This window comes from Hippichthys cyanospilos, chromosome 21 (assembly GCF_059441005.1).
Source record: "Hippichthys cyanospilos isolate Australia breed blue-spotted pipefish chromosome 21, RoL_Hcya_1.0, whole genome shotgun sequence".
Lineage (NCBI taxonomy): Eukaryota > Metazoa > Chordata > Actinopteri > Syngnathiformes > Syngnathidae > Hippichthys > Hippichthys cyanospilos.
In genome coordinates, this window is record NC_142389.1 from 7,644,832 (window position 1) to 7,716,845 (window position 72,014).

A 72,014-nucleotide genomic window follows, 5' to 3' on the forward strand; every position below is an offset into this window, starting at 1 on the left:
GTGGCACAGACAGTTTAATCTGACCGAGTTGGATATTCCAGGACAAAGCGGAGTGATATTGCGACTGGCGGGCCCGAACCCAGACTGACGGGAACAGCTGCATGTCAGTAGCATGCGAGTCCCGCTGTGCGCATTCAGGCTTTTGTGGGTCACCTGGCCCGAGGGGATAGTTGCCTATTTTTACTCCAATCGAATTGACCAGTCGGCGTTCTCAGAGTAGGAGTAGTTTCATCCCCTGGTTTAGCCTCAACGCATGTGAGCGGGAGTTTGACCGAGTTGTGCCGCGGCCAGCCGCCGGGGTCATCAGCTGTTGGGCCCCTAACGCGTTCCCCTGACAGGCCGCGGCCCGGGTATTAATTAGATTAGCAGATTACGAGTGCCCCGTCCCCGTTTCTCAAGACCTCTGCCCCCTCGTGTCCATTCTGTAACCCCCGCGGAGTCCGGCCGTTAATCCGGGCCGAGCATTTAAACGCCCCGTCATGTGCCCGTTATTGCGAATAAAAGCGTGACGCACGTGCGCTGGACGGTCTCCGACAGGACTCGGAATTTGGCGTCTAATAAGTGTGTGGCACGGTCATCCGCAGCCTTCTCGAAACAGCCTCAATGTCAATTCTTCCCTGGGGTGAACCATTGTGCTCTACTGACTTCAATCCCTAATCTGCAAATGAAACACGCCAGTGCATTTTAGCTTTAGATGGTTCTTTTTCTCATTTTTGAGATATATTTAACTACATTTGTGAAAAATTAGGAATGGACTAGTACCGATACCGATACTAACCTTATTTTGAGATACAGTGTGCTCGTGGAGGTATCAGCCATCGATACTTTAGACAAAAATGGCTTTTTTTTGGAGAGTACTCAAAGATGGAGTACTCACACTGGCATCAGCCTGAAAAAAAGATAAAGAATCCTAAAATAAAATAATACTATTAATAATACTAATAAAGTTCCGCCCCTTCCATATGGTATTGTGCAAAAATAGTGGGTCAAGTTTTCATTAACAATGTTGACCACTGGTAGGTCTGAAACAAGTTTTCAAGTAATTCAACTACCTCTGCTAAAAGAGAATATTCAATGTATTTTTCTTGCCTCGAATACCCATTTATTCAAATACCCACCGCAAAAAATGGCAAGCCAATCGGAGCAATATCTGTTAATGCTCTACATGACAGTAAAACATGACAGAAACATTGTGAAAAGGTCAACTTCAAAGTTAAATTCAATGTGCTAAAAAACAAGTTGATTACGCTGACATTGAAGTATAACACCTGTTGTCAGTGTTTACTGGTGTCTCGCGCTGCGGTATAACTCCATATCGCAAAAATCAGCTGCTAGCTAGCAGTCTCCATATTGGCTGGCATGATAGAAAAATATGGCTCTGCACATTTGAGATTCACAGACATACTAACACAGTTGCCGTTCCTACCGATCACTTTCATAACGGAATGGATGTGTTGTGTTTTGTAGTTTGTTGAATTTGTTTGAGTTGTTTCGGCGAGAAAAACTCCACAAGCAGTGCACACTTTGGGTCTTGCTAATGATGCTAATGACTTCCCGGTCATTACATTTTTCCAGTGAAAATGAACGATGCCTAAGAAGCAGCATATATTTGAGCATAATTCTGTTAACTGCATCTACTCTATTCTTAACAGTTTTATGTGAAAATTAGAGCTAGCAGTGACCCAGTATTTTTTTCACAATACTGCGACAGCCGTTCTCCCAAAGTCATAAGACAGGATACAAAATTTGACCTTAACACACATAAACAAACACTGCGCAGCGCACATCCCCTTAGCGGGTAATCCAGCACTAATCCTCCCGCCCAATCAGATAGAGAGGGAGCAACGGATGACGAGATGAAGAGGGGGAAATACAGTTGGGAATCCACTGAGATTTTGATGTCACAGTAGCTCTGCAGTTTTTGACCCTCGGCTCAACCTTCAAATCCTCCTCGGACAAAGCGGAGGCTGCCCGGACCCAAAGCCGCCTATTCTCAGCCCTGTTGGAGTCCAGCCCGCCCGCTTCCGCGCACGCCCGAGGGGGCTCGCGTGAGTCACACCAGTCAGCTCCATTCGAGTGACAGCGTGATTCACAAGCAGAAAAAGAGCCGCCTTTTCTCGGCCTTCAAATGGCAGCCATTTTGGGCTTTGTTGCTTCTGCGCCCCCTCGCTTGCGCGGCTTTGACAAGGACACTTGTGTCTTGTCGCCCCCCCCTTCCGCCCGCTCCGCCCCATCCCCCGTTTGCGCGCACACTCAGCTGTTCATTAAATTTGACACCCCAACCCCCCAGGAAGGACAATTGTTGGCATGAGGTCTGTTTGCTTTTATTTAATGAGGCTATGGGACAAAGTTAAAGGTTACATTGCCAATTTTCACCCAAATCAGAGCGTGCCATGCAGCGTGACTTCTTTCATTATCCCGATTGACTTTACGAGTTTCTTCTGGAACCAGGCACAAGGGAAAGTCACTCAATGAGCAACATATATCACATAGGACACAGCGCTAGAACAAAATGGCAACTATCCCCTCGTAATCGTACCTCCGATCCAATCCGTGCCGGTGCTGGATCCGGTAGCTGCTCCTCCAATCGTTCCTCAGTGCGGAGCTGCTTCCAAGCCAATTAACTGCAGCTGGAGCTCCTTTTCACTTCATCCAATCAAAGGCCTCCTTTGAGATCTACCTGTGGTGCCTCGCAGGTCGATCTCAAAGCACATAAAAGCACATATCTGCGCATCGTGAGGACTTCATGGTTGCTTGGACCTGACGTGTTTTTGGAGATTGTGAGTGTGTATGAACGACATGTATGGGCTTAGTGTGTATTTAACTTAATAGTCAAAATTAGAGACCAAAAAAATAGACCAATAGCAACAAAGTACAGTATAAGCCCAAAGTGGGTCATCCCATGGCCAAATGTAGTGTTAAAATTGATATTTACTTGTTAAATGGGTACATAATCTTCTGGTTGGCAATTATGTCAGTTAGTGGTACAAGACTAAGTTGTGTTAGAGGTATTCATGAAGTATTTGCCTTTGTCCTGTTTTTTTTCTTTTGTCTTGAATAACTTTGGACTTGGAGTTTTGTGGGTCAGAAAAAGATAAACATCGAAAAAAAAACACTACACTCTGAAAAGGGGTTTAAAATCATCCAATTTAGGGTCAAAAAAGGTTCTATTTTTTTGGGTCAGTTTGACCCAACTTTGTGATCTGTTGCACAAAAAAGAGCCCAATTCTAAGTCGTTTTGTACAAGATAACTGATTTTTTTTTTTTTGTGAAGTTGGGTCTAATTGGGTTATTTTTGATCCATTCTTTTGAGAGTGTACTTACCAAATAATAAGTTTAACTCAGACACACTAAAAACAGTTGGGCCAACAGCAGCCAAATCAAATCAAGACCTATCCAATATTCAGGGTAATTTGACTCCTACTAACATTCTGCCTTGTTTTGTACAAAATGTACAAGACAACCTTAAAAAAAAAAAAAATGAATCTATAACCCAAATGTTGGGTCAAAATGACCCAAATATTAGGTCGAGTCTTTGTTGACCCATAATTGGGTTATTTTTGAACAACTGTTTTCGGTGTGTATTTACTGAATAAAATAATTTAAACTAAAATAAGGGTAGGGTACACTCGTTAGTTTGAAAATAACCCTATTATGAGTCAAAACAGGACCAACCTGATATTTGGGTCGACCCAACTTTTTGACTAGCTTTGTATAAAACATCGCCCAAAATTGGATTGTTTTGAACAATACAACATAAAAATTTAGATTTTTTTGGAGGTCTTTTTTAACTAACAATTCAACTACTTTAGATCCAACTGATTTTAGAGAGGAGTCTGCCTCCATTTGACTTAAATTTCTTTTATTTGGTGAAATACACAAAATGGGTCAAAAAAACAACCCAATTATGGCAACAACAACAAAAAAAAAATCTGGGTCAGTCTCATTTTGACCCATAATTGGATTTATTTTTACCCAACTGTTGTTTGAGTGTTTGAATAATGACGTTTACAAACTGCACAATTGTTTTTAATTGAAGAAATATGATTTGAACCATACAAGTGGTAACTACTTCGACCTGAGCCGAACATGTTAGAAGAAAAATGTTGAATAGTGTGAAATTGCCGCAGCTCTGTGAGTTGTGTTAAATTATTGGAGTGTGCTGCTACTGCTGCAGGTTAGCGTGATCGCCTTAACATGGTGACTGATGTAAATATGTCGGTGTGTTCCCGAAAAATACAATAAAATGTCATGCAGGAAGTAAAAAAAAATAGGATAGAGTAATAGTATTGTTTTGTCGTAGAACGCATGCTGACTGGTAGTTTAGAAATGTACTGTACTTTTTTTTTTTACTTGCTTATATTTTACTTTTTATACAGTATGAATTCTTGTTTTACATCATTTGTTGGTTATCTTAAAAACTTTTTTTCCAAAAAGCATGTTGTCGGCATCATGGGTGCCCATGCTTACAAACACTGGAAACTTAATATTTACAGTTATGTTTTGCTCTTGAAATAGAAAAGCATGTGATGATTTCCTCCGGCAAAATAAGTTTTTAACAATCTCACATGACTAGAATTATGTTTTATGTGGCAAACCTCTCTAGCCCCTCTCTGGTGTTATCAAATTGATCAAGCTGGTGGCTATCAATGAATTTTCCCATCAATGCAGCAGAGGGTGACACAAAGATGGTCATTGTATTTTGGTGGTTGTCTCAGGCAGCTCCAGGCAGCCTGCGCACATACAAATTGTTTCACTGTTTCATCTACAGTAGCACATGAAGCAACAGATCTTAAAATGAATACAAATACACTTACGTAATATAAACAGTCAAGTTTAACTCTGATGAAGTATTTTTTCCAATACTTTGATCTTTACATCAAAGGCATTTCACACTAATAAGGAAAAACATTGAAAGATGACACTAGGGAGCTGAAATTTCACCCAGATGGTGACAACATGTCAAAAATCAACAGGGCACGCCCACTGTCTGGAGTGTGCCATTTCTTGGTTAAAATACGGCAAGAATAATGTGGAAGCGGTCAAAATACTGCACAAGGGTTAAATCATAACAAGAAGCACATTAATTTGATAATGAAGTGTGTCTCTCTAATTTGAAGAAAACTTGAAGACAAACCATGCTTTTGTTATTCGTTTCCATGCTGGCAATGTTTACTATGTGGATTATTTAATAAAGTACTGCGCCGAAACTCAACTTTGATGTCAATGAACTTTATTGCCTTTGAATTATGGGTCACAAACTCATTTTTATCACGGGACACATTATACTTATAGTTTCTGTTGGAAATTTGACACATTTTAGTGGTGCTAAAAGTGTTCAAAAGGGATATTGGTCATAAAAAAATGTGTAAAAGTTGAAGAAAACATGACAATTTGGTATTTTAACTCATAATGAGCATTTTGCGGGCCACGTGAAATGATGTGGCGGACCGGATCCGGCCCCCGGGCCTTGAGTTTGACACCTGTGCTCTAAATGAACTAAAAAGCGCCTGTCTACAATTCAGCCTATTTATTGCCTGTGAATTCATGCGAAAGATAAAACAGCTTGAAGGCCCAGGGTGCACACGGCTATTTAGCTTCCGGTGAGAAGAACCGAGGAGCCGGTCTGTGAATCCGACCCACCCCCGTGCTGCAACCACAGGTGGAAATGTTGCCTACCTCCAAAGTGTCACAGAGGTGTGTACGAAGAAACCCCCGCAGAGCTCAGGGGCTATTTTTCTGACGTTCAAAAAGGGACACCAGTGGAGCAGTGTGATTTTATGAGCCTATTTAGCACAATTTTGAGCAGCGGGGTGCTGGCAAAACTGCCCACCTATTTTCATATTTCACATATTCGGTTGTGCTTCAGCGGTGCTGGTATCTTTCTCACCAGTCTAACATGTATCTAGGAGGTAATTGATGAAAAATAATAATAATAACAAAACATCACATCCTGCCACTTATAGTGGGCACTATATTTAAATCTTTTCGCTGGACATTTTAAAAACTCAGCAAAGATGCTCGCAAGCCCCACTAAATGACTTTGTTTTATTTTAATTTTATTTTTTGTTGTTTTTACAAAAAGTACCAAATGTTCAATATGAAGTGGTCAGAAAATTATTTTAAGTAAATATATACCTACCTAAATATATACACCTACCACTCGTTAGTACGTCCACCTCAAACTTAAGGGACCAGAGTTCAAATCCACCTTTCCTGTGGGAAGTTTGCATGTTCTCCCCGTGCCTGTGTGGGTTCTCTCCAGACACTATGGCTACCTCCCATACTGCAAAAACATGCGTGGCAAGTGTATTGAATAGACTAAATTGTCCCTAGGTGTGATTGGGTGCGTGAATGGTTGTAAAACCAAATTAGCCTGTCAGGACAGCCAGGAAAATATTCCTCAGGTTCAAAAAAGGTCCTAGCCTTCCTGTATAGAGTTTAATAATAATTATTATTTTTATTATATTTATTTTCTGGAAACTCAAAGATGCTTTACAATGGATCCATTTTGAATGCACTCACACGTTGTGTGTGGTAAACTACGTAATGCGCCCTGACGGAATCATGGCTGCTATTCTGTGCCTCCAGCCTCTGAGGTTGTAGGTCTGAGCCACAGCCATCCTTGTTTGCATGTGCTCCTCATGCCCGCATTAATCTCCTCCGGGCACTCCGGTTTCTGCTTTCTAAAGATATACATGGTAAGTACTGCATACCAGGAACCCTAAAATTGTTCTTTCGTGTGTTTGCAAAAGTGAATGTCAGGGATACAAAAGTCAGACAGGCAGGTAAACATGACAACGATCTGACACAGACTGAAAAAAAAAAACAAGGAGCTAAATACAAGCCAAACTGATGCGACAGCAAGGAACACCTGGACAAGAGACAATTGGAGCAGATGGCTGATTGGCACAAGGGGACCAGAAACATGGATGGACGGACAGATGGACTTCATTTTGATGCTGTTTCTGAATCATGAGAGAGACACTGTTGATATAGTTTAATTGAGCACAGAAGTAGTAGGGAACCATCTATTCAAGTATGAGTTTAGTATTCTAAGAGAAGAGATCCTTTAGAAATCGAAAGTTAAGTTTATATTAAGTTCCTATATGTATGATATCTGCATTGTACAAATCAACACTCCCCGCTGCCGCCTCTGCTCTGCCCTAAAGTCGAAAGCCTCAAAATTAAATGTGCAGTGGAAACAGCTTAGTCAGCAAAGCGCCATAGATCTGCCAGGTGTTTGCTGATGTTGGGAAATTATTGTCGGCGACATTAATAATGAGTTTGCGGCGCTCGCCGTGCTGAGAGGAGCTGGAGGGAGGAAGCCATATGGCTCCGGATGGTCAGTGGTCAAGGCGGAGCTGACCCATTTGGAGGGCAGAGAGGTGAGGCGGGAGAGGCAAGGATGCTTTGATGAAAAATTAAATAAAGGAGCAGACAAGATGAAGAGGTCTGCTGCAGATGGCTGCCGCCCTATTTGACTGGAGTCCAGCTTTTTTGTGTCCTTGAAAGGCACAAATCACACGGTTCTGCCTCCTCGTGTCACAACTTCGGGTGCTTCTGTTCTGCGGTTGCTTTCGGAGGTCTCGGTCGCTCTTCGCTGACTTTTACGAGCCCGCTGGGATCACGCGTGTTGCAAACACCCTCTGTCAGTACTTCCTAGAAAAGGATTATGGTCCGCAAGTGGTTTAGATCTGCTAGCCAGATGTAACGTTCAATGGCGTCCGTGTCTGTTTACGTCCCAACGTTTGAATCCAACAACAGACACTTTTACCTTTTATGTCTCTCTGGTCTAACGTAACAAACTACCAAATGTTTTGTTCATGGAACCAGCTCCACCGATTCAACTTCTAACTTACACTCGTTGATCACGCATGGTTGGAGACAATCACAATTCATTTGGAGGGGGCGTGTCCTTTAGCCAGTGTCTCAATTGAATTTGAGTCTGAGGAATCATTGTCCGTAGGTCTTAAGCTCTTTCAGTGCCAATAAGCCATATATATATACATATATATGATCGAAATAAATGTTCCTACTAAAACATTTGACTATTTTTCACTCATAAGGTCGCAGTGTTTCACAATCAATATGAATCCACCACAATAAGCATATGATTGATTTGGTAACCAGAAAATAACACTAATTGAGGAACAAGTGAAGAATCTCCACCAGTTCTCAACTAAAGCCCCTCATTTTATGATTTAATTAGTAAAGGGGAATCTGCAGTCATTATAGAGGATATTAGGTTTAAACTAATTGTAGTGGGAGAAAGAACATTAGGAGAACATTGTAATGGTCATAAATATCTTGTGCTTCGAGATCACAAGATTGCAATTAGACAAATTATCTTTTTAGGACTTAATAAAGTTGTGACGTGAATTTCAATTTGACGCCTACGGCAGGAATTCAAGTTCAACTCAAGTAAAATGAAAAAAACATTGGCGCACATCGTGATGTGGGATTCTGTGGAGCACAGTATTGGTTTTTATTTAAATTTGGCTGATTTTATTTTTTCAATTCGGTTCAGCTTTAGTTTTTAGATCATTTTATTCTCTTTCTTCAATTTCATATTTCCAATTTTAGTTTTAGGTATTTTCTTTAGGAATGGACCCGGCGGATTATTGTTATTATTCAGCCTTTTCTATCTTTTTTTTTTTTTTTTTTTAATAATCTTATGGCCAATAAACACCATCATTAAGCCTTTCTAATCATTGAGACTTGCACTTGAACACAGCATCCGATTGTGTCTTTTAAGGAGCCTCGCTCCAGCACTGTACCACCTTAGGCAGCGCTTGATTGGTTCGCCATGCACGAGCCAGAGCCAATCAGTAGTGAAAGCCATATATGGCAGTGGTTCCACACACATGCACGTGAGCGCAGAGCATGCCAGAAGATATCATGTTTGTTTTGAAATTAGGTAAGTTAAAGAGACTCTATCAAACTTGAAAAGCACATTTATTTACCTGCTTAAAAATGGCTGCATTTAGGAGTTGCGCCATTCCTAATTTTGCAAGTATTTTTTATGAATTCAAATACTCAAAGATAGCTGTCTCAGATAGATTAGTAAACATCCATCCCGGTGGCATGCTGGTTTGGAGTGAGCCAAGCAAATAGCAATCTGCCCCTCATGTTACTGTAATCTCCAACATGTGACCTCCCCTCGGGTCTGATAATGGAGAGATGTAGGCAAAACCTGCCGAGCTCTCCAAAGCACTGGTGGGTCTGCCCTGGGTGGAATTAGGGGCAAAAAACACAGCTCTGGGACACATATTATGCTAAATCCTCTCCAAGTCATTACGAAATCCGAGCTGCGCGGCTGGTAATCCTTAAAGGGAGGCGGACCAGGTGCCGGCCTCCCTGTAATGGAATTGCGTGGCACTTTAAGTGATTGCGTCAACAATCAGCCAGGCTTGATCAATTTGATTAGAGCTAGACGCTTTGTATTTGGATAAAATGAGGAGAAGGAGGAACGTCCATTCACTCATTTCTTATGTCATTTGTCTTCATCGGGCATAACCACAAGCCGGTGATTTTGGCCGAGAGGTGTAAAATGTTGGCAACGGATGCAAGAGCGGCGACCGAATGAAACGGGTTTTGATGGTTTTCACTACGGGGGTTTTCCGGGAGTATCGCAAGTCCAAAGTGATGGAATTGGAAGTGTCAGTGGAACACAAACAAATATATTGGCGCAATTCAGAAAAGAAATTGTTGCTCGTGTTTTTTGGGTGAAACCGCATATAAGCTGATTTAATTTCTGCTGCTCTATTAATATTTGATGGCGTTGGTGAAGGGTTGCAATCTAGCGAGTGCCATTGCGCATTTTTAAAAGGGATAATTATCTAACCTCTTACAATCTGCGTAGCTTTGTGTATAAACTCTGGATCTTGCTTCTCAATCAAATGACATCATTTAACACACTCTCAGGAGGTGATTGGTGCCCGGAGAAAATTGGCAATTTATGTTTTGAATGGGAAGAAAAAATGGGATTTGTCACAATATGATAAAAATATGAAAAGCGTGCTGTGACATGTACAGTGTGTACCGCTTATTAATCAGGGATGTAGGGGATTTGTTTGAATAGACATAATTTGCTAAACACAGCTTTCGCATTGACGATTAAGGGATTACAACACAAACAATCCGTTTCAGACTGAAAATGACATTTCATCAAGTTTGTCACTTCTGATAGGAATTCCAGTATTGTCCGATACCGATATTGATCAGATACGATAGCAGCAGGAATGTCAATGAAAAATGATGAATTAAAAAAATACCTACAACATAATTTTTTTCTTTCTTTTACTTTCTGTTGTGCGTATAATTGGCATACACGACAACTGTCAGTCCGCTCCCTGCTAACAAGAAGAGACATCTTAAGTTCCCCTCAAGTCGTTCACACGTTGATATCGCCTTCAGGTCACACGCAGCGACACTCAGTCGCACGGACGTGAGGACCAATATAGACGGTATCTCAAGGTGTGAATTGATGTGAGAGGGTCTGGGAAAGGATGTCAGGGAGGGTTTTGCACTATGATGATAAGTAGGGAAGAATCCAATTAAAAGTCGTCTGGTGTTGGTAGGCGACGATATGCGGACTGTCAATAACACCTCAGTCAAAAACACTCATGCCCTGAGTTTAGATCATAATTTGAGATTTTACTTTTAGCTTAATATTAACAATATTCATTTTCAAATGATAAACTCTGGCAGCCGTTATATAATGAATTTCCCACTATTTTTGTTTTATGGGATACTGTTCAGTATGTGTTTTATTTATTTATTTAATTCATTTAAGTTCCAACCACACATTTGGCCTAACGTTGTTTTAAAAGCTACATAACGTTAAAATAAATGAACTTATTCAATCACAAAGACGTATTAAAATATGTCTATATAAAAATGATTCTTTTTTAAGAGTCTAGTTTTTTTTAAGTGTTTGGCTTATAGTCTAAAAAGTGCTTGTATAGTAAATTTAAAGTAACCCATTACTTTCGGTAACTGAATACAGTGGAGGCCTGGGTTACGGCATTCCTAGCATAAATCTTTTTCACGTTACAAAGTGGAATCCGAAGTTTTTTAATCCCCTTGCTACGGCATTTTTCCTGCCTTACGGCATCAAAAATTTCTTTCAACATTTTAAGTAACCATTTACTTTAATGTCTAATTAAATATCCTTATATAAAGTAAAAAAATACTTAAATATTTAATTTGCTACTACTTTAAAGTACTCTTGTATAAATGTATGAATATATATATATATATATATATATATATATATATATATATATATATATATATATACACTTTATTTAATTTACTTTATGTAATTTCATTGAAAAAATTGATTAGTTATTTAATGTTTGATACATGGAGTGTCTAAATTTGTATATAGTACATCTTATACACATTTTCGAGATGTGTATAAATACTGCGTTGATCAAAAAATATTATTTTGGGTGTTTGAAATGGATTCATAGAGGTTTCAATTTCATTAATAAAATGATATGAGGTAATTAAGTATTAAAGTAAACAAATTACTTTAGGCAATTAGGAACTAGAGTATTTGATTACTTTAGGCAAAACAATGAAAAAAAAGAACAAATTGGAAGTGGAATTCCTTTGGGTGCCAAAGTTAGTAATTGATTACCAAATTAATTTAGAAACAGCATTTTTTAGATCCTCCTTGGGCCAAACACTTGCAAGGAAATTTAATAAAAAAACATATCCTTGGGATTTTAGTTAATGGTATGCTGTAGAAAATTGTGCATAAATGACTGACTGGAATGGCTGGATGCCAAACTTAAAATGGCAAAATTCATGTTACCTTTAGTCTTGCATGATACACAGTATGTCTTTGCATCATTTTTGCATTATCTCCAAATGATAGCAAGGTTTCCTGCAGCAATTCTGATCTAATCCCGAGGACACCAAAGGGACGAGACAGGAAATAACTCTTGCGTCATTTAGTCCACTTTTGTGCAGCCGATGAGCTAAATTGCATGCTTGCAGCGGACGCTTTAGATTAAAGATAAATCCAACTGTTTCTCCTCCTGCTTAAATACCAGGATATTGTAACTGAGTGGATTGTATACAGGAAACCCCAAAACATTGCATTTCAGAAACAAACATATGCTTACATTTAATTTACAGAGCGCACAGGAAAATGTTTTATCAGTGAACATCCTAACACGAGTAAATCACTTCAAAAATGTATTTCTTTAAACTTTAAACTTATTTCTGTTACTAAGAAAGCATTCATAGTAGTTTCTATAAAATCTGTGTGTCCATTTAAAAAAAGTGCATGCATCTTGGCTATGGTTAAGATGCATTTCAAAATGTTACTTCAAGGTCAATTGTAGGACCTCACTTGGCCGGAACCAGTAGAACAAAACCATCTTTGCTCTTCTTGAAATCAGCGATAGTTTGTCCCTCCGGGCTTTCCACTGTCACAGTCTTTAGTTTTCCGCGCATGTGTAGCCGGATGCCGGATGGGCACACCTTCACAGGTAGCGGTGTTTTTCTTACACTGAAAAACAAAAGGACATGAATATTACTATAATTCTATATTTAGCCAGACCCCCCTAGAAAAGAGAAAACTTTTCGCGCCCCCCCCCCCCCCCCCCCCAGTCGATGCACTGAATATAAATAAGATTATTATTGATGAAAATTGTATAAGTATACCTACACATGTACCCTTTTTAACATTAACAACAGAAAAACGCAATATAAATCAACTTACAACCGTTAATTATTTTTATCATGTTTATACAGGTTCTAGCTTAGTCTAAAACATAAAAAAAAAAGAAGCAAGTGCACCAAAGTGCCTGAAACTAAAAGAAAATTATGAAAATTATCACTGTATTGCAATTACATTCCACATGACAAAAACAAAGCCTTTTTCCTGGGATCATCCGCGCCCCCCCCCCCCCCTGGCATCACCTCGCACCCCCCAGGGGGGCCCGCCCCAATATTTGAGAAGCACTGATGTAAATCAATATTTTGCTTTATTCACCGTTGGACAGTCACCTCATTTCTAAACAATTTACGAAGCAATTGTGTAGTTTTAGATTAACCTGTAATTTGTAGAAACGCTGTAAAAAAGTCGTTGTTGAAAGTTGATTTATGTTCCTTTTTTATTCATGTCAAATGGATACCGTTTTTAGCGTATTTTCTGCACTATAAGGCGCACCGGATTATAAGGCTCACCCTCAATTAATGACATATTTTAAAACTTGTCCATATACAAAGCGCACCGGATTATAAGGCGCACCCTCAATTAATATAGTAATATAGTAATATTAGAAGTGATAACAATAATAACTCAAATAATAACTCTAAACTCTCAATAGCATAATAACTCATTATCAATATGACCAACCTTGTTCAACTGGAAACACACAAAAGAAACAGGTAAAGCTTACTTTATCACTTCATTCCCCATCTACCAATTCCAGCATCCCATCTCAATATTGATCCATATATAAGGCGCACCTGATTATAAGGCGGACCATCAGCTTTTTGAAAAAATTAAGGTTTTTAGGTGCGCCTTATAGTGCGTAAAATACGGTATACTTATACAATTGTTATAGATAATAATCTTATTTACAGTCAGCGTGACAAGAGAGGGCCGTGAGGGGTTTCCTCCTTGCAAAATATAAATGCGAAGCACTGCATTAGTTGTACAAAGTCCACTTCTGCATTTTATTTAAAAGGAAGGAGCTTCCGTGGTTTATTTCACGATGAGGCCAGTGAATGATTAGTCAAACGCACAGGCGGGGATGTTATTTCAGGGCCATCTAACATTACACTGTATTGATCTATGGCCAACATTCTATATTCTACTTATCTGACAGCTGGCCCATTTAACTGCAGCACTGTCAGCTAAAGATGATCCAGGAAGCCGTTGCTTCCTCTTGGCCATCAAACACGGTCCCACCCCACATCCCCATCGCAGCCACCCCTGTGGCAGACACAAGCTGGCACCACACAAAACCCAGCCTCAATAGCATTCCTATCAAAAAGAATCCTCTACTGTGTTTCTAAACATCCCAGAGAAGGCCCGCAGGACTCGGGACTGCACCCTTGTTGTGGTTTTATCCGCGCTCATGTGTCATGAAACGTTCCTTTTTTCAGCTGTGGGTGCACTTCGTTTGAACCCTAGTCAAGAACCGACGAGCTATTTGCGGACACTTTTGAATGTTGTTAATGTGACGGATAAACGGGATTGGCACATGCAAACTGAGCCACTTTCAACCGAGACAAGTTTAGATGGAGGTTGCACTTTTTAAAAGGTAAATGATAATTAAAAGATTGGAAGATTACGTAACGTGCACTTTCCATGGAATGGTTTCGGCCATGTGTGCACCAGTTTAGCACATCACGCTGACAGCCATGTTCCAAAATGGAAAGGAGACACATCATTAATAATCATGCCAAAGATGTACGGTAAATAAAATAAAAATAAACTAAAATTGGATTTCAATAGATCAGAAGTTTCAATTGGAACTGGGCTGCATGAGCCGCACCCGAATTAATGGACTATTTGCGTTTAATTTATTATCCAAGTCTGAAAGCTATTTAATTTGAAAAACCTTTTATTTAGAAAACTGCACAGATTCTCTTGGATTCATTTCGGTCACTTGAGACACAAAATTTCACTCACAAAGAAGTAAAATAAGTAGGAAACAGATGTCTTTGGGAAAGGCTCAGTCAAGAGACAGGTGACGAGTCTACAATCTCAAAATAAAAGAAAGCTCTTAACAGGCAATACCAGAAGTCATACTTGAAATAATGACTCCTCGCAGTAAGGACTACTTCATCCAAAAAGGACCCACAAAATGACAAGGAATGAATTTTCTACCTTTTGGTTCCCGAACCAGATAAGCTCAAAAGTATTTTCGAGGCTCCTGACGTCCCATCCAAAGTGAAAAATGAGCTAAGGGTTCCTGTTAGTGTAGCATTAATGGTGAGTTCATATTTTGTGTGCACCATCAAATACTTTAGCTAGCTAAGTACTAAAGTAATCTTTTACCGATGGTAATTAGTTTAACTAAAACTTTAGTACTAAATTACCTAGTTTAGACCCTACTTAAGCCTAAAATTTGGTGCCTTCTTTGAAGAATACTGCACTTCTAATGATATTTCTTCATAATGTCAATAATATAAATCTACAATTTAGTTTTTTTTTGAATAAACATTAACTGGTAAAGTATATAACATTATACACATTAACACAAATATTTTCTCCTATTCTTATTATATAAATAATGAATGAAGAAAACCAAAATCAAGCACTTGTTGGATGCAACAGACAGTAATTCATGCTCCAAAGTGTGAAAGTTGATGACTAAGCACACAAAGGCCACACGTATAAATGACCAAAATAATGCCAAGAGAACCAATCAGAGCATAGATACCGCCTCCACTACATGTTTATACATCAAAAGCTCCCTCTGTGAGTGGTCATGTCATGCGTAATTCCTTCTTCCAAGTGCGTAAACGGCAACGACAAGTTTAGTGCGAAACCCGCAGTTGGTCGGTCTGACGAACACATTTACACCTTTAACTGTGGGTGTTGGGAACGGTGCTGAAAATAATAGGCGAGTTCTACCCACAGAGAAGCATCCTGGGCTCATGAGGTGATCAACGAGAAGCTGTTCACGCACAAAACAACCCAATTGGCAGCTCATCAAATGTAATTCATTCAGAACTAATGTGCCACAATGTGACTGTTGTATTTGAGAGGCGCTGGATCATAGTTAACGAGATTTTGAGACAACTTCTTGGAAAATCATCCCTGGTTTTTCCACCGACGATTTCCCCTGAATAAATCGAATGCAGTTAAAGTATTATATTATCTTAATAAGTCCATTTGCTTATCAAAATTGTAACTGGCTTTTCAGATTGAATTGATTCTTTTCGGAGGAATTTTTACTCTGTTTATTTTAACGTTTAGTAATGTGTTCTGAAAGGCGCCTTAAAATTCTAAAAAATACATTTTTAGAAATGTATTAATTATTGAAGACGAACACCATGTTTCTCAACTGTATGAGTTGCCTTTCAGATCTACTAATTCAATACATCAGTACAGAAAGGTTTTTTACATAATACATTATAATTCGGCTTTTGCAATCGAGTCACAGTGTACGTATGCATCTAAATATACACATTCACAGCACAGTATATTTTAACTAGCAGCACTAATTGCACATGTAAACATTCACAGTTAGCCCAAGGAAAATAGCTTTTTGACACACAGAATAGAGGTCAATGGCTGTGAATGAGATAATGAACTTATTTTGCGTGTGTGTGCATGTGTGTCTGAACTGCAAATTGCTGCTGAATTACTGGTTGACTCCACTTTTTGAAAAGTTATAGTCAATGTTCAAGGGGAAAAAAAAACACAATTTCAATAAAATTATTTGGTGTAGTTTGGGTAAAAATTTAAAACATGAAATTCAATTGAAGAGGTACTCCTGACTGTAAAAAACGCAATCTGTAAAATCCACAATCTACGTACACGCGCGCACACACACACCATATTGCAATTTTGGCCAAAATGAAGTGTATACTGAGTGTCACCTTCTAAACGATTGTCCCAAAGTGTTGATATGACGCATATGAAAGAGTAAATGTGACATAATTTGCGATTGAACCCATTTTTCATAATTTTTCTAGCTAAAAGGCATATTTGCAACCATGGCACTCCTTTCCCACACGTGAGGGCATTTAAGTAAACTGCACAAATCCCAAAACGATCATAATGAAAGCACAAATAAAAAATAACAACTTAGCGGGGGAACACTGCACAAGCTTTGCATCGGAATCTCTGAAGTGCCGCACTGAGGACCCTGGGAAAAATCCCGCACCCAGCCAAACAGTCCACATACAGCAGTTGAATAATTTATCGCTCCTGTAGACAGCTTTGGAGACAGATTTGGGGTGCAGAAAGAACTCTTGCCACCCGAGACCTCCTGCTGCCACCAGTTCCACCTCTTCATCTCAGCTTCCTCTCAACCTCCAAGCAGTCGGCCTTCATCTTTCTCCCTGTCACTGCGCCTCAGATGCAGGATGCAGCTAATACAATGTGAATATGTGCCTCTGGTGTTTCCATTATGGAGAAATCACTGGCTGTTTTATTAGCGTCTGGGCTGTGAATGTGTGGCGATGCATAGCCAGCGAGCATGATGCCAAACTGTTATTAATGCCCTTTGTCTCATTATGGGACAATCAGATCAACGTCCAAGGGAATAAGACGCCATTTCCGATTAAATCAAAGTGATAAAGCTTTTTATTCCCCCACCTGCATAAATTGTGAATTCATTGTTGTCTGCAGGATTGCATCTAGGATTCTTGTCCTTAGAAAAGGGGCAGGGAGGATATATATAGATATATATATATATATATATATATATATATATATATATCTATATATATCCTCCCTGCCCCTTTTCTAAGGACAAGAATCCTAGATGCAATCCTGCAGACAACAATGAATTCACAATTATATATATATATATACAATATATATATATATATATATATATATATATATATATATATATATATATATATATATATCAGGGCAATGGCAGCATTTACGTCAGCATGAAAAAGAAGAAGACCAACCCGCCGTGTTAGTACTCGCGTCATCGCATACATCATCGACAATTTCATCGATTATATTTCAGGGACAGTTGGGCTAGTTGGGCCAGCTGCACCCCACCACTTGAGAACCCTAGGCCGCAGGGGGCATTCTGGGAAAAAAAATGAGTCATACGTGAGCAACAGCGGAGCAAACTGTGACCACTGACATATATTAGATTCATTTTGCACATGCCCTGAATCATTCACAGTTCAGTGACTATCATCGTGTGATGTGTTCCTTGTGGTTAATAAAGTCTGAAGACTATAGTTCAAATCTAAGAGGACATCTATGAGTCAGCTTTGGAGAACATTAAATTGAATAGCGTCAGAACCGAATAGATTTCTAACCAAAAAGTACCCTTAAACTACCTCTATTTTTTACACTTATCAAACAGTACAATACGCTCACCAGTCAGAGATTATTACAAAACTGTATATAAGGAACTATAACTATAATAACTGTAACTATAAGGAAGTGTAATTTGCATGTATGTGCTGTGGTTGATCAGATTTATGTAGACTGAAACGTCAACATTTGAGGCAAACACTAATGACAGCATAGGACATAGAGGTAGGTAATCTTTTTTTGTAGTCTGCGGTTAATATTAGGGTGACAAATAATGATAATTTTAATAAATGTGTTTTGTCAATCAATAAATTGGAAAAAGTTGTATTTATTTATTATGTCGTCAATTAATTAATAAATTGGGGGGGGGGGGATTTAATTTCCATCCCTTTATTAATACTTTATGTGCCAATTATTTTCAGGCAATCCTTTACCCAAATATTTAAAAAAAAAAAAAAAAAAAAACCTTCAAGAATTAAATCTGTTAGTCTAATATTTGAAAAAAGTCTTTGGAATTGTACGTTCCAGCTGTTTCAGACACTCCGATTAATTGAATCAGTTAAGAAAACAGGACATTATTTCAAATTATCATTGAAATTAATGAAGATTTAGATTCTGGTTTGTGATGTAACTAGTCGGAAAATGAACAAAAAAAGGACTTTTTTTTTATTTTTTTAGAAGTTTTGTTTTTGATGTTTGAAAACAATCAAAATCTGTCACTGAATAATTTAATAATCAACTTTTTTTTTATTAATGGAATGATTGTTACAGCGTTAGTCAATATCTAAATTAGGCAAACTTTAAAAACTGTTTCTGTATGGGGCCATGAAGACGATGTGCAGGGGGCGGAGCTACACCGTCATCCTTTTGTCTCGACAGTCATGTGACGATCGTGTGGTGGAATGTGAGGGTTTGTTAGTTCATGTTAGTGTAGCCAAATGTGTTTGTGAGTAAAGTTTAAGAATCTAAAAAGTGACTAAAGTAATTTCAACAGTTCAGGTCCCGTTAATGGACAATGTCTCCTTTGCCTGATTGAAAAGGCTGACATTGGATGATTGGCATTGAAGTTTTTTGCAGGTCAAGTTAAAATCATGACTGGTTTGATTTGATCCACTTCATGCGCTCACTTTCTGCATGGGACGAGCGCCAGTTGGGTCAGCTTTTAACTTGGTCAACACGTCATCGTTGTACCAATTTGTTTGTCCTGCTTCGGTCTCCTGATTTAGTGCGTGACTGCTGCACAAAGAGGTTCGTTGAAATAGAAATGGCTTTGAGGTCAGTAGCCAAAAAGGCCATGAAATTCTGGGACAAAAGAGACACTAAAATAATGTAGCTGTTTTCAGCGGTAAACAGTAAATATTTGTCATTAATTGATTTGATACCTTTATTATTTTAACGTACAATCAAAAGCTTTAAGAACAAATTTTTCCACTTGCTGTCAGCTAAAAATTTCAAGGCGTCACCACGGCTCACCAGTCCTCTTGGCCATGTGACGTTCACAAACTGAGCTGTGATTGGTTGTTAGCTGAGCTCTTGGGATATGTGATGTCATTTTCTGTCAGTCGCAAGTTCTAAAATGCATTTTTTTTTAAATAAGTAGTAGAACACATTTTGTCTAGCTATCAAAGCAGTGGTTTAAACGTTTAAACCTTCTCCCACTGGTTGTGTTTACTTTAGTATAGTATACTTAAATACATTTTTTTCAATATTGATAGCGATGGGCAGTGTATTTCTTAAAAAAAATACATATACAGTATATATACACACACACAATATATATATATATATATATATATATATATATATATATATATATATATATATATATATATATATATATATATATATATATATATATATATATATATATATATATATATATATATATGTATATAACCCTGATTCCATGAAAATGTTGTGATCGGGTCCAATTCTGATCATGTGATTAGGATCTGGACATCCCTAGTATTGTGAATCCCTGGTAAAAATGAGAGATTTTGAGCTCAGGATGCTTTGGCTTTACAGCCCGTACACTAATGTCCACTAGGCTTTTGTGTTTTTTCAGCATTGGTATGCATGGCCTATTTAAAACAAAATAATGTTTGTATGATTTACATCAGGTTTTATTTTGTGATGAAGAGTTTACACAGATGCTGGAAACACATGACCCGCCAGGTTGAGCTAAGAAAGAAATAGGTCAGTGTCTCCACACTATTTCCTTCCACCTGTCTGCTGTCGCTAGAGTTACTCGCACTATATGATGAAAACTGCATTAGCACTGATCCTAATCCATCAGATCAAAAGTTCGAACTAGCAGAAGCTAGAAGTGGGATTTGGGGGCGACGTGAGCGAGGAGAGGGCAGAACCCCAAAAGCCTCTCTAGTTGGGCCAGACAGACGACAACATTGAGGACAGCCACTGAGGGAAAAAAAGCAGAGGAGGGGGGAGCACGGAAAGACAGGAGGCTATTTCAGGACTAGGATAACGCCACTCATGGCCTAAAAAGTTCATTTGAAATGGGCACATTTTGTTCACGTCTGCTGAGCTGCGTGCGGGCGGGCCAACCAGGTCAGACATCAACAAGTCCGCCGCTGACCAGCCGGACAGCACTCGGCTGCTTCTCTCGGCCCATTTAAACCACATAACGAGACCGCTCGCACATGCTCAGAGGTAGCGTTCCGTTTCTCGCCGCAACAGCGAAAGGAGGGGTGACCCAGAAGATGGAGATGAATTTAAGCCCATCAAGGCTCTTTCCATATTCATAAATGATAATTAAGACTATGAGAGACGTAGCTTGGGGAAAGAAAGAGTACCGACTACAGGCAAGCTGGAAAAGTTGATGGAATGACTAAAATCCCCAAATCACCTTTTAAGACGACGAACCCGAGCTCGTCTACTAGGCTGGGACAGATCATAGCCTAAATCCCGCCTTGAGCCCACTCATACTCCCCCAGCTGTCCCAGCAGATGGTCCTCAAGTTCAACCCACCGCACTCCCCTATTACCACAATACACACCGCTTTTTGAAAGTATACAAATACAACACGTCCATTAGTCATGCTCTTTCTCGCAAAAGAAACAAAATGTACAGTTTTTCTACCCTTTACACTACATTTGGTTTTAGTTTAGTGTTGGAGCAAGTTTGTTAGTGTCGCACCACTTTTCTCAATTTAGTGACTTTCGCAAGCAAAGGTGTGATTAGTTGTTGCCTGAGCAACTGTGATGCCACTTCAGACAAAATAAATACTTTTTCTGCTGAAACATGGCTAAATAAGATTAGTATCCCTTTACGTTGGTAAGAAAGGGTTACACATGAATGATGCATTTCTAAGCATTCATTCCTTATTCTTTGCTAGAAATAATGATACCAAAAATCTACTTTTTAATAAGAAATTGAATTGCCAAAGTGCTAAATGTCATTTACATGCATATATTTCACTATGGAAAGTTTTAAATACTATTATATGGGCCCCTTTAAAGTGAATTGGTTTGAGATAGTTTTGGAGCCTTTCTTAATACTTTGTTTTAGTTTATTTGATTAGTATTTGTTATAGCTTTAATTTTGTAGAGAATTTGTTAATTTTTTGCACCAATCGGTATTATGTTAGAAATAAATCAACTACAAATACTGAATGGCTGTTCACATTCTTACTTTGATACGGCTAAACAGTGACAGAAATAAGTACATTGAAAATAAGCCCCTTAAGATCTTGAATGACAATGACAAAATGTTATTTAGTTAGTTTTACAAACTAAAAATTGAATTTGATTACTTCTCATTGTTTTAAAAGCCGCCTCTATTTTATTTTGTTAACATGGTGAGCACCTGTATTTTATCACACATTATTTTATTCATTTTGTTTTATCACAGCTCAACCAGTCCCCTCTGAGTGTCATCTGAAAAAGAAAATGCTGAGCGAGGAACTTTTGGGTAGGTAGAATCCTCAAACCCCGGTTCCCATAAATGATCCAGAATGGTCTTTTGAAGCCATCTTGTTCTGAGTGAAATGCAATTAAAATGCACCCTTAACCACCTGGTTAAATTTAGTATGGTCTGTACCTTGAGAGAAGCGCTATTTCTGATTGTGTGCTGACATTCTGGACCGCAGTGATAAGAGAAACGAGGTGATGGGGAGAGAAAGCCAGAGACAGACAGAAAGAGGTGATAGGATGCATGCTGTGGGGGCACGTACAGCAAAGATTGACAGACGATGTGAGGGGGAACGCGTTTCGTCCAGGGAACATGACGCACTTCCAAGTCGCATTTAAGCATGTGCTTAAAATGATGCCTTGGATGACCCAGTTTTATGCAACTCTGCACCTCAGCTGCCACACACAAGCACAAACTATAACATATATAGGGCTGTAACTAATGATTTTAATAATCAAATAACCTGTTGATTATTTTGTCTATAAGTTGGATCTTTAAAACATTTGAATTTCCATCCTTTTACAAAAAACGTGCAGAAAACATTTTTTTTTTATTACTCATTTACTGCTTTGCTCCATAGCATCAGATAACAGGCTAAAATGTTAATAAGAATTAAGTAATCGCAAGATTTTACATGATTGATTGTGATTAATCCCATTTTCAACAACAATTTTCTGTGAAGCTTGCAACAGAGAATTACTGTACATGAATAAATTATTTTTTCAATTTATTTTATTTTATTAATGAGCTCTTGACCAACTTTTTAAAATAAAATAATGGTAATGTTTATCTTTGTTTTGGTGTCGCTGGCTATTTTAAGTTTGCAGAGTTTAGCTGCTATAAGAAGTAAATAGGACTGAGTTAACTGAGTTATTTGTTTTTTAAATGCTTCATTAACTCTTTCAGTGCCAAGCATTATCTGAAAAGGCAAACCCAGAGAATGTCAGCCCATCTTGAGCATTTTGAAACATCTTTCAAGGCTAACAGCATATTGTATTGTATAACTATGTAGACATTGGTGATACCATATAAAAAGATTGGATTCCATTCTTTACTTAAAAAAACAACGTAAGATTCTATTTTCTTCCGTTCTTTAGCAATCTCTGTTTGAAAGTAGATAATTTGAGTGACACCAAGCTATTTTGGACAAAAGGAGAGAAATCCTTGCAAATAGTGTAAACACTTTGACACATAGTTTTTTAGTTGCATCTGAAACCCTTTGATAAAACATGATAAAATACAGTGAAAATGGGGTTTTGGTGGCAAAATAACTACATAACTACATTACAAAAGTGTCTGATTAGCATGTAACTAAGAGGAGCGCTGGCCACAAGTGTCATATTCATAATAAAAAAAATAACATTAACTCTTTCAGTGCCATGGATGAGATTCTCATCTTTTAAAATAGTAATAACAATAATAAATAATAAAATTCTCCTCAAATACATTTTTTAATGGAGGCAGCTGACACCATTGACTAATGCTTACATAATATAAGCCAATTGAGCACTGTAGTGGTAACTGTGACCATTGGATGACAGTGTTTCCACGCTTACAACACAGACATTACCTATATGCAATTCAAAGTAAGGAATGGAAATCAGTCTTTCATATATCACCCAAATTTACATGACATGACAAGAATTCTCACCCGTGGCACTAAGAGTTACATAAATTCCACGTCCTCTTAGAGTTGGAGAGAATTTGAATGTGTTGCCAAACATTTGACTGGTACTGTACATTTACGCAATCCCCCTCTGGCCCCAAATCCCAAAAGATATGACCCGCACGCGAGTTGCATATTCCTGCATCTCATTTCCCGGCAGAGACGAGTGCCAACTCTCTGCCTTCTGCGCGCTCACACTCTTCCACAAGTCACCCCTGACTTTGTTTCATAACTTTCCTTTTGCTGAGCAGCCTCATCAAGGGTCACAACCTTCTCCATTTGCCACAGATGGTGCCACAAAAGGCAAGCGAGGTGAGGGGGGGGGTTGTAACCAACTCCCAATGGGTGCCTCTGCTACACCGCAAAGAGCAACGCAGCTGTCGCAAGGATCCCAAGCCAACAAAAAACACAATAATCCAAAACTAATAAAACCGCCTGGCCTCACAACTGCCCTCCAGACAAAAAAGACATAAAAAGTCAAATAACCTGAAAACGAGGGAGTCGGCTCGTTTATGTTGCGACGATAACGACGAGCGGGCGGTTCTCTCGCAGGCGCCGGGGGCCAAGCCATCAAATGTACACCGAATTATTTTCTAGCGCTAACAGTCTGCGCGGTGTGAAAACACGTCGGGCGCATCTTCCTGTTGAACGCGGCCGCCTTGTAATCACATCTATAAACAACGTTCACATTTAGAGCGATGGATGTGATAAATGTCAGCGTGAGTCACTCATTCCGCAGCAGTAATTCATAACAGGTGCGCACATGGACGACGACGACAGTGATGAATGCCAAGAATATGCATATTTATGTGACATTAATGGACTTTTTTGTGTTAGTTGAAAATAGGAAGAGGAGAAAGAACTATGAGAGTAGAGATTGAAAACGGATCATCTGTCAGTGTTGCTTCACATTCTTTTTGAATAAAAGCAACATAAAAAAAAAAAGAGTCAGGCCTTTGATGCTCGCTGAGCGGCGGTCTCGTGAGGTACGCTGACATGCAGGAGGGCTGCTCGCGCTCTCAAGTTTTGTGCAACTTTAAATAATTCCGGTAAAAATTAATTTGACAACTTTTGACATTGCTCTGTATATTTAAAATATACTAGGAAACACTTAGAAAAGGTTGGAATTATTTTCACTTTATTACAGGGCTTCAATTAATGATGAAAGCGTTCCATCTTCTTCTTCAGCTTTTTCTTTTATCATGTTTTTCCTGTTTTGCTTTTTTAAACCTATAATACTAAATGTTTTTCTATTTGTAGTATTTTTCTAATGTATTATATATAGGTTTTTGACATGGTATATTTGTTATTATTATACATGTTTTTAAATCACGTTTGTTTCCATTTATGGTCTTTTTCATTACTATACTGTGTCATTTTTTTCCATTTAAAGTATTTTCTCAATTTATTTGTGTTTTTTCATGGAGTTTAGTTTGAATTTATTATATGTTTTAAAGCCGTAAATCCCCCCTCTTACAGTTTTTTTTTTCATACAAACATTTCTCAGATTTATCTGGTATGAATAAAAAAAACAACTTTTTTTTTCAATTGACAACACAAAAAAAAATGTTTGGATGTGTTTTCTTCTTATTTTGAATAAATACAATCATACTCAGTGAAATTTCATGTAGGACACAAAATACTAGGTAAGTTTCTAGTAGAGGGTGGGATTCTAAGCATTTGCACAATTTTAGGTCTCTATTAAAAAAAAAATGACCAAAAAGAACTATTGATTAATTTCGGAACCAATTAGTTGTTGATTTATCGATTAATAGTTGCACCTCCAGTTGATTACTCTCCATCTATTCACCCAACTTCTTTTACACTCCAACCCCTTTCATTGTATGCACAATGATAATTGCTAATCACGAAATATGCCTCAAGGCAGTAATAACGCTGTCTTATTGCATACAGTAAATGTCAGCTTAAATCACTTCAGTCAAATGAGCCATCTAATAGCTCAAGTCATTTATTTATTTATTTCATTGTCACGTATCACTGACCGTGTGAAGTGGTCCACCAACGTTCCCACCAGCTCGCCGACGCGGTCCTGGTTGGGATAGAGTTCCCCACGCTGGAGACACAGTAGAAGGTCATCCTGTGAGGCTATGTGCAGCGCCACCATCTGGTCTACTCCGCTGGTCACGCTCAGTCCTGTTAACTGCGAATATAAACGCATAGTCGTGGCGTGACTGGATTTCATCGCCTGCCGCAGCTAATAAACATTCTATGAAGCCTTGTGAACTTTTCATGAACTATTTCTATGAGCCATTTTTCCTATAATGGCTTCAGCTGTGAAAATGTTGATGTTTCTGCCCTGTCAAACCTTTAAATAATTTACTTCGTCTTATTAACTAGCTGATACTGCTTAGTTGCTGTTTCACGGCATTTCAATTACTCACATGTACCATACGCTCACAAGCAAGACATGCATTGAAATGGATTAAAATGGTGTCAGTGTATTGTATATTAGCCCTTGTGTAGCGTTTTGTCCAAGCCTTTGAATTTTACATCAAAGGCATTTCACATCAAAGAGAAAGCATTGAACGATGACAGTAGGGAGCTGAAATTTCACCCAAATGGTGACAACATGTCAAAGTTCAACATGGCACTACCACAGTTCTCACACAAAAAGGAATGTGCTGTCCCTTGGCTAAAATACTGTGAGAATGATGTGGAAGAAAATGACCCAAAGATGGTCAAAATACTGTACAAAAATGCTAAGGATTATTATATGATATATTGTGCAATCACGGCAGTGACAATGAAGCACTAATAAAGGAATAGACTCACATCCAATAGAGCAAATAATAAAGTAGGCAATAAAAACCAGTAATAGGGCAATCAGGACAGTGATAGTGAACCACTAATAGAGGAATAGACTCATATTCTAAAGATATTATGTAGTAGATGGAGTGTCATTTCTGTGAATATTGTAATGAGGAAAATGTTGAAATGAAATACTTAAGCTCAAAAAATGTTCCAAAAGTGAATTGACTGAGCTCGATGACTTAAATGTGAAACGATGGAAATTAGTAATGATGAATGTGCCTTTGGGAATGAATGGCTAATTTGAGGGTAAAAATGTTAAATTTGGGGAAAACAATGAATATTTGTAAATGAGGAAAATGTCTCCGTAAGCCATATTCATTTCTGGACACAGAGGAGAGTCTACAGAAGCCTCAAGTAAGACCACAAAAAAATCACTACTTTGTTGTCATCGCTTAGAAATATATGGCGGTCGTTAAATATAGCAACAGTCGCTAAGTCGGTAGCACTGAGTAGCCACTTCAAGCCTTCGCTCTACCCTGGTCGTCAAGGTACCAAAAGCAGTATATGTTTGCATGAGACAGAACCCTTCTGAAAAAAGCCAGAATTCAAATTGTGTATTGTGACCACAGAAAGTCAGAACCTTGTTTTTAGACACCACGAAAATTGTCAAAAATTTCCCTTTCAGACCCAAATAGCTCACAATAATCATCCTTATCAACAGCATCCTCATTTTCTGCATGTCCAGTATGTAGTGGTTTTAGAGCGCAAGATGAAGAGAGCAAGATAAAGAGCTGAAAACATGCCAGAGGTTAAACAGCATCATTAGGCAGCAGCAGCAGCAATAGAGTGGCTAAAGATAGCCACCATTAGCCATTGCTGCTCATACTGAGGGTTAGGAGTCTTATCCAGGTCAGACACTAAGAGAATAAACGACTTGAAGAAAAGTAGACCGCTGCTCTGTCATCCCGTACAGTCATTGCGTCTGACGGAAAAAAAAAGGCTTGTGTCAAAGATCAAGGTCGAAAACATGGTTATGCATGAATCAAGTCACTATTCGTCAGGGCATAAAAATGCTGCGCCCCCTTTACTAATGTAACAAATAGTGTTGGTTGTAATGTATTAGTAGTAGTAGTTAATTCAAAGTAAATCAGTTAAAAAAAAATAGGCTGGTTTGGCGGATTTTCCCTTTCCACTTTGCCACATCCAATACGGCAGAGACGTTGACGTACGATTTAGGGCTCAAGGCAGCAGCTATATTGAAATCGTGGATGCACCCTGTGACATGTTAATACTTACAGTGTCCAAGGGAATTCTCTTTAGGACTTTGTACTGTTTCTTTGGCTCTAATTTGTAGAAGCACTTGTCTGTGACGAGCACGCCGCGGTCGGTGCTTTTGTTGAACCTATTCACCTATTGAGGAGTACAAAAAAGGAAAAAATGATGGTGCACATTTTTTTAATTACCGTATTTTCCGCACTATAAGGTGCACCGGATTATAAGGCGCACCCTCAATTAATGACATATTTTAAAACTTTTTCCATATATAAGGCGCACTGGTAAAAGTAATAACAATAATAACTCAAATAATAACTCTAAACTCTCAATAGCATAATAACGCAATGTCAATATGAGCAACCTTGTTCAACTGTAAACACACAAAAGAAACAGGTAACGCTTACTTTATCAGCTCATTCCCCATCTACCAATCCCAATCTCAATATTGATCCATATATAAGGCACACCATCAGCTTTTTAAAAAAATGAAGGCTTTTAGGTGCGCCTCATAGTGCGGAAAATGCAAGGTACTTGCAAGCTGTTCTGGTTGGGAATCGGCTCATTTGACAGAAATGCAAAAACGCAAAACAAATCCAAGGAATAGCATTTAAAGCAGCACCTCGATTTATGACGGCTGCATTCTCCATTGTCCTTGATATGGAAAAAGTGGCCGTTATCATCCGCGGGGAGATAGTAAGAGCAAATTCAGCAAAAATAATAAGCGGGGCTTCAGTTGACTGCACTCACTTCTATGTCTTTTAGAGGATATTTTTCCTTCTCCCTTACTTTTTTTTGTGGAATGCAAATGCATAATTTGCATGTGCAGCCATATGTATATTGCACTGCACTTTACATTAGTTGTACTGAAGCTGCTGAATACACTGAACACTGAATATAGTGAACCTAATGTATTTTTGTTTGTGCTGTCAAATAATTAAAATGTTTTGCCCACTGTATTTTCCGCACTATAAGCCGCACTGGTATATAAGCCGCAGCAGCAAAAATTTAGCAAATTATACCATTTTTGTCACAAATAAGCCACAGTGGACTATAAGGTGCAGGTCAGAACATCAGATATTTAACCTTTTAACTTTTTTTAATTGTTTGCGGACTGAACATGCCTGCATGTTTAGCAGCAACATGTTTAAAGACGATGGATGGATGGATGGATGGATGGATGGATGGATGGATGGATGGATGGATGGATGGGTGTTGTGAACACAACACTGACAGAATGCTGCAGAGTCAAACAGTCGTTCAAAGTCCAAAATCAATGCTTGAATAACATTATTTCTTATTTTGCTTCTCACAGAAACAATTCTTAAAAATCCTCACTTTTTGTTTTACTGTAGAGGTCACTTAAGAGGATGTTATGCTCTAAAATAGTATGATGTATAACTAATAGGTTGTTTGGATTTAGGATTGCAAGATGCATAATTTATTTTTTGTCCAATATGCTGTCACGATAGAAATGTCCATCTTTGTTTTTGGGCTAGTGACCCTCCGTTACATTTATTTGCAAACGTTTTCAAAATAAATGCAGCTGTCACAGGAAGTAGAACCGAGTTAAAAGGGTTGGTGATTTTTTGTTAACACTTTATAAAATGAAATTAATCTCCAAAGCTAATGCTTGAATTTTGACACAGAGAAATTGTCATTTTTGTATGGCCTATAGGTTAAAAGTTTTGACTGCAAATCTCTGAACGGAGATGAGGATTGAGCAGAAACTCATTTTTATTTGTTTGCATTTCCCATGCGATTTCACCTTTCTACAGAAGCCTGAGAAGAGGACTTGACAATACTCGTCTTTATTCCTCAGCTCCCGGGAGAAACGAGTGAAGCCGGAACTGGATCTGGGGTAGTCTCGCACCTGCATAAATCACAGACTTGTGTTATTGTGAGAAAAGCAGATGATCTTACGGGTTGCGATCTTTATAGCTACCAGTGGGCTATGTAAATGACATGTCTAAAAAAAAAAGTGCTGTTACATTGTCTTATACTAAGTGGCTTCCATAAAAGCAAATATCAGCAGATGGCCATGATGATGCTCTTATGACTGGGTTGATCATTCTGGCAAGAGTCTTCAGACAATAATGGGGGATTTTATTGCCCCTATCACTGCAGTGTGGTAATTGTCAGCCTATTATAATATTTTTTAGATGAGACAATAGTCACGCTGTTTGTTTGGAGAGGTGATGCTGCATGATATCAAACCTACTATGAGGAAGACTTCGTTTGATGACTTGTACAACATATCCCTAAGACGTGGCATATTGTCGGCAAAAAATAACATTTCCATCTAAAACTGTGAAAACTCTTACTAAAACATACAGCTCCATTGCTTGTTTAGGTGCTTTTATTTGTTAGCAGGCTTTCGTTAAAGACAATCTTAGCACAAGGAGCTTCCCAAATTAAAGGAAACAATGTCTGTAGTATACATAGTACTGGATGGAGTAAGCTGTATCAGAAAATGTAACCTGTCACTACAAACAATCGAGAGTAGGATTTTAGGTTTTCCGATTTATGAAGAAGAAAAAGAACAGGAAGTTATTAACCTCATAGTGGGAAACAGGCAGCTCCACTGTCACCTACTCAAGTTTACTCATGAAATATTATCAAAACAACATCTGGATATAACATTAAGTACGTGGAACTAAATGGGAGTGTTTGTTGATCTTAAATGGTGATTGCTAGCTAACCATGACTGCAACACCCTAAAAAAAATGCCCATACATCCAAAAGTGCTTGCAGACACAAAAATAAACTTTCACCTATGGTCCTGTCACATTAAAAAACATAATACAGCACTGGCTTGTTATGTATGGCAAAGTTACTTAATGCCACTAGAATGTGTAGATAGGTGTGTAATGAACCGCTGGGATTTCATCTTATTGCTACCATTCCTATACCCTGCAATTTTTTGAAAAGCTGTGTGACGCATTGTCCCAACGGCAATGAAAGGGTTAAAATAAAAAAATGGTTGTATTCACGATAACTCTTGTACAAGCAAACAAAAAAATAAAACCTCAGAGTAATATCTAAGTGACACCTTTTTCTTTTTTGCCTTAGTGACATTCTCAAGTGTGAAAAAGACCACAAAACAAACAGGAAGTTATGTCTAATCTGGATGCTGATTGGCTCTGGTGTGTAATAAGTCTGTTGGGAGATTCCCACTATGAGTGTGTTTGTTTTTTTTTTACTTTAGTAAAATGGCTTTTGCTGAATAAGGGTAACTTTTGTTGCATGTGAGAGGTTTCTACAGCATCTCATACACATGCACTTTGTAACCACAATAATGGATACACTTGCAGAAGCTCATAAGATCCTTAACTGCCTCAAAAATAAATAATATTTCTGGAGAATTATCTGTTTGACTCAATGAATCAGTTGCTTCTGACTCACGAGTTTTGCCCTACTTGTTTTCCTCTCCCTGTACCAGTTCTGTCAGCATGCATGCAGTATGACATGCATTTATAGGCCTTTGCAGAATTAAGACCAATCACGTGAAGTCGGCGGGCTCAGTGAGACTTTCGAGTCACGAGCGGTCGCAAACACATGTGAGGAGTGACTCAGGACTGAGCTGGAGTCATGCTCACGTTCCCTCAAGGCGTCTCTGAAAGACCCTGGCCGGCAAACAAGCTCAGATAAGCTACTAAAAGAACAGAGAGCGGGATTCATTGAAACGGGGCCGTGCTCACAAGTGCCTCAGTCACATTGTTTGCATGCGCTACATGTACATTCCTAACAGATTATTGCCGAGTCCAAAAACATAAAGTCAATTAGGTTGAATTTTGTATGCAAAGATCACGTGTCGCAATCCTGGAAACAAAAAGGAATAAAAGGCAATCGAATTTTACTGTCAACGTCTCGTCGCAAGGATGTGAGACAGATACAAAAAAAGGGGTTAAAAAAAAGGGGGGGGGGGGATGCATTTGTAAACCTAGAGAAGTAAGAATGGTAGGTAAATGGGCTCCCTCTAGAGGTAGGCAAAAGAATGACTGCTGACATAAGTAGAGTTCAGTTGTATTTAACTTAAGAGTTGAGTACAGATGCATTGATTTTTTATGGGAAATTCATTTATAAACATTTATTTGAGTGTACATTTTCTTTAAAATTAAAATGATTAAAGTTAGGATTGCAACTGACAATTACGTTCAAAGTCAGTGTGTTTATTTATAGTCATGCCTTAGTTAAAATTTAATATTTCAAATTTACATGAATTAACGTACGTATGTGACTCTCCACCAATATTTTTTAAATGTAAGGATAAAGGAGTATTTCAAAATAATTTCCCATATAAATAATTAAATAAACAAATACCCAGGATTAACAGACTAAGACTCGTGAAAAATACATCTTTCAATTATTTATTGTGAATTTTGGTTTTGTTAGATGTTCGGTCCATTATGTAGATCATTTGATTCATAGCAAAGATAAGCGACAAATCAGATCACGTTTACTGTTAAGAAGCTGAATTTAAGAGCATGTTTCAAATAAAAAAGGAGGTATCCAAACGATTAACCAATCATGGTGAAGAATTGATTAATTTGACTTGATTACTTGCTGATTAGTCTTTGCTGCTCTAACCAACATTTCCTGAATATTCTATTCAGTTTAATGCCAAATCAGCTTGAAATAGTATTAAACATAAGTTTTAGAACTAAAATTTCAGTCTTATTTTTGATGAGCACTGAGACCTGCTACACTATATTTCAATAATAGTCACAATTGTACTACATGAAGAGTTACATTTTTTTTAAGGTGGAGATTGATTAGTGAAGTGCGCTATTATTTTAAGTGCAGAATGCCAATGCCATCGGTTATAATATTTTCTTAGTTGACACTTTTGTTCGTTTTTCCTCAAGAGAACATCTAACGGTTAGCTTACATTGGCCATGTAGTCTCTCTCCCACGCTCGACTGCAGCCCCAGTCTTTTCTCTTCCCCCCAAGAGTACTCAGAGCGGCGACTTTAGCTCGTATCTCAACCATATCTGACGGGGGGATTTTTTTCACCATCTGTCTCGCCCACCACCTAAAAACAAGACAACATACATTGCCGATGATTTGGAAATTGCTCGATTCAAGCGAGTAAAAATAGAAAGGTCCTTCCTGACTTGCGATGCAGCATGACTGTGATGGTTTGAAACTGGTTCAGGGCAGCAGGTGGAGTCGGCCACTCGATGCTCTTTCCATAATCAGCCATGTTTCTAACATTGGTAAACTGCTGCTCGACTTTCCAGAAGTGGGCCTTGACCTTGTAACGCTTAAAGCAGCCCATGATGACATAAATGGCCCTCATCCGTCGGCACCTCATACGAGCAAGAGCCCCCCGCCATACCTGCGTGAATTTTAAAACGGAGAAATGGTTATGCCTCGCTGGGCTTTGCAGCATGTGAACCGTATGCTCCATTTCAGGAAAGAGACTTCTCTGTCGACTCATCCAACTAGGTCATTAGCAGAAGAAAGGAGATGGTAATTTCATTGTAAGTAATTGACTTTTATGTAACTGCTTTCCGCATCTCATTAATTATCCACATTACTGATTCAAGCAGGCGGTTATATTTCATCTAAACATGAGCAGGAGCCTTGCATGACTTGAACTCAATCAATCCCAGAGATAGATAAATATGTCCAGATATTTAATCCCAGGGGCTGCGCCATGTCAATCTCTGGCTATCCCTAAATCAGGCAGAAAATTTGGGTGAAATTTTTCTGCCATTTTCTACCTTTTTTGGCCGTTTTTGTGGCTTTGTTATCTTTGTGTTTGAATGAGTAAACTCATTCCACGCTAAAGACGTAGTTATGATACTTGACAGATTTCAGACATAATTTCCAGTAAATACTTAATTTCTTTGAGGGGTTGGGCCATGACCCATGTCACTCTCTGGCTACCTCCAAATCAGGCAGAAAATGTTGGTATTTGTGAATTCCCTGCAATTTTTTTGCCATTTTTGGCATATTTGTCATTCACTACCAAAGACATATTTTACTTTAAAGGGTCCAGGCATATAATCTCAGGTCACTAACCATTTTTTTGGGCTTGGGGGAGAGGCATTCGTTGTAGCTCTGGCCACCCCAATCCAAGCAGAAGATGTTGATATTTGTGATTTTTCTGCCAGTCATAATTTTTGGACATTGTTATCTTTGGAATTTAATGAGTTAAAAGCCAACCATGCAGATTAGCTTGTAGTGGGTGAGTATTAGATGATCAAGTTTTAAAATAGAATCGTATTTTAAATGGACTGCCACATCAATAAAGCTTACATTTTAGAAACGTCCAGAAAGTTCTGAGAATCAAGCATTTACATGATGCAAAAGCTAGTTATGCTAACAGCTGACCTTTTGTAAGAAAAGCACCAGGATGGGGATGAGGGCTGATCGCTCCTGTTCCAAAGTGAAAAGAGATCGAGGCGTTCGCACGAAAAGCTTGGTGTGGCCGTACGCCACGTCATCCTGGAAACCATGCTGTTTGACGATGGCTTCCACCGCCTCCCGGTCCGAATCCATTAGGTGGTTTGGCCAAGTGTACTCACATGTCATTTTATACCTTGGGTAAAGAAACATTATAACATCGAGAGTAACAGGATTTTAGGTTTTCCAAATGATCAAGAGTAAGAGAGAAAGTCAAGCATGAAAAATGAAGAAGAAGAAAAAGAACAGGAAGTTATTAACCTCATAGTAGGTAACAGGCAGCAATATGCAATATACAGTGTATAGTCAATGTTGCATCACACACACATTCATTCAGCATCTCTCACCTCTGCAAGAAGCGAGCGTAAGGCTGCCTGTAGGCGAAACCTGCTCTGCGCACCATGACATTTTCCAGAAGGCCCAGGTAGGCCACCTGATGTTGGCAGCGAGCATCGTCAAACAGCAACGGGGACTTCAGCTCGTTTGGTTTTATGCATCTCACGTAGTATGGCTCCTAAAGACGAAGGTAGGTACTTAGTTGTGTGCTGTTTTTATTTAAGGTTAAAATTTAAATATTTAATGATTTATTTTTTATTCATTTTGTTTGATACATTTTATAATATTTCATTATAGGCTTCTCACCTGTAGAAATGCACTTTCCAAATAAAGTCTAATTGATGGACACTATTAAAGCCGCATTGTGTAAAATTAAGAATTGCCGTTGACTGGTGTTACATGAATGCAGCACATTCACTGTGGTGTCTCAAAGAGACCACACTTAGGATGCATACACCAAGTGAGTCAGAAAGCGAGCGAATACAATTCGCCATTGGTTGTGTTGCCATATTGTGTTTAGCAGTGAAACTGACAAACTGGAATTGTTTGTGTACAAATATTTAAAAACTAAAGATTGCATACGGTTTATTAGCACAAATAATTTGCCACCTAATTTAAAATGTTGCATTTTTAATAAGCTAAAATGACACTATGAGAGTAAATGAGTTGGGTAGAGCGAGCATATGTTCTCCTCTTGATCTGCTAAGGAAAGTATCCATGTGAACTGAAGAATAAATATCGATAGTTTGATGTTCAAAACAAAAAGTAAATAAAATTAATAAAAGCACAAAGCCTGGCCTCAGCCCATAATAAGAGGCAGAGAGAGGTTCAGAGTACCTTTTGGTGCCTTCACATAACTAACTCACAGCAGGATATGATAAGGTCAAAGCAGCATGTTAGCCTTTAAACCAAGGGTGGCCGAATTTGGTCCTCGAGAGCAACAATCCAGCGTATTTTCGATGTTTCCCTTTGACTAACACACCTGGTTCGTTGCTATTTGGCAGATCAAAATACTGTACTGATATACAACTAAGAAGTGGCTTCAGTCATTTTATTACTTTAACAGAAACAGTTAAAACTGTTTATCTTCAGCTGTATTGGAGACTATTCCAAGTTCTGGCAGCAACATTTTATTTAGAAATGGTGCTGTTTTCATTTTTTAACTGCCAAATAAATTCAAAATTAACATTGAAACAAAGCATCATGCATTCTCTAGACATTTCTGTCTCACTTTTGCGCAGGATGTTCTCCAGTTTAGTTTGGCAACCCCCTTTGCTGCGGCTCGCTGCACTAGTGTCTTTATCTGTGGCTGCAGTTGCAGCTAAGTGCTTTGCATTTATGTGATAGGCTAAAGCTTGAGCTGTTTCTGAGGTACGCAAACTCCTTCTTATAAAGAATCCATATCACTCTACTTTTATCAAAGGTGGCGTTGGGGTGACTGTCACGTTTACCATTCGGACCAAGAACTCTCACTTGCTTGTCCGTTTTCACGTCTTCCTTCTCCCCCTGAACTTGCCCTATTCCAAAATGGAAGCTTATCAGTGTATGCCAAACACAATGACAGCCAATCGGTGCATTCTTGATCATGGTGTGATTGACCTTTGTTTTCCAACCCCCATAAACTTAAGTACAAGATGCCTTATACATAAAAATTAATTGAATAAGCCTAGAGAAAACATGAAATTAACGATTATAATAACACAATTAAAAAAATGTAACATTGCAACTACAATTGTCATGACTTGATTGCAATTAATCTGATAACCTGACACTCCTAAATAATATTAACAGCACACTCAAGTTTTGAGAAGTGAGAGGAGGAAGCCAAGCAAATACCTTGCAGGCCAGTTTATCCACCAACGCTACAATGGAGTTTTTGAAAAGAGTGGCTGCTGTTAGTGGTCGCTTGGTGACCTCCGTGATGCTGAGTTGACCGTCGGGCCACATCGCCTTCATCACAGGGTTGGAGCTTGAAATAAGAGCAAAAGAAAGAGAAGGAAAAAAATGTTGAGACTAAATAGTTGAGCAGAGGTGTGATATACTAACAGGGTCAAGAGGGAGCTTGGCCCAGTTACTGAAAAGCTACAACAATGATGGTGTGTTTGGCACCTGTGGTACATGAGGCGCTTGAAATCTTGGAAAAGCAGGTCTCTGTTTTTGTCCAAAAAGCCCTCGACGGAATATCTGTAATAGGTGATGGGGGAGAGATGGTGAGTTATAAAGAATTTAATGGCTAAAACAAGTTCAGATTAGACAAGAATCAAGAATGAATGATTTCACTCTTGGGTCCGACCGACTCAGAGGATGAAAGCATGGAGATTTACAAAACAGGAAAGAAGTTCACACTTGGAGTGGCAAAAAAAAAAAAAAAAAGGAACTGTCTGTCTACAAGTTAATCTGTCTGCTCCTTGCAAAATGTTTGGGTGGCTTTCTGAGCAGCAGAGGTCATGATGTCACTACATAGCAAATGTTACATAAGATGTTCATCTGCGGGGAAAAGCCAGCTGTAATGAATGTAAACATGTTTTTTTTTTCCTTTCTCATTAACAGTGAGAAAGCTCTGTAATGCAAATGAATAAAAGAGAAAATAAAAATAAAAAACATAGCCAGCAGCCTGATACCTCTCCCACACATTAAAGGCTTTTTTAAAACCAAGCTGCTCAGTGTACAGTCTCAGTTTCAGCAGTAGTTTCAAAGTTTTTGCTCTCCGTGATAGGGATGAAAAAGTGCATTCGATATATGCTTATATATATATATATATATATATATATATATATATATATATATATATATATATATATATATATATATATATATATATATATATATATATATATTTTTTTTTTTTTATAATTATATCTGGAATTTATCTGGATATTTAAAAAAAATGAAAAATATGTCTTGAGGACTGAGTTAATTACAATTACTGTAATGTATGTAAAAATACTAAATATATGTTTAATGTTGTTGATTCAATGAAAAAAAAAAGAATAAAAGAATCTCTATTAAGGAAAGATATTTTTGTCTCTTTTTAAATAGGGCGAAGCTTAACAGTGATTTGTTAATAGTGAATAACCAGTTCTGTGTCTGCATGGAATTTTATGAATGCCATGGGACAAAAACACTACACATTGTAACGACATTCTGGTAATTAAATAAAAACCATGTAATTCATCAAGTAATTTGTGTCGTACATTTAGCGATACAGCACACACATATGATCTTGTGCCATCTGGCCTAAACTCCCCGTGGTGATAATGCAGCAGCAGAAATGCACCATTTATTTATAATGTGAACGAACTGAACTTTGTGGCAATGTGGCATAAGGATATGCAAACATGACATCATCTTCGCAAAAACTTTTGTACTTTGTAGTGACTTTGTAAAGGTTAGGGGAGAAGGAGGGACACATTTTTGGTAGGCTTTCCGACTAGCGTATAGAGGAGAAGAAGAAGCAGTCAAAACACATAAAAACAAGTGGTGGCATTCACTTAAAAGGACAGGTAGATTGTAGAGGACATGCAGTGATAAGGTCAGATGCTCTCCGGAGATGAGATGATGGCTTAAACTGAGGAAAGTGAAAGGTCAAGGTTGGCACAAAAGGAGTAAGATGTCAGTGGAGAAGATGGGATATTTTATGCAGCATTAGACATAAGTAGTACAGTGATGCCTTGATATGCAAATTTAATCATCTTTTCCTATTCAGATGAACCTAAATGCCACAAGGCCATTTCATTCTGGTGTTCCCAACTGGGTCACCTGAGGACTATTAAGTCAGTCAAAGAGCTATACTATTAGATATCAGACCAACTCATCTCAAGGGTCATCGGAACATAACTAATTTGATGTTCTATGCAGAGGCTAAAAACTTTACAACAGAGTACTGTTATTAGTGTTGTTTTTGGCGGCCTGATTCCTTGTGTTCCGTTGTGATTTTAGTTTTTGTCAGTTTTAGGCATGCATATATATATATATATATATATATATATATATATATATATATATATATATATATATATATATATATATATATATATATATATATATATGAAAGGATAGCTGATGACATTTTCGTCTAGTCTTCATCAAAGGCAACTAATGACAATTTAGTCTAGTCTTATTCTAAGGATATTGCGGTTCAGCCACCTTTAAGTAATGCAATTTATTTAATCTTTCATTAAAAGTCCCTAATAGGATAGATGAAACCATTTACTTCTAACCAAACCCAATAGTAATCATGAGGACTCAAGAATACATACATTTAGTTTGATTTTAATTACGATCTACAACAGATACCAAGTTTACTTGAAGTGCATCCACTTTCATTTAAATGATATAGGATCAGAATGGCAACACATAAAGTAAATGCTTTCAATTTTAACAAACATAAACAACGGGTTTAGGGAGGAAAAGCAATTAAAATGTGTGTAATGCTTGTTTACTCTGAGGAAAGCACTACTCCCGGCTGCCTGGTCATCAGTCCTTTCGTGTTGATTGTGCTAACTGCTAACTAAGTGCAAGCCCACCGCAGCTGCATCTTACATGTCTCCTGATTGAGAAAAGCAACGTCAACTGGGCGCACACGAGACACATGAAACATGAATACACAACGAAAAGATTAATAACAAAACTAAAGAAAGAGATGAAACATTGTCACAACGTTTCATTCGATATTTTGAACCAAAGTTTGAGAGATTTCAGCCGATTTCTTTTGTAAACCACATGCCTGTCATTTGAATCATCAACATATACAGCTCTACATGTTTCATTATCGTCAACAAAATTTTTGATTGACAACAGGAAGACTAATCGTTACATTGTTTCTGCACCATTTGTGTTAATCCATATCTTAAAGGGCCAGTACCAAAACAAAAAAACGCTATTCGGTGTTAGCATCAAGATAGCAGACTTGGGAGGCTAAACTACGTGGTTGTTTGAGGTTGAGGGATGGGTGAAGTAGATCATAGCTTGTGTATGTTTACAGGAAGCTGGAGTAGATGTGGGTGTGTTTGGAGGGGATGGGAAGTATATTTAGACAGAGTAAAGCTTGACTCGGATGAGAAGAGATGGAGGGTGGGCAGCACCATCTTAGAGAAATTACATCTCATGAGGGGTGACCTGGACAATGCCCCGATACTGCCAAATTGGGGCTGACAAAGATTCACCACACATGCACACAATCCAACATGCCATTATTATGCTAGAATTTATCATTTACTCAAATTGGCTACATGCAATTATGTTTTATTGTTCATTTTGCTCCTTTTCATCTTCCATGCAATTTTCCTGTCAATAGGTTGAGTAGAAAGAACATACAATTGATAGATCACACATCGCACATACAATGAGGCACTTTAACAGTAAACTGGCGGTCATGTCAAACGTAAGCATGTCTCACCCCCGCCACCTCCTTCACCCCTCATCCCCCTTGTCATTCTCCCCCTTCCTGATGTGTTCACTAGATATATTAATGTCCTTCCCCTCTCAAGATTGAGGGCAGGACACGTGAGCAGCATGCTGCTTCTGAAACCAAATCCACGGTCGCACCGATGGCCAACGGCCCCATCTGGCCTCAGTGACATTTAGCATCAGTGAACGCATTAAAGAAGTGGAGCAGTCAAAGAGGCAGAGCTGTGATAGCCGCACAATAAACAAAACAAGATTGTGAATTGTAGATTTTGATGCCAAAGATCCTGCACCGCATCAATGCTTCATTTAGTATCTGGACACAGCTGGTAAGAAGTCTAATAGTGTTGCCTTTATTGGCTGTGACAATGGTGCTTTTAGTGTCTAGCATAGAGGTACTAACTTTCATTCAAACCGCAAAAACAGTAATAACACCAGTGACATGTTTTTGCTACAAATGTCCTAAACTGACCCCTTAATAGGATCATATGGATTATACTTCTCAACCCTGCCTCTTTTTTTTCTGCTCAGCCCAAAACACAGGACTATTACACAGTGTGGTTAAACACCCTAAATGGGCAACTCACGTGACATCTCCAGCATAGTGGCAGATTCGGAAGTGCTTTTGGAAGTCCATGGTTTTGTCAGTAGGGGTGAGCTATAAACGCAAAGACAAAAAGTGTTGGTTTTAAGTTAGTGGTAGAAAATAAACATTTTTCCCCACCAAATGTCAATAAAACAAGAGGTTGAGCAGTCCTAACTAAAAGCAGAACAGTAGAGAAACTCTGTCCTCTAGTGGCAGAAACTCAAAACTGCATTTAATTTGAGCTGGTTTGTCAGTGGTTTGATTATATTAAAAAAATTTATCTTTTAAAAATTACTAAGGCTAAACTAAGGCTTACATTTACAAAACTGGAACTTTAATTTTAGCGAAAATGTCCTTATTTCATATTTTTCAATGATCATACATAAGCTTTCAGGGTTCATTTTAAATATCCTGTCCAAAGAAAGAAGAGCAACTTGTCGTTTACTTCACTTAATTATACAATACTTGGTACCTTTTTTTTTGGGTTGTTCCATCTTGCACTTAATAAATAGCCCATATTAGGGCTGAAACGAGTAATTCAAGTACAACAGTTAACAAAATGCTTGAAACATTTTTTTCTTGTCCCTGATACCCTACATGTCAGTAAGAGAGCAAAAACATGGTGAAAAGGCCAAATTCAAAATGAACCTGACTTTACCAATACCATGTAGACACAAATGCCTTGGTAAACTTTTATGAAGTTGTTCCAAGCAGTAAGGTTATCTGTACAAATGAAGCTGATTCAAATGTGCTGTTTTAGTTTGCAAATTTGTCTCGTGGACCAAAATTTATAGGGAGAGATTTGGAAGAAGATGTGGAGTGAAAATGTCTTATTCTGTGTTTGTGAATGTTTTTCACCAAGCTGAAAGTCTTTTTTTTATTTTTATCAACATTGGATTCAGACTTCCTGTTAGATATCGCAACACAGAAAACGCTCGATAGCTGCAGCCATAGTCCATATATTAAAAAAAAAAGTAATCGTAAAACTAATGAAAACTAAACAACAAACTATTTTTTAATGAAAATTATAAAAACTTAAGAAAACCAGCTCCGAAATCTAAATTAAACTGAATTAAAAAAAAAAGGTCAAAACAAAACAAAAACAAAAAGAACTATAAGGAAAAATCTAAAAATATTGTAACACTGGTCTGATGTGAGTTAAAATTCAAGTCACTGTCTAGTTAGTGTTCAAAATTACAGTTCAGGTAGCGTTCTCACCTTTCGGGAAGTGTAGTGGGGATGTTGCGACAGTTTGATGTCCATGCTGTCCAGGCAGACAGTATCTGTCACTTTCCCAACAGTGAGGCAAGCTTCATCCAAAATGGAGATGATCCCTTTGTGCTGCTGTTCCACGAGATCTACGATGATCTGGTTGTTGAAGTAGTCAATCTGTGTATGATTAGTATTAATGTATCAATCGCATCATCGTTGACATTGTAAACCTAATTTTACAAATGTCGATTTGATATTCCTTACATGTTGCCACTGGATACCCTCTCGATTATATTCACTTTGTTCCTGTTGGAGGATCAACTCGATGAAAAGTTGCTGAAGTTTTTCGTTGCAGTAGTTGATGCAAAACTGCTCAAAGCTGCCCCCCCCCCAAAAAAAAGAGAAAAATCTCATGGATATCATTCAGCCATAACCTTAAAACGAAAGAGCAAAAATAGTCCAACCTGTTGTTGTCAAATATCTCAAATCCATAAATATCCAGCACACCAATAACTGTATTTTTCCCATGAAGCACCGGGTTGTAGTCTTTGACCTCAATGATGGCATTGATCCGTCCTACGATCCACCCAAAAAGTCTCTCATAAAGGGCCTACATTGAGAAAGTAGGTTCATTGATGGTGACAACAACTTAAATAATACACTATAACGCACCTTGCTAAAAGCATCACGTCCAAAGCAGGCCTCCTCTTCTGTGTGACCTTTCTCAATGACTTCACCACCACCGGTGGCCACAGTGCGGTACAGCAAGCTCTTGAGAACACTATTGGCATCTGTGTTTGTCAACTCTGCAATGTGGTTCACAGCCTCTAAATCCAAAACTACAACACTCTCACCGTCACTCCCAAACTGGGCATTACCCTGAAAAACACACACCGGTTTCAATGCTATTCCGCTGAATTAATGTTGTGGACAATACTGTTGTTCAGAAACTTACAAGATGGAGGATGGCAGCTATAATTTGATAAATGGACTGAATTTCCTCATGAGAGAAGCCGATGACTTCCAGTGCTTGAATGACAGCTTTGTGACTCGAGTGATCGTTGTTACAAGTCTATGAAAAGAGATATACGTTTGTGTGACTTTTTCCAGACGTATAAGCTAAATGAGGGCATATTAGCGTAATATAATCAACAATATAAACTCACCGCAGTCTCAGCTCCGTCTTTGGTGTATACATAAACACTTGGATCATTTTGCAGGTGAAAGGAGGCTATAGTTTCATTAGATGCTCCTCGTAAAAACTGTGAACACAGACCTGGTCAGATTTATGTCTTGATGAAAAGCATTATCTGAAGTGTATCATGCCCCAGCGATCAAGAATTGTTCATTTGTATAAAGCTGGGAAAGGTTACGAAACGTTCTCTAAAAGTCTGGATGTTCCTCAATCCACAGTTGGAGGGATTATCTACAAATGGAGTTTGGCACTGTCGCTTTGCTCCCAAGGAGTGGCCTTCCATAGATTTCAATCACTTGACAAAAAAGGCTGTTTGTGGGCTTACGTTTACATTTATCATTCGCAAAGAGACAATCCACAGAACTTCAAAATATTTTATGAACTGGTGAAACTAAAATTGAATAGTTTGGGTAGAACACACAGTGTCATCCGGAGAGGAAAATATGGAAAAGCTCACTAACATCAACATTTCATTCCCATTATGATGCATGGTGAAGGGAGCAGCATGGTTTGGGTCTGTTTTGCTGCCTCAGGGCCTGGACAATTTACTATCGTTTATGGAAAAAGGAATTTAAAGGTTCATCAGGATGTTTTGGAGGAAAATCTGAAAACGTCTGTCAGACAGTTGAAGCTAGTAAGAAGATGGTTGCTGCAACAGGACAATGATCCAAAACACAAGACGGAAGGGCAACTTCTACGTTATGAAGTTACCAAGTAAAAGTCCGGACTTAAACCCCATTGAGATGCTATGGCATGAACTCAATGATTCATGCCAGATTTCCCAAGAATCTGGCTGAAATGCAGCAATTTTGGAGAAAGGAATGGTTCAAAATTGACCCTGATGGATTTGTCGACCTGATTTGCAACTATAGGAAGCATCTGGTAGAAGTTATCACTCTCAATAGGGGAGCAGCTAGCTAATAAATGTGATGTTTCCGTTACTTATTCTTCCTCCTTCTGACACTTTTTGCGGGTTCATCATCATTAAAAACCTTCACAATTGTGTGATTTGGGAAAAGATGAGATCACATTCAAAATGGTGATTTTAAACAGAAAAGTAAGAAACGCGAAAAAGGTTCAGGTACTTGTTCATGTGGCTGTATTTTCATTTGTTGGACTAGGGTTTTTTTTTTTTAATACAACTGACTATTTTTAATAGAACTGACGATTACAGTTTGTTTTGGCCAAACAAAAATGACAGACCAACAATGGCAGACAGGGGTCCTGGGTCATGAAAAAGGGAACATATTTTGTAAAACGCTCACCTCTGCAAATTAGATTTTACCTGGTAAAATGCATGGAAGTTCCTTTCTCCTTCTTGCTGGTGAACGACTCTGGACTTGAGTAGGCCATCGAAAGAGGGAGAGAAAAACACATACCGGTATCACTGTTAATTACAGCTAAAGTGAAAAATAATTTGAAGCTAAGCATATATTTAGTTTAAAAGGGAAGTCAACTTTTTTAATATTATTTCATACTGTGTGGCCCTAGTAAACAAATTATTCTGATAAATACTGCGTTTGATGAACAAGAATTAAGCAGCAAAATCCACCCAATTTTATCCATCATAGGGGCGGCCATATCATCTTGCAAAATGTCACATGACCAAGATCAAAAAACGTCACTACTTGAAATATTCGTGTTCACGAGGAGTGGAAAAAACAACTTCAGTGAGATGTTTGAGCAGAAATACTCACTTTTTCTAGCAAGTAGTTGTTGATGTGCCCGCCCATGGGATCTCCATTGAAATTAAAGTTGATGTCCATGTATTTGCCGAAGCGGCTGGAGTTGTCGTTCCGATTCGTCTTGGCGTTCCCAAACGCCTCTAGAACACAGTTGGACTTGAGCAGCACGTTCTTCACACTGAAATGGGCACAACCAAAGGAGCATCAGTCAAGAAATGAGAGCAAATGTCAACATTTAGAGGAATATGATTCAGTAAAAAATCTGTATAAATATATTTTTGTAACTTTTTTTACCTCTTCAGTAATGCACTATAAAGCTCACCTATTTTCTGTTTATTACGATTTTTTACAATTTACAACAGCGCTTGCGTTTCCTAACACATGTATACAATGATTTGACAAACGGAAGATTATCAGCAATGTATGATATAATAAAAGAGGAAAGCCCCCTGTTTTGTAGTTGCAATTATTTTAAGTGTGCTGTGGGAGTAATTGGTTGAGGGATCAGGAGTTTGAGAAAATATTTTGGGGACATATTTTCATTCAGTGTTCACATCATTCAGTATTTCCCTATTTTATGCATATAGGTATTTAATCATATTCCCTCAGGCGTGTCAATATACAGTTTTGTGATGATTTTTTTGAGTACTTTTCCATTTCCTTCATTTCTGTTGTCTTACAGGATTTATGTAATACCAAAAATATTCATTTTAGGCCTGTTTTGATGTATTCAGCCTCTGGCTGTTCATGTTTTTATGCGTTTTTTGCAATCAAACGTGATTCAGCATCCGACCACAGGAAGGAAATTAAGATGGTCCCGCCAACTTTGAAGATACTGATCATCTTGCCCTTTGTATTTATAGTATAGTTGGAATTTTTTCAACAACCCAACCTCTGCTTACCTCTCAACGTCTTCCCTTTGACTTGGGTTCGTGATGGCTGCAATGTATTGCATGATGTATTTACTGGCTTCTGTTTTCCCTGCACCACTTTCACCTAAGGAGTAAAAACATCGTCTAAGGCTGACGGTGCAAGAAATACTGATTGTACAAAAAATAAAATAAAATACGCGCAGTTAGAAATGATGTCTTCATTTAGGAATTGACCTGATATGACAATGCAAGTGTCTTTGGCTCGTCTCTTCATGGCCTTATAGGCAGCATCAGACACAGCATAGAGGTGAGGCGGGTTTTCGTAAAGCTCACGACCACGGTATGCACTGATTGTGTCTTTCCCGTAGATGTCCATTTCTTTGTATGGGTTCACAGAGACAACTACATCGCCAATGTAGGTGTAGATCCGACCCTTCTCAAACCTGTCCACACAAAAAAGCGCATGAATGCCTAAATACTTATACACAAATTGCATACAAGCAAGTTAATCAACATAGTTGGTCCTCGTCCCTCAAAAAACTAAAAATGTGGCCAATTTCTGGTATTTAAATAAAATTTTAAAGGTACAGGATGTCTCTAAACTTGTGTTTAATTATTTCATCTTTGTAACTAAAGCTGCAGAATAATAATAGCCACTATTAGTTTATTTAATTTCCATCCAATTATAAATACAGAGTAGTTTGGACTCATTTTTCACTCATACAGAGCTGCCAGGAAATGGCATAACAGTGAGTAGTGACTGAAAGCAGGAAATGAAACTTGTGTCAGAACCGCGTTAAATCCATTGGCGGGTTAGTTGAGATGATTTGTCTTAAGAGGCATTTAACAAGAAATTTCTTGATTAATCTTTGTTGGCAAGGTTGTTTTTTTAACATTACTGTTGCTAAAACGAGGGTGTGTCCCCTCTACAGTACACTGTAGAAAAAAAAATACGGTATACTTAATTTTCAGTTGCACATTATTAAAACATGGTCAACAGAGGACATTTTGACACTGTCCCTTAAAAATATTTAAAGAAATACTGTACTGTATATTAGTTTTAACATTTTAAACATGCCTTTTAGGTGGACACCTTTTGGTTATATATTTGACATCCAACATAAAAAACTGACATTGTAATTACAGTAGTCCATGTTATCTTTTCAGCATTTTAAAAATATTTAACGTTATTTTTCAACTCAAATTTTGCAATTAAATGAGTGACAAGATAAATCTCATATGCCGACTTATCTCTGAATCCTGACCCTAATGCAACACTTAATTTAGCCTTTAGAACATGTTCTACACACCACAGTCTGGAAAGTTGTGAAGTCGTAATTTTCATAGAAACGTGACCACTAAAAACAGGATTTTCTTAATTGCCCCTTTTTCTCAGTCAAAAAATTATAAAGCCACTCCCACCTGCCAAGAATGAAAAAAAAATCTAACCTAAAAATTGTTCACTTTTGGTGAGATGCCCCATTCCTGTTTTTAAAATTCACTTAACAGGTGAAAAAATAAAATAAACAACAAAAACCTTTACCTCAGTAACTTAGTTTTTGCTCTTCCTCAGTGTACCTTACCTCAACTTGAGATTCTCTATAAACTGATCCATGGTCACCTCATCCAGAAGCACAAAGTCTGACTTCCCAAACTCAAAGCCTTCCATTTCTGCCATCCTTTCGCCCGGATTCAGCAAATAAAACCAGAACAAAAGACGTATGGGGAACAGAAAGTAATGGGAGTAAAAAAGAGAAGTGTGACTGACTTCTGGGTAGACAGTGAGTGATGGAAGCGTGGTTGCGTTTTACTCATGCCGAGCAGTCTGCAAGTAGCAACACGTCATCCTGTCAGTCAGTCCGTACCCTCAAACACATCATTGTGAAAATAAATAGAGGGAGATAAACACAACTTCTGCATCCGCTGCGCTTTCTCTTCCTGGTAAGTGTTGAACTTTCAATGTCATACTCATGTTAACAAAGTCCAAATATGCCAATATGGCTTCTTAATGTTCATACTAAAATTGACCTTTTATGCAAGATACTTTTGATGATGAGGGGAAAGAGTGACTGACAATTTTGTGAAATTTAAATAGTTTAGCCTCAGTGGCCTTTGCTCTTATGTCAAGTGTAGCCCTGTTTCAGATGTCAAATAACTACTTCTGTGTGTACGTTTCATTAAATATGTGGTGGACTACCTTCATTTTTTTGTTCAGAATCAGCTATTTATCGCAGGTGATTGACAAGGTATGCTTCTCATTGGTCTCCGCAGCGCTGCGTCGCTACGCAGTCACGGCGAAGTCCATAGTTTAAGTAAAGAGCAAGTGGGTTGTTCTTGTGGGCGAAACTCGTCTGTCATTGGATAAATCCTTGCTTTATCCCGCCCACCGGACGTCGGGCGTCACTTGCCCAATCTCAACACACTACGTCCTGATTGAAGTATGCGCGTAGTAAAAGTGCACGTAGTGTATTAGAGCGCAGATTACAAGCGTACAGGAACTAAAGAATTGGTACAGTACGCGTTACGTCACCTAATCGCGACAGTTAGAACTGCGTCATCAAACATGGCGCCGCTGATTGTTTTTGTCTGTTTGTTTTTCCACCGGTTATTTATTTACTAGTTGTACAGCTTTAAAATGGCATTAAAATAAAAGTATTACAGTTACAGAACAGTATTAGTAAAGTAAAATCGTAAGCCAAATAGATGGCAGTCCAATTTAGATTTGCGGATCCGGCACGATAGGCAGTGCACATGGCCGGCTTGATTTATGCCTCCACCCACTTTAACAAAGATATTCTACTTTTTTCAAAATTTGAAATAGCATTTTGTCTACTTATAAAATTTAAAGAGACATTACTTTCAGCATCTCAATATTTCAATGTTATGTTTTTTAATACTGTCTTAATTGGACCGTCAATGAATTCTTCTCATTCAATTTTTGGCCAAAGATTTTCCACTAAAATCCAATTACATTCATCCGACTCTTTAGCCATTCTGTGGCTGTTTTCATGCTCACTTATACCTCAAGTGTTCAATTAGAAAATGGCCCAGAAAAGTGTTATACCGCCCTTTAGAGAAAACTATACTGCCACTTTGGCGAGGTAGCTTGTGGCCAGTCACTCAGCACATTCTCCCAATTGATTTAAAAAAAGTGTTTTCAAGTAAAAACAGGCCCCTGGTACTTAAATGTGTATAGACTAGTTAGTGTCCCTATTTTGGCCCAGTAAACACATACTTAATCTTCTGCACCCAAATGCTGTACTGAAGACATCTCATGATGGAATATGTTGATCATTGTTTTCCAAAGTAAGTGTAAATATTTTATTTTGATTGAACACAAAGATAATAATTCTGATTTCATAGAGGACTAAGAATTTAGAGAACATTTCCAGTTAAGAGACTGGAATTGTGAGCATTTGGATAAATGATTAATCATAAAAATATTTATTAAGCGTCAATCAATCATATGCACAACAGCACATTGCTGTACGGGTGATTCTAAATCACAATTTGGAAAATCGTGCACTAAAAAAAATCAGACTAACAATTTGTTTTGTTTTTTTTGTTTAATGAAAATAAATATTTTGACAGATTCACACAAATTACAAACTAACTTGTTCAATTAAATATATTTACAAATTGTTGCTATGCATCACCCTCTTGGTTAAGTAACTGCTTTCAATTAACAAAATGTTCTCGAGAAGAGATGCGCTGAGTCTTCTGCACGATTTTCTGAAAATGAAAAACAAAGAAAAATAAATCAGGTCATACTAATAGAGTAAATGCAATAAAAATAATATTTACTATCATTTCATGCGAGTTGAGGAACATATTTGAAAGAGTGTACAAAGCAGGATTTTCTGCTGTTGCTAATTCACTACTATGCATTTGCCACAAGAAGGCATCACACTACGATATGTAACTCATCTTTATGAATATTAGTAATTATTAAAAAAAACAAGATAACAAGAAGTGTTTCCTTTAATGTCATTTACCTTTAGCATACATTTAAAATGGCTTATGTCAAGTTATAAAACTATATGTACAGTATGTCGGAGGTTTACCTATAACCCCACTATGAAGAGACATAGCGGGGCCTCAAACAGCCTCACATCATTCTAGCAGACACTTCAGAAATGAACTGAGCAAGTACTGACTCAGTCTTGATGGAAGGTCTGCAGAAATTATTTATATTAAAAAACATGTCTTGGCCAATATCAACCTGATGCTTGTACCTTTTTGCCCAAGTTCTACACAGGCCAGGCAGTAAGTATGAACTCGGTCGGTCTTTACTTCACCTGGAAAAGAATTTGTAAAATCAGACGATTTCTTGAATACATGAGAATTAGCTTAAAATATAAATATTCAGGCATAACTTATAATGGATTAGCACAATTTGTGAGAGGTTTAACCCTGCTATGTATTTTCACAGCAGAGCCTCAAACAGGCTCCATCATCTCGCTAGCTAGCAGACACTTAGGAAAGAACCGAAACGGTGCAGGTTCAGTCCAGTTGGATGATCTGCAGCCGTACATTACATTTATGGATTCAAACCGCATTTATAAAATGTCTTACCATTCCGTGTTGGTAATCAGTCGTCTGTTCCATATCTGTCAATTTGTGGGAATTAACGGCAAAATCGATTGCAAACGTGAAAAGTTGGAGCCATGCTTGGATAAGCATAGTCCAAATGACGTACAAATCAACAAGAAAATCATTTATATAACGAAAATACAAAGATTTCGACTTAATATCTACTCTTGGGAGAAACAGAAAATAAAAGATTAAATAATTTAAGAAGGATGATGGTGGATTTTGTAGGCAAGTTTCAATGATCGCCGCTGTATGGCGAATGAACGATAGCCTGAAGCGGATGTGACGTAAGACTAAGTCCTTTCACTATTATGTCAGCAGGGGGCAGTATAACTATGCGATGAGATTGTGTAAATTGTAAGGCATCCACCTATCCGATTCCATCACATCAAAAAACATTAATACCTGAGCGTGCCATTTTGTGCAGCATGACGACATATTCGTTGGCAAACTCAAAAAAATGCCCCATAAAATGCAAAGTGAAAAACATGTCAACAATGACTGACAAAAAACATGGCCACAATACAATCAAATGTATACACTGACTAAATAGCAAATCAACCAATCAAATAAAGAATGTATGTCGTGTTCTTTTTTGGTCTAGCTCAACTTCAACTATTTGTTTAATTAAATTGTATTAATTTCCCCACTAAAAGGCTCTTCTCTGCGTTTGCCTTGGTAAATGAAATAACGTTGATCATGTTTTCTACAAAGAAAACATTCTAAAGAACCATTGGAATAGATGCACAGTTTATCACGGACATATTTTACTGGGGTGAAAAATGATACGTTAACTCTTCACAGTAAGAAAATTTCTTCTTTGGCATATGGAAGGTTTATGACCTTAAATGCAGTCAGTCTTAAATTATGTATGATCTTATCAAGATTTGTGTGTGATAAAGGCTTGAAACACCAGAAATGTATTTAAAAAAAAAAAAAAACATTATTAAGTAGGCCGCGGTGGACAAGTCCTATGTAGGAGGGCTTTCATAATGCTGTGGACAACCGTTGCTGGTGGGAGTTGGCAGCTATGGACCGTCCTCCATGCAGATACTCGTGGTCCATGACTCACATTGTATTGGTGCACCACAATAAAGGCCATAGAAAAGCAGATATCTTCGAGATCAATTCCAGCATTGTTTCCCGACAGTGACGATAACCACTTGTTCAGATGGCATTCTTTGTATTTAGAATAACATCCGAAACTGACAACCCACCTCTGTTTGCATAAAGCAAGTAACCAAACAACTATTTGACCTACAGGTCATTGGAGCAAGCACATGTTGTCCATTCTCTCGAGGCAAGTATATGTTTTGTGCAAAACGTCACACCACATGTTTACTGAAAGGTCCTCAAAATGCAAAACATCTCAGTGAGTTAGATAGATAGAGAGAGAGATAGATAGATAGAGAGATAGAGAGATAGAGAGATAGAGAGATAGATAGATAGATAGATAGATAGATAGATAGATAGATAGATAGATAGATAGAGAGAGAGAGAGAGAGAGAGATAGATAGATAGATAGATAGATAGATAGATAGATAGATAGAGATAGATAGAGATAGATAGAGATAGATAGAGATAGAGAGAGATAGAGAGAGATAGAGAGATAGATAGAGATAGAGAGAGATAGAGAGAGATAGAGAGAGATAGAGAGAGATAGAGAGATAGAGATAGAGATAGAGAGAGATAGAGAGAGATAGATAGATAGATAGATAGATAGATAGATAGATAGATAGATAGATAGATAGATAGATAGATAGATAGATAGATAGATAGATAGATAGATAGATAGATAGATAGATAGATATAGATAGTTTACAAATCTCTATCCATCCATCCATCCATCCATCCATCCATCCATCCATCCATCCATCCGCGAGTACTGCCGTCGGCTAACAATGGACGGAGGAAACTTTTCGGTGGCTGAGATTATGGCTCATTCTAACCATGTTTCTTTACATACACATTCTGTAAATAAGAATGATACGACATAATGGTCATCAAAGCACACTGCTTGCACATGGAATTTCTACAGTGTCGCAGCTCAGCCACGTGACACCATTCATGCATGAGGTCCTTCTAAATGAATCAGTCCTTCTAAAATAATGGGGCTCAATATGGGCAAGGGGATGCAAATGGCCTCGGGGAACAGGCTTCGATTTTGCCCTGTGAAGTGTAATTGCACATCCACGGTACGAGGTGATGCAGTGGTACTCTCACTGTCCAAATCTGTGGAAGTTATATATTTTTTAAACTGCTGTCAACATTTTTTTTTTTTTTTTTTTTAATCGCAGTAATGACTAATGTGATTAAGAATAAAAGCTCAAGGTTTTCTACCTTTTTCGTCAGGTTAAAATGTTTAAGATAATGCTCCTTGTGTTAATGTTTCAGATCAATTCACCTTTATTATTAATAATTGATTTAACATTTGTCAGCATCAAAATGTTCATTTGGTTAAAAATGTTCCTGGTTTGAAAACGGATTGACATTTTTTATCAGGCACTTTGATGCAATATATATATTTATGTTCTATTTCAGAACCTGTATAAACTCCATAAAAAGTAGTTAACATTTCTTGAAAGCTAATTTATATTGAGTATATAAATTATACTCACAGCAATTGGGTGGGTGGTTACAGTATAGTTTTATGATAACTGCCCCTTGATTCAGATTTCAGGAATAATAAGCACATAATCCTTTTCACCTGATCCATGTTCACAAAAATGAAGTGGAAAATTCCTCCGTCCTCATGTTGGGTTCATGGGGCCTCAATCTGTCTGGTCATCCTGTTAGTTTCACTTAATCCTGATCTTTGATAATATTCTTGTTTTTGGTTATATTTTGAACAGTTTTTTTTTTTTTTGAATCTCCAGCAGGTTTCATCTGAGTCACTTCATTAACATTCCAATGTACTATTCAAAAGATTCATTTCATCCCAGCTATATTTTTATTGTTTGCCATTTTTCAAACTTTTCACAATTTCACCCAAAAAATCCCATTCATTCCAATGGGAGTTGGTCAAAACAGACTTGAATCCCCTTAGAAATTCAAAATTTCAGCTCAAACTATTCAGCTCATTCGAATCAATCTTGAATTTAGAATTGAGAAATGTTTTCATACGTGTATGGGTTTGCACAGTCAAAATAAGGCTTCCACTATAGCTTTAAACATTGAATAACACAAGTAAACAGAGTTGCAGATGTCACACTTAAAAAGAAAAAAAAAAGAAACAGCAGCATGTGTGGTCCCTCATAGAGAGGGCACCAGGTGCATCCACAGTTGTAATTAACAGGATAGAACTGAACGCTAAGATGTTTTCCAGGACATGATTTCACCACTAAGCTTAATGAGTCAGCCCCTTAAATCAGCACAATACTCAGTGCAGGATGTTCTCGGTCTTGGGCTACTCATATCGTGCAGTCAAATCTTATCCTGACTTGCACTTACAAACCATGTGGCACCATGGAAGAAATATTTTTTTTAGTATCATTATTTTAAAAGGAGAGTTATCCTTCCTAGGCTTGTCATGTGCATCATCAGAGTGACAGCTAATAGTGCCTGGTGATACATTTTGGGAACGTCACGTTATATTCATCATCATCTCTAAATAACCTTCATCTCAAGCCAAGATATGGTCAGCGGCATTACTCAGCAGAATTTTGACTTTTTATGCTTTGTTAGGAGTTCCCAATCTAAAGTCCTGGAATTTTTTTTACATTACCCGTAAGGTTTTTTTTGTACAAGTTCAGGAAGTGTTTTGTTCCTGAGCAAACAAAAAATGAACATGCTGTAAAGCAATAAAAGCGCTTTTATGATGAGCTATTCGACTTATATTGCAGCCTACTCAAACATCATTCACAAAGGTTCACCTGATTACTTTATGGTCACGTTTTATGGCGTTTTCCACTTTGGCATACATTTGGTTCAGAAGGGAGAAAAAAAATAAAAGAGATGCAAGGTTATTGCAGTTTTTTTCCAGAATGCGGCACTGGAACATTTGTGTCTTTTGTGTCACTACAGGTCACATGCGGCACACGGAACATTACAGACGCAAATAAGAGGACAGTTACAGTATGCGGAAAGATCTGGAGGTCACAGCAATGTCTTATCTACGTAAACACAGCATTATGTGCTTCAATATTGAGATAGTTGTAGCTTTTCAGAGTGAGAGTGATACAATAACGTCATTTGTCTTTTTTAAGTGTACCAATAGATTAAAGCAAGTTAATACGAAATAAAATCCTGCAAAAATAATACGTGACTCCATTTTCACAACTGTAGAAACTAATGCAGCGTTTCTAAAATGGGCAATTTATACGAAATCTTTCACGCAGTGTTAAAACTGGATTTATTCAAGCATCATACATTTTATTTTAGTATACTGGTTCAATGGCTGCGGCTCTATTAGACAGGCAGTAATTAAGAAGTAGATATGAGGAGGCAGACAAAGGCTCAGCATAACAGTGGGTCACGTAACATGGAGGAGTTCCGAGACAGAACATGCTGATCTGCTGCCGGGGTTCATAATTGGTCATCTGTTTCCCCTCCTACCTGTGGGTGTTGTTGGAACTTTGGCCACTGTGTAAGCGCTCGATCTCCTGCTATGAACAAAGCCATCTGGGGTTTAATACCGCTCGTATCTACGCAGGGGCTTGACTGAGAAAATCAATTAATTGTTGCTAATGGTCACAGAGAATTTTCCACTGATGGATTTAATCCTTTTCCAGTGCAGTCATTGTATTGGCCGCAGCAGGGTGGGAGGGTTCTTACTTTTAGCGAGCAGCCACATGTCAGTGCACTAGATTGGCTGTTGGACATCAAGTACCACGAAATATACAGTATATATATACAGTATATATATATATATATATATATATATATATATATGTATATTTATATATTATGTGGTACTTGACGCATATATACACACACACACAATAACCTATGTCCCTAGAAAGGATTATGTTGGCCACTTTAAATACATGAGTAAGACCGCAGCTAATTATTATTTTAATAAGCGATTCATCCATCAATTAATCAATAATATGATTTTTTTTAACAATTTTAATCCTCAGCAACCCTAGTGAGGCTAGCCGGCTGAAGAAAATGGATGAATGGGTGAATTTCCAGCCTTTTTCTCAAAAACAGGACAGTATTTCAAATTGATTGCAATAATATCAATAGACTACAGGACCAAAATGTAGATATTTTCTTCCCCAAAGTACATCAAATGCTTGAAAAACGCTTTAAACTCTATTTACCACAAAGATAATATGTCTCCTTACATGCAGGACTACACAAGCAGCAAAATATTTACCGGTGAGAGGCTGAAATTCCATGGAGATGCACATGGAGTTGCTGATCTTTTGATTAGTTGTTGTAGCACCATACACAAGTCATTAAATCCTACTTCAAAATACTTTGAATATAATCCAATGAAAACGGATCTGAAAAACAATTGACTCATCTAACCATCTGACCATCGTCATGGTAACAACATAGGATTGTTTCACATGTTTTCACAGGGGATTAAAAGGCTAATTTTGAAGAGATGGCCAAAGCTGCTCTAAGATGCTTTAAGTCTATTATCTTAAGCCTAAATCACACGGAATTAGTTTCTAAGTCAAACTGAGCTGAAAGACTTCTGAGAACGCTTCATTGTCCAGGTGCATCATCTTTGTGACATTTCTGTAAATGCTTCTTATTAAGGCCGGATATTTAGAAGCAGACATTGACCATTTTGTTTTTATTCACTCATCTGCAAATTCAAGTTTGTTCTATTGTTCATCGAGAATAACACAAATGTACTCAATTTTGTGACCCTTAAAACATGATTGCTCACTTAACTGAAACACAAACTAGGGCTGCAGCTAACAATCTTGATACAAATGTTTGTTGTTAGTTATGGCTTTAAATGAAATGGATTAAAGACATTATTACATATGCGTGAACTAAATGGCAGTTGGTGTTTCCTAACCTTAAACTGTAACCACTAGCATGCTAAAGCTAATCGTGATTACTAACTGTTCAGCAAATTTTGTTGGTAATAAACTTAGTAAAATTTGTGTAAAAAAAAAAAAAGGGATTTATATCCACTCCAACCCCAGCTTAGCATATTAACCTAAGCATAACTTTAGAATATTAAATATGTTTTATTTTTGAAGGCGGGAATTCTTGAGGCCCAAATCTAGTAAAATTAAGATTAAGAATTGACAGTGAGAGCCCTACACATTCTATAAAAGTCAGAAAAAGTATTCATTTAACAACATGTTTACTGTTTTTGTTCACACTAGTGTGAAACTGCACTGCATGAGCACTCACTATCCAAATAATAATACATTGACAGTGATGCAAGAGGTCAAAAACAAGGTGTCATTTCCGTGAACTTGGCTCCCTAGGGGGACAAACAAAAGCAAATAACAGCAGATGTCTTAAGTTATCTCCAGCAGAGATCTGCTATTATTAGACATCAAACATATTTGTAGACAATATCAATATCGTAAGTATGCAGAAAGAGCTGCTTGGAGTGATTTGTGAAATAGGAATTCTACCTTAGGCACATTCCACTAATCGTTCGATCCCCTGTTTGAAAATTCTTCCTTTGTTCTGTCATTCATTTAGCACAGCACTTTTAGCTCTCCTTGAGTCTGAAATGTTTTCCACTAATAATTTGTTCAAATGTTGCAAAAATGCTAGGCTCTTTTCTGCTCCTCTATTTATTACTTTTCAACAGAATGTAGACAGAATAAAACACACAACCTGAGAATACACTTGTGGTGTACATCCTATTACATTCATCCTCTTGCTCATTCATTCATGATGTCAGATTAAGCGGCCTGTTAAATCCCTCCTGAACTCGTATCATCACTCCCCTGCAACACTTTATCTGCTTTTGAAGCTCCACCGTGAAAGGGATTAATTTTTATATGGTGAATGATGATTTGGTTACTGCACAGAATCATGCACTGATACTAAACTCATCCCAATTATGCAGCAAAGACATTTAATCCATCCCTTGTTCCCCAGCTGTTGAAAGAATACTGATACCTACATAATTAATTTGCGAAAAAATGTGGGCCACATCTTAATATTCCGAAAATGGTTTTGGAACAAACCTGTTCTGACCACGTGCCGCTTGTGTTGCTGCAGTATTGACCCAAAAAGGTTACTTGAAACTAAAGTTTCCAAAGAAGGTTAAACACAAGGAGTGAGAGCACAGGGGATTGTGGGGGAGGGAGGTGTGTGTGTGTGTGTGTGTGAGGGGGGGGGCGTTCATCTCATTATATAACTGTGTCTTGCAGGATGTTAGCATAAGTCGTCTCATGTGGCCTGCTCGGGAATGCATATGTCTAAAGTCTTATTATGAGTAGAAAATTCAAGTGTGCAATGAATTCCCATAGAACGCTGACGCACGGCGGCAGCTTGTTGAACACACAACATCGCCGCACACAACATCAGCGTCTAAGTCATGTGTTTGTTGAACGTGAGGTGGTCCAGAACAGCGATGAGTCTCTGGATCTCATGATTCAGCTCCACTCTGGTGATCAAATGTGCGAACGTGATTGTGAAGGCACGTGTAGCTCGAGGTCTTTCACTTAAGGTGTCGGGAAAGTTGTTTTTTGGATGCTATTTGAAAAGTCGTTCTTTACTAAGTTATAGTTTGGCTTGAAAATTGGTTTGAAGATATTTTTCATGCACACCATTTTTCACACTTTTTGTAGTTTTCCTACAGACCCCGACTCATCCCAGTGCAATATGCAAGCTTTACACTGCCTTGAAAGATGATGGCACTCACCAAACTTGAAAGGCTCTGCAGCAAATTGAGGTGAAAGCTGAGGTCTGGTTCCTCATCCTTTGATCAGCCAACTGCATAAATCAACCAGCTGTTTACTGTGGAGCCACAAGCCATGGCTGGGTGTCCACTTCCTTCCATTCTTGAATGATCCTATTGTAAGGGTCATTGATAAGAGACATGAAAGGAATAGATGACTGGGCGATGCTTAAAACGTCGAAAAACATGTCTGTAAGCAGTATACTGTGAATGATGTGGTAAAAACAATCAGTGAGTGAAATTTGTTTAAAGATTGTTTCAAAACCTTCAAACTTCAAGTATGTTCTTTGTCATCACTAGTAAGACAATTCAGTGTTTTTCACCCTATGTTGTCCAATCCTTTGATCTTTACATCAAAGGCATTTCACGTCATGAAAATGGCCCGACCACTTAATTATCACATTACCAAAGTACTGTGAGAATGATGTGGAAGGAAATTACCCAAAAATTGTCACAATACAGCACAATGGTTATAAAAGTACACTTTGTACTAGTGGTATTTTTCCACTAGTCTTCCACTACATTTCTAGATGTATACTAATTAGTGTGCAGTGTATTTATAACTGTGGTCAATCCCATTAGATTTTCACCAAAAATCAATATCGCATGTATCATTTTAATATGATATCATAAGGTGGAGAGAACCCACACGGGCTTGAGGAGAACATGCAAACTCCACATAGGAAGGCTGGAGCCAGGTGTATTTGAACTGTGAGGCGGACGTGCTAACCAGTGTGCCACCGAGCCACACCCCTGCTGTATATTTAATCTTTTTTATGTCATTATGTGCTGAGGATTTTTTTCCTGATAGATTCCACTTTTAAATTTGATTTCGATCGACCACTTAAACCATGCCTGTCGTTTAGCTTTTTTTTTGTTTTTTGTTGTTTTTTTTTAAATGACTATTCCTTTTTCTGCAATGGGTTTGTGACCATGTATTTGTGCATGAGCGTGCATGTGTATGCGCGTGCGTTTGTACGGGCCGTGCCCATGCTCCAGCTGGAGTAAGATTAGAGCGGAGTCACTTATTGAGTTCAAGTCAGGATTCCAACTTGCCAAGCATATAATAAAGAGGATTAGACCTCTGCTGTTGAGTGAGCATGCTTTCATTTCACTTATAAGACATGAAAATGGGAATAACTAGGCTTAACAGTATTTTGAAGGTATTATATGAACCTATGTTCTCAAACCTTACAAACCGTTATTGAGCTAAAACAGTAAGAGGTAAACGGAGTGACACCCTGTCTTTACGACACACTGAGGGGTATGTTAATTGAGACGTTGCGAGAGCTTACTTACTATATAAACCTGCATGTGCTGAATCAGGTCACAAAAAGCAAACAAACCACAGTAACATTCTGGCACTACCGTGGATGAAAACATTGACATATGCGCTGTAGTGACCTATTTCCACCTGTGGCAATGAAACAGAGAATAGTAAAGCTGTTCTCCACGGGAAAGACACAGTGGAAAATTCCTTGTTCGGTGGCCAAACAAACAACGTGGGTGCTCGCAAGACGCCTGGACAGACTTGGCATTGTTTGGATTGAGAAATGGCCTTTGACAGGAATCCCTGAGCTATGAGGAAGGAGAAGGTCTAATAAAAACCCTCGTCAGCACAACAATAACAAATTTAGTCACCTAAGCCTGCATTTTTTTTTTCCTTTTTACCAGCTAGCAACCCTGCGTGTAAGGTACTGATACATTATTGGTGGGTGACGTTTACCTGAGGTAGAATCAGAAATGGAAAGTATGTTAGTCAAAGTATCTAAATATGTCATTGCTCCAAGCCACAATGCCCAAGTTCTTCAGAATTTCTTCTTAGCGGGCTCCTACATAACCTCTGTAAGGTTTATGAACCTTGTACAAGCTAGTTTATGACTGATATGGAGTAAAGCCTCCCTCATAAAGAAGCAAGCTTTCTACTTAAAGGTTTCACATTTGACCGATAAAAGGATAAAGTGTGTCAAATGTGAATCTGTAATTCAGTTGTGGAATTCACTTAAAAAAAAGATTTATATTTAAATGTCCATTTTCCAATACAATAAAAAATTGCATTAATTGGATTTGTAAAAATGATCATAAAATGTCACAAAAATTGCAACTGCAATTGTACTCAATCGGCAGTTTGAGGGGTTTTTTTTCCAAATAAAAGCAAATTAATTGGAACATTTATTAACTTACAGCTAAATTGCCTTAGAGTGACTCATATGAAAAAAGTTCTATAGCTACATTTTATTTAGTTTTATACGGCTTTGCATTGTCAGTAGTGATGCAGTTTTCCAGCAGACTAGACAAACATAAAACAGAAGATGGCAACACAATCTATCTTGCACACTTTGTGAAAAAAATATACCTTGATATAACAAAAAATGTGAAAAAAAACATAAGCTGAACAACAGAAGTGCATTAAAATGCATTTGTATGTAAAAAGTCAAGACAGGCTTAAAAATAGGGTAAAAAGTTTTGCAATCTTAATTTAGTTCACAAGACAGTTGGAAAAATAAACAAGTTACACTAACCAGCTCAAAGCAGGCAATTTTCATTCCTAGATTGGAATGTATTAGTACATCCAGTCTGAACACGCGACATTTGACTTAAAAGGAGTTAAGGCTTGCTTGCGGTAGAGGTTAAATGAACATGTAACATAATTTGCATGTATTTTGCAAGATTTTCTTGTTGATTTTATTAGCACACCCATGCTTTGAGAAGTATTTCACCGGCCTCCAGTCTATTGTTAATACACAAAACCCCATTTTCTATGCAATGGCCAAATGTTGATTTTGATTTGGTGATTCGTTTCTATGAGTAATTTAACTACACAAACATCAGCTCATTCACTGCCAGCTAAATTCGATTGATGTCCATTGCTGTCGATGGCAGTGAATCAGCTAATATTTCGATGTGCATAAAAAATAAAGCTCGATCTAGAGTGTGGACAAGTACCAAATGTGCCTATGAAAGGATTAACTTGGCTCAAGACATCATCTGTAGCGCTTTGACACCCACAAGCTGTCGGCTTTTAAATTACCCTCTACTGACCTTGTGATGGAATGTCCATGACTTCCTGCTAACCAGGCCAAATGTTGTAGCATGGGAGCATGCATTTATTTATATCGATAAATAACCACGGTCAGTGAAACGGGGCACAAGCACTTAGCTAAAATGTACTAATGGAAATCATGCCGGACCACTTTACCCGTTATATCGCATACAAATAATTCAATTACTTTGCTGAAGCTGTTACATAAGAGCAGTGAAGCTGACAGAGGAGGAGCAGATTTCTGAGTGTGTTGAATTTAAATATTTAGATGTCAAAGATACTTTAATTACACATCTTAGCATTATGGAACCAGCTAGATAACAACCAGAGCTTGTCTCATCAAATACAGAAATGATTGCGTTCTAGAAATGACCAAATTACACAACCTACATGAATAATATAAAAGCTGTCTTAAATTTCTGCAAGTGATCGCCAGAAGACAGTGACTGATCCCTGACACAGAGCAGCGCATATTAAGTTGGAGGATATTAAGTGAACCGAACACTTAAAACCGGGTTGTATAACATGAACATGAGGTAATAGTTAACCATGAGTGGCATAAATGTTGATGCCTGAGGACGTTCCCTCTTTCATAACAGTGGATTTTCATCGTCTGCTTGCCTGTGGTCAAGCTTACCCTTGCTACACCTGCCCCCATTGCACTCCAGCTGAGCCCAGTGCCTCACATCCAGAGAGAGCTTTTGCTAAAGCATTCTGTCGGCGTGGTTGCAACAATTATTTTTGTATGGCCAGAAAGTTTGCAGTGTAAATAAAAACTCTGAAATAACCTTACTACCAAGGACTAGACTCTAGAACTCTTGAAAACGCAGGACTAAAACGAGGACAACGAGGAAATGATCTAGGTTCCTCTTCCACCACATTGACAAAAATACTTCGACAATGACCTGATAGGAACTGAAAGGAAAAAGGAAACCAAATACACTCAAAACTGACGAGACAACAAGGAGCACCTGGACAAAACACAATTGGAACAGGGAGCTGATTGGCCAACCCAAGGGAAGCAGGTTAACGCGGACAGGTGGATGCAATCACACTAACAAGAGAAACAGAAACATGAAGTAAGATGAACGAATGACCAATAGCCCAGAAAGAGAACAGAAAACCCGGACGCCAGTCAAAACACAACAATCAACCAGAACATAACAGTTTCTTTGGGAAGACCATGAGAAAAAGCACCCATAACAATCGGTCAGATTTCTTAGCTTTATTGAACATTTAAAAACATTTTTAATGTGATGATTTTACATTAATTCTGATTTTTTGGGGACAAAAATGACCCAAAAAATATTTTGGTTTTTGATTTGTGTCATTATTCCATGCACTTTGCCTCAATTTATGCAAATTAGACTAAATATTAAGTCTATAAATTGAGTTCATATGATAGTCTTGGGAGTTTGCAGGTTCTCCCCGTGCCCGTATGGGTTTTCTCCAGGCATTCTGGTGATGGTGCCTTCCCACATTCCAAAAACATGCATGACTTGTGAGGATAAGCGACTATAAAAAATGCAATGACAGATGATAGTCTGTTCCAAGTAGAATAAAGCTATTTCAAACGCAATTTCCTACTAAAGAGATATTCAGTGCTATCTGTTCTAGTTGGCAACATTGTGCTTCACTTGTCATGAGAGGATTTCGCGAGTGATATCCAAGCGTTACGATTCATTGTATCATCTGTCCTGCTATTTGGCGCCTGATAGCCGGACTGCGACTTCGCTGGCTCATCACCTCCCACGAGCTGCCACGCGTCACAAATGCTGCCTTCTTTAAGGGTGTTTCTGCTCAAACTGAAGATAAAGAAGTCAACACATTCCAAAGGGATTGGCCACTTAATTAGATTTAATGACACGGCTCTTATTTGTGCAAGTGCACTTTATGATTGTGTTTGTGTGCAGTGTACATACAAACAGTGCTTTTCATAACCACCCTTTCTGCTTTCTTAATCACACACTTTGTAAGAAAAACAATAAAAAACAAAACCCTCAATCAGTGTTGCATACTGCTGATTGCCCAATTATAAGTAACAAACCCCATAATCTTAATAACCACTAATTATTTTGGGTTAGTTCTACGCACGGAGCAGAATTGCATTATCCCCACTATCCTTGACCCAGTATGAACTTTCAAAAAGGAAGCAAAGCATTAAGATAAATTGATAAGATTATGGCCAGAAGAGTCTGCATGGGCCCTGTTCAAATGCCATTTTTAGGGAAAAAAAGGGGGCAAATTATTATATCAAAAAATTCCACGTTTAATGTATATCCTGTACTGTACAATTGATCTTTTTCTAGCCATTGAAATGAAAATAAACAACTTAATAATATCGCTGCAAAAGTGTTTGCACTCTTATCTTCACTGGGATTTGACATGGAACATGGAAATAACATGGAAATCACACACACACACACACACACACACACACACACACTTCATTCTAATGATACATTTAAGAAATCATTTGGTTTGCTAAGAGATGCAAGTATATTATACTCCTTTTTTTTTCATAACTCACAGTCGTTGCGAACACACATTTACATTTGTATAAAACATTCACGTCCCGATTCCTACTTTTCACTGCACTTTCAGTCATGCTCCAGTAACATTAACCCCAATAATGACCGGCACTCTCGACAAGAGAATAGTTCACTTCTTATGCAACATCATTTCCCCGTGGCACATGCATTCAGAAAAGAAAGCTGAATGTAAGCCAAGAGTCCCGCACATAAAAGAAGAACATCCCTGGTGATAGTAAGGAGCTAACATCATTCACTGAGTGCAGCACCTCAGGCAAGCTGACAACAGGATCTTCAATCACGTACGAACGCAGACGTGCATTAGTACAACTCAAAGAAACTGCAGGGCTTTCGGTTGTCAAAAGGTCTTCGGTTTCTCCGTACGGACATTTTAGTTTACGTAAGAGGTCGAGCAATCTGACTGCATGACGTCAAGAGGAACTGAAAACAGTAGATAAAAAAGTAAACGAAACACAAAGTCAAAAGATTTACACAACCTTCGGCCAAAGATGATGAGATGTTTTGACTGGATGATTTGTTAGCTTCTCCAGATGTTTAAACTGCAGTTTAGAAAGAAATGATTATTTTTTTATAATTTTTGGATTGGAGAGGCAAATTAAATCAGCGGTGCTAAAGGTTAATAAGTGAGACAACACAAGCGTCAACATTTCTTCCACGGTGACAGCGGATCCTCATTTCTGACTCTTAGCAGCACAGTTAATTATAGACCAGGAACTGATGTAGGATCCTTAAGCATTAACTTAAAAAGCTTCACTTAAGTTATTGAGTATCAGACATACTAGAAACATATGGTTGATAATGGAAACAGTCAGACAAGTATCAAACACAGTACAAACTTTAAGGTCATACACAATCTGTTCCGGTAAAATAGTCAAAATCCTATTTGAACGCCAAAGGACAGAAATTCTGAATCTATTAAACGAATGGGCAATTTTTTAAGTACAATCTCATGAAACTGTAACGATAAAGAATAAGACACAAACTATCGGGGTGACCCATTTGCCTTATTAATGGAGCAGATGTTTTGGACCCAGAAAAAACAGGACATCAAAGTAGAAAAGTAGAAATTCTTCACACACAAACACCCAACGTAACCACAGTGAGCCTGAGAATTTGATGTTCCGTCATGTTACTAAGAGCTTAAATATTGTCAGATATCAGATATCACACAATAAAACAAACTAAAGGACCACATCAAATGTATAGCAACTGGTTGTACATCAAGGAAGAAATTAGTCACGCCAGTAAATACAGGACCCTATATGATATGATATATGATATGATATGATATGATATATGATATGATATATGATATGATATATGATATGATATATGATATGATATATGATATGATATATGATATGATATGATATGATACGATATGATATGATATATGATATGATATAAAAATGACCAATACATGACCATTATGAGAGAGGTGACAAATACACGCCAATAGCAATTGCATAACAACAGATATCATGATGTCAAAAACCGGCTGTCTGAGCGCCGCTATTAGTCAATGCACGACTAGCGTGATGCATTTAAAGGCAGTGGAAGAAGCTGCTTTGATCGGCCATGATTGATTAGAGTTGTCGTGATCACTCCAATAGCAACGCAGACCTTCCTAATTCAGATGGCCGCACTGCAAAATGTTCAATGATGTTAATAGTTAAGTTTTGCAGCAGCCAGTTTTATTGGGAAAATAGAGCCCATGGGTTTTTCCTTCATTTCTAGTGCTACTCTGGTTCATCAGCTTTGCTTGTTTACATTACTGTTAGCAAAGTCAACTTCATTTTAACAACTTATCTGATGTTTTTCTGGATAAAAAACATGAAAAGGTTTTATCACTTTGATCTACGCTAAGCGGTGACTGCACATGATAGATTTGTTGAAGCACATGAGGCAAGCCTTGTGCGTCCACGTGCACTCAGAAGACTGTTTTCATGAGGCAGGAATGCAGGTTTTAGATCTAAGGTATTTTCCTCTCAAACAAATGATGAAGTGTTTACACAGTGTCTGAGTCATGAAAATATATGACTATTCTGTACAAATTTTTAAGCTTCTATGAGCCTTTTTTCCTCAAATTGTGAGGAAGCTGCAAGGCTAGAGTGTAACACCTGATTTACACATCACGCAAAACTAAAAAATTATAAAAAAAAATCATCATGCATGCACTCAGGGCTAACAATGAGGCACTCTAAAGCGGGCACACTAGAGCAATATCTGAAAAAGATGAAGGGATAGCAAAGTAGCTAGAGGTGGTAGTAGTCGTAGTAGTAGTAATTGTGATCACCAACATCAAAAAGTGATCACAATCTGCAATCATTTTAGAAATGATTAAACTATTTGATCCTCTAAGAGGGAAATGTATTAAGTCCTTCTTATGTAAGCGTCGCCAGCAGACTCAAAAGACCTTGACATCTAAACCCAAAGAGCTGTAAATCTCTTAAACCAGCAATCTTGATTACTTCCCTCTTTGAACGCTTGCTGACTCATATGACTTGGATGCATCTGGGTACAAGGCTATAAACTAATTTGCAGTCATGCAGTTAAAAAAAGACAATACAACCGCAGCGGCGGCTACACCTGCAGCCAGACCCCTTACTGGCTCCTTTCTCATTTCTGGTTGTTAAATAATCTAGTATTTATCTATCAAGTTAGAAAAACAACAAAATTCATGAGCTTCAAAATGAGATCTGAGAAGGTGCAGGTCCCTGTCCACCCTCCTTGTGAGAAAAAGCTACTTGTCTTCCTTCTGGTTTGCTGTCAATTAAATGTTCTAGGTTCCCTGAACCTAACATCACCCAAGCTTTGAACACAAGTGGAATTATGTGTTTTTAACCTGATTAATTGTACACGCCCTTAGTTTTTAAATGAATTATAGACAAACGTTTAACTTTTTAATTGCTTAAAATGGCTGCCAAAAATGGCGAAATAAGTCTACTATCCTTTTAACAAGTCATGCTTAGTGAAAATAAGTGATGATGCGTTCATCCATTTTCTAGAACTGCTGGTGCCTATCCCAGCACTCCAAAAACATGCTTGGCAGGTGAAAACTCTAAATTATCCTTAGGTGTGATTGGGTGCGTGAATGGTTATTTGTCCCTTTATCTTAAGCACCATTATTTTATAACGTCAAATATTTAGCACAGCTACAAGTGGAGAACCATTTAAAGGGATACTCCCCTTATTTAACCAACAACACTGTCATTGCAAACAGTATTGTTAATTAATCATCATACGCTTGGCTCACGCTGATGTAATGCTCGTCCTCTAATCGACATCAGCTCACAAATAACCAATGACAGTGATGTCCTAGCATAGCTGTTACCCAGAAATACGTTCGCATGCATTTACTCTTGCAAGGGCAGCATGAATTTCTTCTGTTGTAATCAGTTTTTTCTCTAATCATGCATGTTGTTATGATATTATGACATGTTGCAGAAGTCAACCAGCGTTCTATGAAAAGCTTATTTTGTCTAATTTCTGTATACGCTGCACATAGCAGGTGCATGACTCCTTTGGTCCTAATTCCTACAGTGAACTCATGCGCACGTTATTCCTGGAACACCCCACCACCACCACACATACGCACAGAAGTGCTTCCATTAGGTAAGAGTAGTTGTTGTATAACTTTTCAAGCACAAACCCTTATGATGATACATGCTAATGAGATATTTCAACTCCCTCACACACAGGACCACTCTTAGTGCATTTTGACCTCTTGGCTTATACAATAAGCTTTCATTACAAATAGGCAGATGGCGATATTACATATAAGAGTGAGTCCACCTTGGACAAAGAGACATTATTGACAACTCTATAATCACTGGTGTGATGCAATATGAATCATTACCATTTATTCATTTATTTTAAAACTAGTACAATACACATTGTGCCAGGCCGGGGGAGGGGTTTCTGTGAATTACGTGGGTATGATGTAGGCTATTTTAGTGCAATACATTTTCCATCCTGCCCTGTCCTTGGGGTTATATTGGCCGGATGCCCTACAATCGTCCACCCTAAGTGTGCGTTCTCATTACTGTCAGGAAGGAAGTGACCCCATTTGTACAACTGAGCTAAACTTTTCTTTCTTTCCTGTCCTCCCACCACATTCAGCATTAACATCCAAAAGCCTGATAAGAGACAAGCGGTCAATCGATTACAGAATTTAAGTATTGAATTATTTGGAATGGAACAGATAGCAGACAGCGGATAATCGTCGTTTCGAATCCTTCGCTCACAACAACTGTGTCAAGGCTGTGACTCATTATCAGACTTTTGTGGTCTCCTTTTGTGATTTTCTAAGCTGTCATCATAGTGTCTGTCAGTTATTGTTTTGTTTTTTTTTTTAAATGTAATGCATTTCAACGTTGTGACAGGAGCACTACATATTTCTTTTCAAATTAAGAGCAAATTAATTGGAACATGAAGTAATTTGTTGCTAATCGTGTTATAGTGATTCCTTTGCAAACTTTGTATGCTTTTATGTTGTTAGGTTTTGTATGGATGCACTTAGTCATGAATTACATCTTTTTGGGCAGACAAAGCAGATATAAAACAGATGTTGAAACACAATCTGTCTTCTGGAGTTAAGATACTACTACAAATGCAGTTCCATAGTTTATAAGTGAGACACAGATGACATAACCCCTTATTTTTTTAAGACACTGATGTTTTATGCTGGTTACTTGACTTAAAATATATTTCACAGGCAGCACATTATTCATTGTAAAATGTTAAGAAACCATTGCTCTATAGGGTTTAAGTCCGGAGCTGAACTTGGCTCACCTGAAATGTTCCACTTGTCACCCTTGTTCAAGACCTCTATCTTACTTTTGTAAATGTACAGATTATATTTTTAAACCAACTATTCAAATTCCTCCTCCTGTTCTTACTAAAAGGCATAAAAAAATCCAAATATCAGATTTCATGTTCTTCCTATAAGAGCCCTTTTCTATGTGACACCACCGAAAAAGCGACTGTCAAAATTTCATGGGAACAAGAATCTGTGACTTTGACAGACGCACACTTGACAGATCTATATACAGCATGACTGGCCGCTAATCAGGTTAAAGATAGCTACTGGCTAGCTCGGGATGTTCGCTTGGTGACCTACTGTACAGACAGCGTGAACTCAATCCCTCACCTACACTCTCTTGCACACACGCGCACACACACACTCAAATCGGGTCTCACAAGTATAACCGTACAGGAACACACACACTCTTTGTCCTCCTTAACAGCCAGTGGGCTCGAACTGATTACTTGGTTGAGGAGCAGTGGAGAGAGAGGAGACGCGTGAACACAGAAAAGGTGTAGCTTCACATTTGCGGTGAAGAGGAGTTGTTGCTGTTTGAGTGCAAGCACAGACAGATACTAGAACTAAATTATATTCTGTTATATTCTGAAGGTTAGTTATGCATGGACCCTAAATTAACAAATGAAATGAAATGAAAGTTTTGTATCACTGTATATTTTTTTGTCTGAGATCATGCATTATCCTCATTAACTAGAAGTTCTTAAATGTGAAGGCATTAATGTGAGGTATGTGAGATTTGAAGTGTTTCTGCAGGTAAACACATTTATTTTCATGCTTTTTGATGCATTACGGGAAAAGTACAGTATTCTTTTCAAATTACGAGTAAATTAATTGGAACATTATGAGCAAATTAATTGGACTTTGAAATTATTGCTAAATTTTGTTACAGTGACTCCATATTTCCACAGACAAGCCAGAAATGAAACAGATGATGTTACACAATCTATCTTCTGAAGTTGGTGAGTAAAATGCACCTAGAGGGACTGCTACAAATGTAGTTTCAAAAATAAGACATGGAAAGCACAGAACTCAGTGTTTAGTGTGTGAGTTTTTGTCCTGGTTAGGGGTTTAAAAACACTTCATAGATGATACGTCACTGAAAAAAGCTTGAGAAACAGTTAAATACAATCAATGTATTAACCTTTGTAGATAGGTAATACATGCAGGCTTAGAAGAAAAACAACCCTGTATATTTTTGCAACTTTTGTTCATGCCACAGGGCTTTTTTTGTGGTTTTCACTGTGAATAATGCATTCAGTTTCTGCCTAGAAGAGGAAGGAAGGAACACACTCAGTTATGACAATCTGATTAAAAGGTGCTGACAGATGAAGATATTTAATTTATGGTGGTGGCAATGGAAAAATTCAGTCCCAAAAATAAAAGTGGCTCTGCCTGTCTGTACATGCTATCTATCAGACGGATAAGAAAACTAAACATGTCAAGTTATTCTTTTCAAATGGAGAAATCATTATATAATTGCTAAAACAAAAAATCTAAGTCTTTTGAGCAGAAGTTAGTCAAAATGCCACAAAATGTATTATTATATGTACCGCTGACCTTTTCAAATTGTGTTTGTTTCTCATGCATAACTGGCATAGACGCACATTAACCCAAAACTGTCTCCCTGTTGCACTCATGACGCAGTAATTTATTTGTGAAAATAATGCCAGTTTCATGCAAACAACTGATGTGTAGCACCATAAACAACACCAGCTATAATATAAATGGTGCAGGGGCTGATTGTGTACGCTAGTCGCAAGAATGCTCAACAAACACTCCAAGAGTTGTCAACAACAAAGTCACGGCTGATTCAAAACTATCCTTCACTTGCATGCTCCCACACGGCCCTAATTTAAATTTCATGGAAATCTGTTCTGTCCAGGCCTGCCTTGCGGATGAAGTGAGCAAACACGGTGATAGAGTAAACCGTACTGTGCTAAAACAATCCGAAAAAGCCTAAAAGCTTCAGTTATATAAAATAACAGCTTTGCTTTAATTTATTTTTCAAAAGACAAGATTCTCAAGTAAACATTTTCTAGCGACTTACGGTATATTTGTTGGTCAATGGCGCATGGAAACAAGTCACTCTAAGGTGGGAGTTTTATCGGCAGGGCAGGAAATTATGCATCACAGACTTGATTCATTTCCCACGCAAGCCAAATGAGTGCATAAATAAGCAATCTCAAGTGATCTTAGTGTTAACGCGATGCACATAAACCTTTCTGGGAAAGTGAAAATCACCTAGCTGAAGACATTACAAAAAAAAAAAAAACATTTGGACATATGGAAAAATCTCTTATTCAATTAAATAACAATGACCGGTGCTCAATACACAAGGCAATGTCCATAATGGTATGCCTAGATGTGAATGAATGTAATGTTCCTCACCTCAAACCTATTAAACATCATTTAGACAACTCCATTTTCTTTCCATTTCCACTTCCTGTAGATTAATAAAATAGAGTACATCCAAACACTTTTTTCCATACTGCAATCTCTCTTTGGAAAAAAAAAAAAAGGAAAACATGCAGGACAGCGGCCCTCGAGGATCTAATTTGGACACCCCTGATCTAGAGTCTACAATGTGTCAGGCACCGTTGTAGATCATTAAATCTTTTATTATTGTGTGCCATTTTAACGACATTCAACTCTGCCAATCTCCCAAAGGAGGTCAAACTCAATGTTCTGTAGCCTTTGAAAAAAAATCGCCTCATTTGTTGTAATCTGGCCAATAAACGTCACCTTTTCTCTGTGCCTTGACGGTCACATAGGCTAGGTTCACACTGCAGCCTGTAGTCACACAATTCTGATATTTTTGCACCTATCCAACCTGAATGTAATCTTTTGATAGCAATGTGAATGATACAGATTTGAATTTTTTTCAAATACCACCCATGCCACTTGCGTATGTTGTACTAAATCAGATTTCAGTCTTCAGTTTAGACTTCAGTCTAAACCGCCAGATCGCATTCAAACCAGCGACAAACATCACAATTCTGCACTCAAAAGGGCGCAAACAACTTGAAAAAACACAAAACAACAATGGCGCACCAGCCGAAGTGTGAAAATATTCTGAGGGAGGGAGAACAATGTGTAATTTCCACCTTAAATGTAACAGATTGAAAATATTGTATCCCAGGTTTGACCGCCATTCGGCCAGTCCTTGTGTTACTCATGGTGTCTTCTGATTACGTGAGACAGTTTTCGGACATCTTTCATTTTCACACAGGTCACACACATTGTATTTATTTGGAAATGTGAATGACTTCACGAAAAAAAACGGATTTCACGAAAAATTCGGAATTGCGCATTAAACACTGGAAGGAAGTGACCCCATTTGTACAACTGAGCAAAACGTTTCTTTCTTTCCTCTCCTCCCACCACATTCAGCATTAACATCCAAAAGGCTGATACCAGACAAGCAGTCAATCAATTACAGAATTTAAGTATTGAATTAAAATTAAAACATCCCTTGTGGATAGAGCGTGCACTGAACATTAACTAACGACCTGATCAAAAGAAGGAACCTGCATGCGTTTACATGACCACATATTCGGGTTAGAAAAGGAACCTCAGAATTCTTATTTATATTTTTAAAAACTCAAATATAGCTTATTCAGGTTATTTTATTGCATTTACATACATTACAAACCGGAATATTCCCAGGAATTGGAGTTTTAAACGGTTATTGACTGCATTTACATGAAGCCAATGTAAACTAACTCAAGTCACATCATTCACCTATTATGAAATTACTTTGAAATATGTCACATCATTCACCTATTATGAGATTACTTTCTGCTGGCAGTAATTTCAAGTCATTTC

The 72,014-nt window shown here is 37.9% G+C and overlaps 2 protein-coding genes, 1 long non-coding RNA gene and 1 other non-coding gene across 6 annotated transcripts in view; 1 reads left to right on the top strand and 3 right to left on the bottom strand.

Moving 5' to 3' along the window:
* LOC148406419 (cyclin-dependent kinase 5 activator 1) overlaps positions 1-5,215 on the top strand; it is an 8,869-nt gene extending 3,654 nt beyond the window's left edge. Inside the window, exon 2 of the mRNA XM_088405298.1 lies at positions 1-5,215. This exon is cut by the window's left edge and continues 2,443 nt beyond it. The gene's annotated coding sequence lies outside the window, so the exon portion shown is untranslated.
* A 6,786-nt stretch (positions 5,216-12,001) lies between these two features.
* On the bottom strand, positions 12,002-47,679 carry myo1g (myosin IG). Of its 3 annotated transcripts, none has more exons than XM_088405235.1 (24): positions 47,540-47,679; positions 47,111-47,208; positions 46,926-47,021; positions 45,577-45,785; positions 45,373-45,466; positions 44,483-44,648; positions 44,071-44,124; positions 42,757-42,852; positions 42,546-42,662; positions 42,263-42,469; positions 42,055-42,200; positions 41,855-41,969; positions 41,597-41,767; positions 40,380-40,450; positions 36,496-36,570; positions 36,223-36,355; positions 34,398-34,564; positions 33,979-34,186; positions 32,754-32,977; positions 32,527-32,671; positions 29,404-29,508; positions 27,660-27,773; positions 25,595-25,752; positions 12,002-12,529 (listed from the first exon to the last, which is right to left on the bottom strand). In XM_088405235.1, exons 2-24 carry the CDS (start codon positions 47,155-47,157, stop codon positions 12,367-12,369), a joined length of 3,081 nt encoding a protein of 1,026 aa, XP_088261361.1. In that variant the 5' UTR covers positions 47,158-47,208; positions 47,540-47,679; the 3' UTR covers positions 12,002-12,366. The 3 variants fall into 3 exon arrangements, with proteins under 3 accessions (XP_088261361.1, XP_088261362.1, XP_088261363.1); XM_088405236.1 differs by having other exon boundaries at positions 47,111-47,167; positions 47,540-47,675; XM_088405237.1 differs by lacking the exon at positions 47,111-47,208.
* A 1,224-nt stretch (positions 47,680-48,903) lies between these two features.
* On the bottom strand, positions 48,904-51,190 carry LOC148406421 (uncharacterized). Its single transcript, XR_015864025.1, has 3 exons — positions 49,918-51,190; positions 49,578-49,640; positions 48,904-49,074 (listed from the first exon to the last, which is right to left on the bottom strand). It is a non-coding gene; the product is annotated as an uncharacterized LOC148406421 (long non-coding RNA).
* LOC148406422 (small nucleolar RNA SNORA9) lies at positions 49,390-49,523 on the bottom strand. Its single transcript, XR_015864084.1, has one exon. It is a non-coding gene; the product is annotated as a small nucleolar RNA SNORA9 (small nucleolar RNA).
* Positions 51,191-72,014: the final 20,824 nt, after the last annotated feature.

What these genes read in the sequence shown, in the direction of transcription:
- myo1g (XM_088405235.1), bottom strand. Translation starts at nt 47,157, where the DNA reads ATGAGTAAAACGCAACCACGCTTCCATCACTCACTGTCTACCCAGAA. An exon ending in TGGATAAACTGGCCTGCAAG is followed by an intron (nt 34,565 to 36,222) that starts GTATTTGCTTGG and finishes CTTCGTCTTTAG; the next exon opens with GAGCCATACTACGTGAGATG. An exon ending in AGAGAGACTACATGGCCAAT is followed by an intron (nt 29,509 to 32,526) that starts GTAAGCTAACCG and finishes TGATTTATGCAG; the next exon opens with GTGCGAGACTACCCCAGATC.